The sequence below is a fragment of the Salvelinus alpinus genome, chromosome 2 (genome assembly GCF_045679555.1).
Source record: "Salvelinus alpinus chromosome 2, SLU_Salpinus.1, whole genome shotgun sequence".
NCBI classification, from domain to species: Eukaryota; Metazoa; Chordata; class Actinopteri; order Salmoniformes; family Salmonidae; genus Salvelinus; species Salvelinus alpinus.
In genome coordinates this window covers 81,134,026-81,206,114 of record NC_092087.1, presented here as the reverse complement: position 1 = coordinate 81,206,114, position 72,089 = coordinate 81,134,026, and the positions used below count along the sequence as shown (strand labels likewise).

The window sequence follows — 72,089 nt, the reverse complement described above, 5'->3', positions numbered from 1 at the left end:
AGTTGAGATAAAATCATCTCTTCAACCAGTGATTGGTGCACTACACACAAAATAAGACTTGGATACATTTGACATGGAGATTACAGCTGTAACGTTGCAGCTGAATATGACAAAAAAATATATCTTTAAAAATCCTGTCACAAAATGCACAAATCTAAGACTAACACAAACTAGGCCAATTACATCCCAAAATAATTATGTCTAAATATGACAGAATTTGAATCTGTCCTGAAATGATAGTGTCTGGCAATCAAACTCCATTTCATCTCTTGTAGCCTACATTACTGCAAAGAGAGAGAGAGGAGAGCTGCCGTCTTCATTTGCCATCTTAGCATACCTCCCAAATTGCAATCCACTCCTTTTTGACCAGGGCCCATAGGGAATTCTGAGGGGAATTCATAAGATTATTTGATTGTTCCTGGTGTTTCTTTCCTGTTTTTTTGCTGAACAATAATTAGAAGTGATTGAACTGTCCCTCTGGAATCCAAATCAAACCCTTGGGAAAGTAGATCACTGCGATGATGAGATTGAACTGGTACTCAACTGTGGTAAACACACCACAGACCCTTTACGTATAAAAGACGACAATATCATTTCAAAAGACTATCATTCTTCATGTACGTTTCTAGATGATATACTGTAATGATACACCATGTGTGCTGTATGAGGAGGGTTTGTACAAATGCATGCCTGTAAATAAATACAGACACTAGAATAATTATGTTTCATACAAACAAACTCGCTAAATAGATTCTGTTTCAAAATGATCTCCATACTGGAAATATAACAATATAATGTATGTCTTGGGGCTATCACACATTCACACTGTACTATATTTTCTAACCCACCAGAAGAAAACCTTAAATCTCTATTTCCCAATCCCTACTGATCTTATGTCTGTATAATTTGCTCTGTTTTTAATTACCACAATTGCTTTCATCCAAACCGCCGCATTAGACAGACAGACAGTCGTGACTGAGAGGGACTCTCTCGCTCTCTGTCGTGATCCCACCCAAATGGGTCATTCCAAAGCCTTGTCGGTCTGGCACAGGCATTACTGTAGCCTGCCTAACGACACACACTGAGGGCACAGATGTTTACATGGTGGATGTGGTGATATTTAGGGCAGTCGTCTTAAGAAGAGCCTGGTTGACAGTCTGGTGGGTGGCCTGGTGGCCGACCAGATCAGGCCAGGGCCGTGGACCAGATGTGCAGAGAGCTGCTCTCCTCACTTAGAGGGTATTAACCCTTCCCATCATGCATTTATTGAGACTGTATGTGTGTGTGTGTGTGTGTGTGTGTGTCCCTTCCCTAGAATGAATGTGGTTTGACTTGCCAATCTTTCAAAATCAAATGTTCCATACAGTATAAAAGGGAGGAATGTTTAATGGTGGAAACTTAACTAAGAGGGAACATCCATAACTGTAACTCACTAGGTAATAGGTTTTGATTTGACGGATGAGAACGGTCAGGTTTAGAATCCTCTGACTGGGGTCGTTGTTCACTTTGTTGACGCTCTGAAGAGTCGCTTTGGGGTTTCTGAGGAGAATGAAAACATTACAATAACGTTATAGCAACTTAATTACAACAACGTATTTCAGCTATAGCCACAAAGATGGTCAAGTGTTACCCGTGTGATTTCTGAAGGAAACATGAAATGACATTACATATAAAAACTTTTTCTACAGCCACAGAGGTGGTGAGTTATGTGGTAAGCCCGGTGCTATAAAGATATAGTACATCTGGCTAAACTTGGCTTTAACTCCCATCAAACCTGCTTCTAGCTCTCTCTCTCTGTTTTCCCCTCTTTTTCTGCCCCATTACATCATTCCCTCTGTCAGGCTCATGGCATGATGAATTCACAGCCAAATGGTAGCTGCTCTCTAGCCATAGCCTCAGCCTGCTCCACTCTAGCCTGGTCCCAGATCTGTTTACTCAGTCTTTCTAACTCCTATGGTCCTTGACACGTGCGAGTTGGGAAGACAGCACAAACAGATCTGGGACCAGGCTAGCTAAACTCCAATCAAAAAGGTAAAAGAGTCCTCCCATCACTCATCCACTCCATTCCCAGCCATTTCAATTTCCCTAACGACTGGCATTCTGACTGACACAGTGACCTAAACCTATTTGGCCTCAGCCTCCTGTAACAGATATGATGTACAACCTGTACCCATGGTTGTATTCAAATGGAAGCAAATGGAAGCAAACATTCCAAAACAGGGAAGGACTACCTGAATTGGTCCAATAAGAAACACACATTTTCGATTCCCGTTGCAAAATGTTTCACTACTGTGAGCCCTAATGAGGATGACCCCGTAGTCTCCTGTAGGTCTCTCTCATGTAGGTCCACTACTGTCTCCCTCCCTGCCATCTGTCTTGCTCTCCACATAAAACTAAACGCTATCAACAAGCCCCTAATCCAGAGGGTCTCCATGCAATCCAAGGGATTATCCTAAACCTAACCCACCGGCAGGCCCCAGCATTGTGTGTGTGTGTGTGTGTGCGTGTGTATTGTTTTTTAGCCAGACTGTGACAGACGCTCTTATCCCCAAGAAGACAGGATATATATCTCTCACAGTTGAAGTGTACCTATGATAAAAATTACAAACCTCTACATGCTTTGTAAGTAGGACAACCTGAAAAATCGGCAGTGTATCAAATACTTGTTCTCCCCACTGTATATATCTAGTTATTTGGGTCCCTTCAAACATAACTTACATTAGTTCTAGATATTGGTATTATAATAGACAGGTATCTCAGGTTCAGAACTAGGCTATATCTACCCATAATAAAAGTTGTTCTATGGGGTTATAGTGTCTTTTCATTGGACAGCCTGGGTCTAACAAACCCCCAGCCACACGAATGACTGTCTATCAGAGGGGTCATCAGTTTGTGATGATTAGGTGGGTGATGATGATAATTCTCCCAGCCATAAGGTACCCCAACAATAAGCTACTCAATAAGCTCTTGAAGACTTCCTTTAAGACTTTGCTGGCTATGGACTTCACACAAAAACCTATTTTGTCCCAGATCTGTTTTGTAATGTCTTGTCAACTTCGTCGCTGTCATTGTCACATCAGCAATGGAGCTGGAAAGACTGCACGGAGTGATCTGGGACTGAGGCTCGACCTTTTCTGGAAACCAATTAGAAACGTTACAGTACATATTCTTGACCGAGACAGATAGACAACAATGAACTCCTTCAGAGCAAGTGAGTGACAAAGCACACACTGTTGTGCAGCATCGACTAGTTAACAAGAACTTCAGCAGCTCTGTGCTGTATTAGTAACAGCTGTATCCACTAGACTACACGCAGAAACAGACAAGGACACAACTTCATTCTGAAAACACAAAATGTCAGGCAGAATGACCCTAACCAACCCGGCACAACTCAAAGCTCTAAAAATAGCATTCCCAAAATGTGGCTAAATTTTGAGAGGACTGGAGTACAAACTGCTTAAGTGTTATATCACTTTGTACATACATTTTTTTTTTGCATGAAGTTGGCAGCAGAACTCACTCTAATTATAGCATGCCCAAATGGAGTCAAAATGGAGTCAAAACAGCCTGGTCCCAGATCTGTTTGTGCTCTTCCTAACTCCACTGATGTCATTGTCACACCAAACATGACAATGAGTGACAAGGAGTTAGCATGATAGCAGAGAGACTGGCACTCAGATTATAGTCAAAATACAACCAAGTTAAATAGCCTATTATTACGTCATTTCTCTCGATATTAGCATGGATGATCACAGCAACATTATGAGCAACATTGTAGCTTGCTGTCAGATGAGCAGAAGTGGTTGATAAGCCAATCATTGACATGGGCTACTGGGTCAAAATGTGTCAAATTCCAGCTACACTAACTGTTTTATCTGGACAGTGCTGCTCATTCACTTGGACTAGGCTACACCAGGCCGGCATAGAGCCAACTTCCTTGTTGGCTGCAGTGCATAGGGCAAAATGTGCAACTAAACAAAACAAAAACAGACAAAACTTACATTTGAATCATGATCTTGTTCAAAACTACCCCATCCAGTAACTCGGAATAATCCAATGTCATGTTCCCATCGTTTTGCCCAAATGTCTTCACCTAAACAAAACAAAAAATAAAAACATAATTATTTGCTTATTAATAGGAAAATCAACGCCAAGGACATTTAACATAGCTACATGTTTAATATGCAGAAGGGTACTTACCCAAATGACAAGCGGGCTGAGCATAAATTGCTCCAGATGGGGAAGAAAAACCTCGCTTTCCATCTTGATCGATGTCCTTGATGATTGATCGATCCTTTATCAGCAAAACATATTGGATTTGATGATGACTTCTGTAGACGTCAAAAGAGAGATCGTTTGCTTGATAAACACAGAACACTCTTTATTCAAACAGTCGTCCTATCCCTAGAGGTGAATGAAACGCAGGACACAGCCACTGTCATTGTGGAAAAGCCTGCAGCATTTCTTGTGGTCGGCAGGGATCCCGTCGCTTTAGTAAAACTATTTGAGAATTCAAGTAGCTCCCTGCTGCAGCCGCAGTGAGACTGCATAATAGTCCTGTGCGCACTTTTGTCGCTAGTACACAATCTAACATGCTACATCATTTGTTTTGAAAATATGTCGATATGTAGCCGTGGACACGCATTGTTCAAAAAAAATTCCATTGGCATTTCCCCCGCAAATGTATTATGTCACCTACATCCCTTGGAAGGTCCATTCCCTGCTGCTGCAAAGGCATCTGCAAGCAGTCAGGTGGCACATACCTAACGTTACCTCCCTCTTTCTCTCCACTCCTCACTCTCTTTCCCGTACAAAAACACATGCACGCGCGTATCAGTATCCACCAGCTACAATTTGACGTTCTGTTGCGGACACTCAACCTACGAGTGATGCAGTGCCGGGAAAGTTGCTACCTACACTAAGTGCAAAAAAGTTACACTGATCTCTCACTCTGAATACGTTGTATCTTTGCAACCGTCCGTATCTTTGTCATGACAAAACGAGACTGATAACACACTAACCTCAGTCAAACCATCGCACATCCCTGATGCCACCACCCATATCAAATAATCCCGAGTTGGTGCTAATCCGCAAGAGCAAAAAGTGCTAATAGAGCTGTCTAAAATATCTTTGACCTTAATCTGTTGCCATGACAACGGCACCCGCCCACCCCACCCTTTCCATCCCCTCCTCTCCTCATCGCTGGGAGGGGCAGGTCCTTTTTCATCACAAAGCGACCGTAAGCAACACAGGGATAACGCTAAAGCCACGCAACACTTCACCAGAAGAAGCAGGAATAGAAAGCAAGTTTCCCATTCCATATCACCACCATAGGCTACATAAAGGCTATTCCATAATAACAACATACAATTTGGACAGAAAAAGAGCAAAACATGGTATAATGCAAATTGAGGGGATACATAAACCGCAATCCAAATCCAAACCAAAAAACTATCAAACGATAGGCCCCATTATATGTTTATAGCAATTTACAACACGAGTAAACCTAGGGTGTAATTTCAACAGGAATAGTCTATAATAAAACTTACTAAAAAGGTTGATATCAAACTTTGCGGTGAACATACAACTAACTGAACATGAAAAAGTAATTCTCATCTCTCATTGAATCCATTTACACAGTGTCAACCCAGAGCCATTTGGTATCTAATATAATACTATAGCACCATCACGTGTTCAAAATAAGTACTACCACACTCCTGATGTTGCTTCATGTGGTGCCCGGCCCGAACGCAAGGCACGTGCCCTGGGCCCCCGACCTCCAGGGGGCCGACAACCAAATTAATATTACACAACTATTTTTGTGTTGGGGGGGGGCTTGAAGGCCGGGGTGCCCCCATATAGCTATGATAGCAACATCTGTAGAATTGCAGGAAATTATCTTTAAGACTGCTAAATTCTCTCTCAGCCTCATGGCAAAATGTGTAGAATAGCATTATAAAACATAGATTTTAGGCATGAAGTTAACTGTCCCCCCCCCCCCCAAATACAGCCCTGATGGGGATAACAGCCCTGAAGGGAAAAGTAAGCCCCATTATTCATTTTCCTACACTTTTCCCCTTTACTAGGCCGAAGTGGTGGCCATTACATCCTTTGTTTTTCTGCTACTTCCGGTTGGAATTGTTTCAGAACAGTGGAAATAAGGATGAGGTATCGTTTTTATTACAGTCAAGTATAAAATAAGTTCCCATTATATGATGGATCAACAAGGCTAAACTGTATCATAAATATATCATAAATATAGTGTACATTCCATGTATTTTAATGAATCATTCCTACTTACATGGGCCTACTGGCTTCTGTATAATGATATTCTTCTGTTCTAGGTTAACTTATCCTCTTGTCCTTGAGCGTGTGTGTGTACTGAGAAGAGGGGGGGGGGGGGCAGTTCCCCCAAAAGGCATGCCATGCAATTGCACACAGGTGACATCCTACCAGTTATATTGTCATTTGTTTATATGACAATAAGTCTACAAAGAGAGGTCGTCTCCATGTAAGCATGTGAATTATAATTAAGGCAAAGCATTTTATGTTTTACTATGATTTTTTTCGTGGTTATATGGATTATTATAAAAGGGTAAAATACTGAGGTATTCTTGTCAAACTGAATGCATATTCAAACAATACAAAATGCATATATACTTCAGTGTGTGTAAATGTAGAGGTCCTGAAAGAAATGACATCATTAGAATAGTCTTTTATGTTCAACCTCCATGCCGCTCATGCGTATAATAATGCATATAATGGTCCACATAACCAGATTTGTGCAGCTTCAGGATAATCCATATTTGGCCGTCATCAAACATGGGGTGTATTCATTAGCACACACCACAGCAAACCGCAGCAAAACGTTTTGCAAAATAAACATTTTTTGCTACGAAAACGAGAGTTTCATATTGGACAATTTTAACTCGGTCCCACCCCCTTTCGGCCTGTTTGCGTCCGTTTAGTTCCTAGTGAATACACCCGTGTTTCATGACAAGTTAAAGGGAAAGTTGTGCTGATAGTTTATTAATAGGGTTCGTTATTCCAGGTCTCTTTGCCCTCCTTGTTATCCGTCAGACTCTTGACCTCTGGTTGTTGTGGAGGTTCCTGTATTTGCTACCCTCTGGAGTCCTATTACTGGCCTGTAGGGTTTTAGCGTAGCGCGAATGCCAGTCTCTCTCGAATACAGCCTTCACCTGTTCCAGGATTGTGGCACCCCTCTCCTTGAGAGTTTGTGTTGGTTTGATGACGAGTCCGGTCCCAGCGTTATAGGCAAACTCACTCCCCACCCAGTCGTGATTACCTGAGGAAATAGAGGCAGCGCACATCAGATATCATACCATTGTGCCCTGAGCAAGGTACTGCATTCCAAACTAGCTCTAGGGAGTGCTGATCTGTGGCTGACTCTTTGCTCCTCTCCAAAATGTGTGTGTGTGTGTGTGTGTGTGTGTGTGTGTGTGTGTGTGTGTGTGTGTGTGTGTGTGTGTGTGTGTGTGTGTGTGTGTGTGTGTGTGTGTGTGTGTGTGTGTGTGTGTGTGTGTGTGTGTGTGTGTGTGTGTGTGTGTGTGTGTGTGTGCTGGATAATACATATTGTATGTCTTCTCCGTATAAATAATTGTATAATCAATGATACAGTAGATTCCCAGTGACATCTGGATCACTGACCTATGTACACAGCACTGTCGGTCACCATGTACTTATTGTGGTTGATTCCTGGTTGACTATTGGCCATCTGCTCCCTCCTGCTAAAAAACTTCTGCAGGAATAGAAGATTAAAGTCATAAAACCAAATTGATTTCCACCGCAATAGAGGCAATGCTAGTGCACTGTACGGCTTCAAGTTGCTTTAAAACTCAACGAGCCATCACACATCTGAATTCCTGAGCCACTTCATTCTGAAAGGAATAGTACAGACCAAGATCAATGTTTTTAGACCTCACAAGTAGTCTAATGTCGAGATGAAGTCACCCACACCATTGATTGTGTAAAACCAGCGAGAGTACATGGTATTTTGGAGTGTATTATACAGTACATCTCTTTAATAGGCGTTTCACAGTCTTTCTTTTCATTCACTCACCACTTCTAGGGAGCAGTTGGCCAGCTCCATGCACAGTGACTTGAGGGACATAATGAAGTTAAAGGTGAGCGGGTGGGTCTGCTTCCAGAAACTAATGAGCATACGAACTTTGACCCCTCTCAGGACCACAGCCTCACGTATCATCTCATCGATAGGAGACCAGTATCTGTGTCGATGGAAGGGTCACAAAGTTACAGGAAATGAGATGCACAGCAGAGTACCACAGGGTCTTAGAAGAACACTTTTAGCTAACACCTTTAGCCACAATCCTTCGTTTGTGTTTCAGCCAATGGCACCCCTGCCACTTGGTTTGCTAAAAAGCTGAGGGTTTGGGCTCTCAAATTCATACATCAAGGCACGGATGCAAACTATGGTTGCACTCCGATTGCAGAATGCAGAAAGTATAGCTACAGCTTTTATGACATATTTTATGTCATTGGTCCGACTATAATGAGCACATTGTGAATAGATGAATAGGCTCATCATCGGATATTGGGAAGCATCACCTTGAAACTAAAGACCCTCCAGACCTTCTGATGAGTAGGGGAAGGTAGTCTGTGACAGAGATGTAGATGAACAACTTGGCGTCCTGCATCACATGCTGTATGACATCTATGTCCTTGGCCCGATCCTTAGGACAGAAGAGGTCAGGAGAGGTCTGAGGAGGGAAGGAAGGAACCAAGAAAGGAATCATAATTAAGATGAGAACACACATGCAAATGATTCAATTTGACTTGTGTTGATTGCAGGTTATATTAAAGACTGTCAACTATTTCAATAAGTAGAGCGTCAACGTTTCATAGCTTCACTTTATTACTGCCTTCTATGTGACAGCCAAAGCCCTCTTTTAGCCTATATTTCACACTTTCAAAACAAAGGTTATTTTCCAATTTCCCATTTCAAGCAGTCTCAATATTTAATATAGTCTGAGACGTGGGGGGGAGTAGCGGGCGAAACGAGGACGGACATAACCCCAACATGCGTCATTGTCAGAAGTGAGCTGAGTGGAGCGGAGGCAGAGGAGGAGGGCAAGGTTTGCCAACAGCAGCATCACAGTAGGACGCCATACCATCATTACTTCCTGTTACGATGATGAATATATTCTCTGTAGCTGATCAACATATCATCCCTAGGGGGGTGGAGAGATTCATTACTGTCAAATTAGAACGGAGACGTTTCATTCGTTTCTCTGCGTAACATTTACATGATTAATCACCCGGATGGGTGTCGGTTTAATAATTGATAAAGCAATCTGTTATGGGTGTCATAATGTTTTGTAAAGCTTTTGTCCATCTAGTTCAGAACATTCTAGGGTACAAGAACATTTTGTAAATATCAGCTGCCTGGTCAAGTAATAAGATGTCTAGTAAAACTGTTTCGGGGTAGGGTTAGTTATGGTTAGGGCTAGTTATGGTTATGGCTAGTTAGGGTTAGTTAGGGTTATTTAAAGTTAGTTAGGGTTAGGGTAAATTAGGATTAGTTAGGGTTAGAGTAAGTTAGGATTGGTTAGGGTTGGTTAGAGTTAGTTAGGGCTATGGTTAGGGTAAATTAGGGTAAATTAGGATTAGGGTTAGTTAGGGTTAGGGTTAGTTATGGTTATTCTACTCCATTTCAACAAGAGTGTAGAAACATAACTCCAAAACTCCTATAGCAAGACAATATTATGGTTTGTAGACCAGTGGTGGCTGGTGTCACTATACATTGGAGGACAGGCTCATTGTAATGCCTGGGATGGAAGAAATGGAACGCAGCCCATCTGCCAATTCCTCCCTCCACCAGCCTCCACCGATCTCCTCTATGTAATACATAGTAGATAATAACAAATCCTCACCGACACATAAGCGGTAACCTCTGTATCATTGAGGTACAGCGTTACGGGGCTGTCCTTGCCGTAGAGGGCCGTGACTCTCTTGGACCAGATAGAAGGGATGTAGTCTCTGTACTGGAGCTGCCAGTAAAAGGAGAAGACCCTATGGAGGTCTATAGCCAGACAGCTGCAGTTATAAACCATCACCCCCAACTCCTTCCTCTGTGGAGAGATGCAGGGAAGAGACGGAGGGAGAGGAGGAGGCAATGTGGTTAACTGTCTGGTTATTAAAGAGAGAATGAGTATGTTGACTGGACGGCTGAGAGACTCCTCAAACAGACTAGTTATATGCACTATAAGTGAATACTTGTCTGATGAAAACATTGTTTGTTTCAGTGTATTGTGGACTATATACCTGTTTAGTTCAGCTGACAAAGACTGCTGACAGCTCATTATTGCATGTACAGGACCTTGAGAAATTTCTGTTCTCTGCTGACATTTCTGCTAGAGTGTGTAGATTTCTATTGTCTTGCACTGTGTGTGTGTTTGGTTGTGTGTGTGTGGTTGTGTGTGTGTGTGTGTGTGTGTGTGTGTTGACTCCTCATTGGCCAATATGTTAATTACATTCAATGGGAGTTCTACCACCAGCTGGCATTAGGGCATGAAAGTGCCAGGTAATCACTTCTCTAATCACTAATGGACTAGATCAGGGTTTCCCAAACTCGGTCCTGGGGCCCACCCTGGGTGCACGTTTTGGTATTTGCCCTAACACCACACAGCTGATTCAAATAATCAAAGGTTGATGATGAGTTGGTTATTTGAATCAGCTGTGTAGTGCTAGGGCAAAAACCAAAACATGCACCCAGGGGGGACCCAGGACCGAGTTTGGGAAACCCCAGTCTAGAACTGGTACCTTGGACAGTGATCTCCAGTCCATGCTGGCACTGCCAATGAACACGTGCTTCCTATCAACAACCCAGAAATTGGAGTGCAGTCCGCCTCTGGTCAGAGCTGACATATTCACAAAGCGAACCTCGGCACCTGCAGGGGGAAAACGAAGTCAGGGAAGAAAAATATTTTGTTGTCCATTTTCTTGGAGAGAATGGAAATGGGTCTTTTTGCCTAATCAGCCCACAGGGACGGCCTCAGTGTAGAACCCCAGGAGCAGATTAGAAGGGAGCAGTAAAGTACCTTGCTGAAGGACACAACCTCCAGACAAACATTTAGGCTACTAAAGCCCTGTTTCTATTGCCCCTTAAATCACGTCCACATTGGAGAAGAAAGGCCAATGTGGCCTGTGGCTGACAGAAAGACGTACAGGCAGCCTTGGAGGCAGGAGGCAGCCCAATTTGACAAGGAAGCAGTTAAGTTGGATCCATTTGCACATTCATGTTGTTTGACCTTGTGGACTCAAGTTTGCCGGAGAGCTCAAGGAGTGAGTGGAGCTCATACTGTGATGGATGTTATATAAAATGTTGTATAAACGGGGTGGTTCGAGCCCTAAATGCTGATTGGCTGACAGCGGTAGTATATCAGACAGTATACCACGGGTATGACAAAATGTTACATAAAGTGCTGTATCTGCTTCCCTTAAGATAAATATGAGACACTGTAGCCTACAGACGTAGGGTCTAAATTTGAGGAAGTTTGCTACAGCAGGAAAATAATCCTGCCGCAAGAGGAAATTTGAATTATTATGTGGATTATAATTCATGGACATTTTTGTAGGGGTTGATATATTTTTTGTTAGGGCAAATCAAGTCTGAATTTTCAATGTGGAAATGATCGATTTTAGAAGCCTTTTAAAAACTCAAATACACTTACAAGTTTGCATTTCTGCTGTGCAGGAAAATTCTCAACAAAAAAATAGTTATTCAATTAAGCTCTTACATCTGTATGCATAATTGGGCACACACAGTACTATAGGCCATCAATGAATAATACATTGCTGTTTTTATATATTATGTGTAGTGATATGAATGAAGTGTCACTTACCATGCTCTGTTAGTTTCTGCAGTTCAGCAGAGTCTGTGAGACTGCTGGCAATCTTCAATTTAACCTCCCGAGTCTTGAGGTTGAGCAGTCTCTGGAACAGAAGCTGGCCCTGAGACATAAAAGGATATGTACAGTATGACTGTTATTGTTCCCTTTGCTCTGTGAATGTCCTTATCCAAAGACTGTTGCAGGTTTTGTGTGGCTTAGTATCAATTTCTGCTGCTGGGCGCACTGCTGATATAATGGAATAGCACTTTGCCAAAGTAGAACATTTGTAGAACGGTCCATAGTTTTATAGTTTGCGATATATGATGATGAAGAAGAAGAAGTAGAAGAAGATGAAGAAGTAGCAGTGGCATTCTTGTTACATGATACCTGTTTGCCAGAGTTGGGCCATGTCTCTTGGTCCAATGAGTTGAGGTTCCAGACGGGAGATACCACCTCCACTGAGTGCTTGGCCTGGTCCAACAGGCTGTTGAGGCCTGTGGAGAGGGGCACGTGGGTTGTACCATCTACGGAAAGGGGGAGGTCCTCCGGAATGTTCTCCACAAGGACAATGCTGATGAGAAAGCACACAGTTGTAATCATAAAAATCATGTACATCATTTCAGATCTCTGAAATCGATGATGCAGACATCTATGGCCTATGTTTATGATAGCATCTTAGGGCCTTGGAAGATTTTGACTCCTGTCAATTATGACAATGTTGTAGGCATGTAGATTTACTTGTTACAGATCGGTAGCCCTGCAGACTGTTTAGGACCTTTGTAATGACTTTCATTTAGCTAGCGCAAGTATTTGGTTCTGGGTTCCTTTCCTTGATTATAGTTCCTGTACCTCTTACCGACAGTGTCTGTTACAGTTCTCTTCTGTGATTCCGTCCTCGTCCTCCCCCCAGACGTCTACAGCGGAGAAGGTGAGAGCCACCAGCACAGCGAAGCAGCACAGCAGAGCAAAGATGGCGATGCACTTCTGCTGAGACTGGAAGACAGGGAGGAACACACATCATGATTGTGTTCATTAGACACCAAACGGAAGAAAATAGAATGAAATATGGATGACTAAAGTGGACTTCTGTTGGGACTGAAAGACACAGAGAAAAACAAAACACATCAAATCAGGGTTGTGTTCATTAGGCAGCAAACAGACTGAAACATGGACGGACAGCCTGGACTTGTCCAATGAGAAAGGGTAATGTTTGTTTTCTGTTGCAAAATACTTAGATATGGTGTGCCCTAATGAATACGACCCTGGAGTTATCCAATAGGTAACACAAATACTTGTTTTCCATTGTAAAGTAATTTAAAACGTATGCCCTAAAGAACATTATCCACATCAACCCAGTAATCAGTTGTAACGTTTCCTGAGGGTAATTAAAAGGAACCTCAATGGGGATATTGAATGCACCTCAACCTAAATCTCAATCTGTCCCCTTGTAATTTGTTTACATCCCAGATTATGACTAATAGAAATGCAGCCAAGGGAGCAAAACTGACAACTAACTGTTTTTGAAAGGAACCTCAATGGATTTATTAAATGCACCTCAATCGCTTCTTTCCTGATTAGGACTAATCTCAGCTAAGAAGCAAAACTGACAAGATTAACTATTGACAAGTCCATTAGGTCTCAGGTGTTACACAACAAGAAAATCATCCTCCATTTGATTTGTATATCAATCATCAATACAATTGATCAGCAGTCAGGATTTTACGAATCAATAACCCAAATAGAACGTCATTGGACTGTGTAGTCAGACATCAGATGTGACAAAGGAAGGTATGGTCCATACTTAAAGCAGGCATTGAGTGTGTGTGGCCGGACAGTGGAAGTAATCAATTCTCATTGGAGGCTGCGAAGCACATTTCCTCGGCTGCAATCCTCCGGTGGCTAGCTCCAGGCATTCCAAATGAATGGGCTGAGAATGGACGATGCTAGCTTACAGTCTAATGGTAATATATTGAATATTGATGGTGGATGTCCTATTCTAGAGATCCTGCCCTCCTCCAACACACGATACAGTATATGCTGTAGTGGAACACTTGAGTTTAGGTTGGAGAGGGAAGGCTGTTATAATGCTCCATTGCATGGCATTTAAAAACAAACTATTACAATTTTATATAGTGTTTTCACATTTTGACTTGAGGAAAGCTGAACTAGGCCCCATCTCTTTGATAGTCACGACACTTGGCAAATTGGTTCCTTATGAGTTGAAATCATTTCAAATACTTGACCTGTGTCTGATGGAGCTTGCCTAGCTAAACGGAACTAATAGAATAGTCCTGAAAATTCTCAGCCACAAAGAGTTATCAAATGAAGATCCTACGTCTGTAGGGGTCTTGTACTATATGGTCAGTTTTGAATGAGGATGGAGGGATCACAAGTCATTGATGAAATGTGCGTATGGTCCATGGATTCCTTTTCCCTGGGGACCAACACACACACGGCCAATAGCTCTCAAATCCTACTTTATGCTGAGAAGAAGCTGAGGGGACAAGGGAAGTGGAACAGTCTTCCTGTAATGAATACACAGGGAGAAAAAGGTGTAGAATCATGATCAGAGCACGGCAGGTGTTTATTTCGCCTTCGTAGAAGGCAGGAATCGTGGTCAAAGGCAGGCAATGGTCATTAACAGGCAGGAGAAACAAAACTAGTACCGATGGCTATAACTGGTTCTCACAAACGAGCTAGGAAAAGGCTTAGTAGAGTCAAAATGAACAATACCTCACAAAGGCACAAACAGAACGAACTGAACTAAATAAGGAGCTGATGAGACCAGGTGAGAAACGAACACAGGTGAAATCAATGAACAAAAATGAAAGACAGGGCTACGTTCAAGAACACAACGAAACAGAACACGAGGTTGACTAAAAAAATAAATACAGAACCTTACAATTCCAAACCAAAATGAAGGCAAATTTGATTCACAGTAAAACTATGTTTAAAGGAAAGAAAGAAGGATAAACACTGTTCTATTGAAGTAAAAGAACAGGGGCTTTTCTACAGCTGCCCTACGCCCGCCTGCTTTGTTCAGGCGCATCGGGGCTGAAAGGATTTTGTTAAACCTTAAACCGTCTACTTTGCTGTATTGCGACCGTGTACTACTTTTTGGGGACTTTTTCTGTCTGTTTACAATCCTTACTTAGTGCAATGTATGTATTGTAACACTATGTGTAGTAGATGTAAATTACATGTGTAATAGTATAAGGGGCGCAACTTCGGTTTCAGAAGTGGGGGGACATCATTATTATATGTATTTTTGTATATCATTTTTTTACCCAGTCAGATAAACACTCTAAACAGCCTAGGCGATCACTCGGAGGCGTCCGCATGGTCCTAAAGCACGACGTTGCCTCGTTTTGTATCACATTCCAATGATAAAACTGGGAGGACAAACATGCAAATGCAGAATGTTAGGGGGGGGGGACATGCCCCAGTGAAAGTTACGCCCCTGAGTGTAAGTATCTATTTTATACAACAGTATTGTGTCTTGAAGACACATCCCCTTGAGGGACAGTAAAGATAACATTTTTCTTCTTCCTTCTCCTAGTGGGTTTGATGTATGTCGCTTTAATTGAGGGCCAAGTCAATGTGGTCAATGGTCAGAATACAGATCTCTCTTCTGACAGGTATCCTCAAGAAGTCCCCATTTTTTTGCAATCTCATTCTCTCGGTTGTTTGAGCCTTTGGCACGACTGTTGACAGCGCCTGTATCAGTGTTGCGCTGTGTGTGGCTGTCACCATCACATTATCTATTCTCTTTCTCTTTTTTTCTCCCATTTTGAATTTGAATCAACATCCTCCCTTGGCCCCTGCCAGCTTGTCTACTGTCTCTGGGTGAGGGAGCTTTGCCCTGAACTCTTCTTCCACAACGGTAGCTTTTTAAGATTCTATGTAGTCAACAATTTGCCACCATTACTATCAATGAAACTTCTGACAGCTAGATTTAGTATTTTCATCACCATCCCTCTCTGGCCCCTTGTCAGCTTGTTTAGTGCCTTTGGGTGAAGGAGCAGTGCACATTTTCCTCTTTTTCCAGCAGCTTTTTAAAACTTCAAGCAGTCAGAAATTTACCACCATTCACAACCTATGAAACTTTTGCCAGTGAAGCAAAACAAAGAATTGTCGAAGTCAGAAAAAACAATACAACTTTTGACAGCTAGTGAAGAGTCACTCCTCAGCTATAACATGTTGAGAACGGCCAGTCCACATAGACAAATATTGTCAAGTCAATTTCAAACCCGGTCCATCATCTACTCTCCGCCCTGTCTGTCTCGAGCGATCATGCGGAAAGAAGGAGAAACAGCCCGGATGCACTTTGCACTCGTCTGTCGCGCCAAGGGAACGAGGGAACTGCTCCTCCCTTCAATTAATTTAGCCGAGTCAAGGACCTCGCCACGTTTCGCTGGGGTTAATACCCATGGGGATATTCATCCGCAACAAATACAAGCCAGACCTGTCAGATAAATGAAAAGATTTCACAGAAACTATCCCGCCATAAACCCAGAATGACATTTTCTGGTATAATTTTTAATTCCACAGCAAAATGTTATTTATTTATATAATTAAAAAAACATTATTCTCGGTGACCAATTGTATCTGTATGCAACTAATTACAAGTAAAGCCTACTCTTCTGGATATTATAATCAACCAATCAAATCTCATTATGATCAAGCATGAAAATCTCAGTGAGAAAAGTTACGCAACCGAAATGAGCCAGTATGTTCTGTAAGTACATTAACACCCAATTCTGTATAATATAATGGATAATAATATACACAAATCATTCTAAAGAATAAAAAAGGAAGGTGATGAATGAATACATCATTGATAAATCTCAAACTCACCTTCATAGGCTCCTGTGGCTGTGTAGTTGGTGCTGCCATGAGTCCTTTAAACTTCACACACCTGGTCAACTACCGGTCAACTAACGGTTAATCACATTAGACATTCTCCAGTCTCAGTGACCTAGTAAACCATGACCCTGTCCTCGTAAACCATAACCATGACTCTGTCCTCACAGTGTCCCCTTGTCCTCATAATGCTGTTGCTCTGGTCCGGACGGTGTGTGTGATGCGTGGTGTAGTCCGAGGTCTGTCCCGGTAAGCCCTGACATGGTCTCTCCACTTCCTCTCTGGCGCTTCCTTTGTGTGCTCTTCTACTCTGTCCACAGTGATAGTGTGAAAGTGTGTGTGTTGGGATGTGTGTGTTTGGATGTGTGTGTGTGCTCTCTCTACTCCCCTCCACACTGACAGAGGCAGAGGCAGAGGGAGAGGTAGAGTAGGAACAGGGCTGTGCCCACCCCTTCAGTCCAAACATCCAATGTGAAAGCTCTCTCCAAGCTGAGCCTCATCCCTCCCTCCCTCCCTCCCTCCCTCCCTCCCTCCCTCCGCTCCTCTCCCTTCCTTTCTTCCTTCCTACCTGCCCTGTGAAGCAAAACTCAACTGGCAGAAAGCAAATGGACCTTGCTAGCGACTAGAATGAAATCCCCCAAAATGTCCACTAGGTATAGGGCAGAAACTAAAGAAACATACCCACTGGGTATAGGGCAGAAACTAAAGAAACATACCCACTGGGTATAGGGCAGAAACTAAAGAAACATACCCACTGGGTATAGGGCAGAAACTAAAGAAACATACCCACTGGGTATAGGGCAGAAACTAAAGAAACATACCCACTGGGTATAGGGCAGAAACTAAAGAAACATACCCACTGGGTATAGGGCAGAAACTAAAGAAACATACCCACTGGGTATAGGGCAGAAACTAAAGAAACATACCCACTGGGTATAGGGCAGAAACTAAAGAAACATACCCACTGGGTATAGGGCAGAAACTAAAGTAGCTGCAGAACTAACATAATGTTTATGGTATTGATTCAACTGCACCTCCATCCACCCAATATAATCATGTGATGGATATAGGAATACAGTGTTCACAAATACATTATACATACAGTGTACTAAGAACACACACACACACACACACACACACACACACACACACACACACACACACACACACACACACACACACACACACACACACACACACACACACACACACACACACACACACACACACACACACACACACACACACACACACACACACACACACAGCATATCAGATTATGTCATAATAGTATGTTTGTTTTCTACGCCCTACATTTCAAGTTTCCTGTGTCATAATAATTGAAATTCAATCACTGCGCCTAAGGCCATCAACATCCATAACATCTCTCCACCAGCCCAGTCCCCTTTCTGCTCTAGTCTACAGTCTACAGAGGAAGATAAAACACTCTTGCACTCTGCAGTGCACAAAAGCGCATTCAAGACCGCAGTGAGGAAGTGAGGAAGAATCAAGCATGCATGAAACTAAACCACTTTCATCTTTCTCTTCACCTCTAATGTCTCTTTTTTTATTCACAGGGAAACTTGGCATGGTCTAACACTAGCGAAGACCGAAGAGCATATGCTACCTACTGCAGGAGGCTACTGCTGAATCTAACTCGGCGTAGGGGGTTGGAGCCCATAGGGAGAGAGAGAGAGAGAGAGAGAGAGGGGAGAGAGAGAGAGAGAGAGAGAGAGAGAGAGAGAGAGAGAAGAGATAGCTGGTGGGGAGTGGAAAAGTTTAGTTAAAGTCAATTTACCTCAAACAACCTTGGGAGTCTGAGGAATACTTCTTTCACATCCATCTCCCCATCTTGACCCATCTATCTCTGCTAAGCGTCTGAGCTCTCATCCATAAAGTGGATAAACTTGTCAGACTGACACTCTATACCTCTCACTTCAGGGATGTTCATATACACTAAGCCAGCCTGCAGTATAAACAGCTGCATCCTCAATAGTCTCAGTTAAAGGAAGGTACAAGAGGAGGCCTGGAATCCAGGCTACATCGTCAATGACATAGAATAATGTTGCTTCTACTCTATTGTCAATGAAGTGTATAGAATGGTAGTTACAGGATATGTGCTGGTTTCTCATGCTGAACTAGAGCATTCTGGAGGGATAATGTGATGAGGAACCCCACTGGGCTCTATGACAGAGAGAGAGGTGCCCTCTGGGTGTCACCCTCTGACTGGAGGAGAGAGCGAGAGAGAGAGCGAGAGAAAGAGAGAGAGAGAGAGAGAGAGAGAGAGAGAGAGCAGGACGGTGTTGACAGGAAGGGTTGAGTCTTGTCCCGAGAGGAAGAATGTTGCCAAAGGTGGGTGCACACGCTGGAACACACACACGTTTCTAGATATAGTCGATGCCCAGAAACCCCCACCATAGTATCATTGGCGGGAGGTCTCACTTTAACATGTCTGTGTGTTTTCTCAAACCATATTTAGGTCAGTGGGTTTCTCAACGTTTTTATTTTATTTGATCAAAAAACACTCAGGTCATATAGTCAGGAAAACTCCTGTTTTAACCCTGGAGATAACCCCTCCATTGAGCTTTCAAATTCAAATCAAATCAAATCAAATGGTATTGGTCACATGCACCGAATCCAACAGGTGTAGACTTTGCGGTAAAATGCTAATTTACGAGCCCATTCCCAACAGTGCAGAGTTAAAAAGCAAGACAAATATTTGCTAAATAAGAAAGGAAATAGTAGCCCAGTAAAAACAATAACGAGGCTATAGACAGGGATTACCGGTACCGAGTCAATGTACAGTGGTACGAGGTAGTGGAGGTGATTGAGATAACATCAGGAAACATATTAAACAGAGTACCAGCAGCATGTGTTTTGTGTGTGTGTGTGTGTGTGTGTGTGTGTGTGTGTGTGTGTGTGTGTGTGTGTGTGTGTGTGTGTGTGTGTGTGTGTGTGTGTGTGTGTGTGTGTGTGTGTGTGTGTGTGTGTGTGTGTGTGTGTGTGAGAGTGTGTGTGTGATTGTGTGTGTGTGTGTGTGTGTGTGTGTGCGTGCGTGTGTGTGTGTGTGTGTGTGTGTGTGTGTGTGTGTGTGTGTGTCTGTGTGTGTGAGTGAGTGAGTGTCAGTGTAGTATGTGTGAGTGTGTTGGTAGAGTTTAGTGAGTGTGCATAGAGCCAGTCAAGGGAGTCAGTGCAAAACAATTGAGGTAAATAAATAGTAAAGGGGATCAATGTAAATTGTCCGGGTAGCCAGTTGATTAGCTGTTCAGCAGTCTTATAGCTTGAGGGTTGAAGCTGTTCAGATGTCTTTTGGTCACAGACTTGGCACTTGGTTACTCGTTGTGGTGCAGTGGCAGAGAGAACAGTCTATGACTTGGGTGGCTGCAGTCTTTGACAATTTTTAGGACCTTCCTCTGACACCGCCTGGTATAGAGGTCCTGGATGGTAGGGAGTTTGGCCCCAGTGAAGTACTGGGCCGTACGCACAACCCTCTGTTGGATACCGTGCAGTTGCTATACCAAGAGGTGTATGCAGCAAGTCAAGATGCTCTCACTGGTGCAGCTGTAGAACATTTTGAGAATCTGAGGGCCCGTGCCAAACCCTTTCAATCCAATTCCAGTGCTGATTCATTGCACTGGCTCAGAGCAGCCTGTTCAGACTGTAATTCTCCAACAGGGACTTCATTATCTTCTATGCGCTGTCTATGGCCCAGCGCACCCACACTAGAGACTGATTAAGACTACCTCAGCTGTACAAGATGCTACTATTGCAGAGGTCTCATACTGTATACAGTGGAGCTCCACTCAACCACAGAGAGACATATCTGTTGTGTTACAGTGGTTACAGTGTGTGGGAGTGTGTGATTTCTCTGTGGAGGGGAAGATACAGATGTAGGATCTTAATTTGAGCCAGTTTGCTACAGCAGGAAAAGAAACCCGTAAGTTTGGCATTTAAAAAAATAAAATGCTCAAAAGAGAGAAGTTAAACAAAGTTTGGAGCTTGATCGACACTATTTAAAGCAGGCATTGAGGGTGTGTGAGGTGGACAGTGAAAGTAATTAATTATCATTGGAGGCTGCGAAGCACATTTCCTCGGCTGCAATCCTCTGGTGGCTAGCTCCAGGCATTCCAAATGAATGGGCTGAGAATGGACGATGCTAGCTTACAGTCTAATGGTAATATATTGAATATTGATGGTGGATGTCCTATTCTAGTTTAAGTATTTCAAATACTTGACCTGTGTCTGATTGAGCTTTCCTAGCTAAATGGAACTTATACAATAGTCCTAGAAAATTCTCAGCCACAAAATAGTGATCAAATGAAGATCCTACATCTGTAGGGGTCTTGCACTATATGGTCAGTTTTGAATGAGGATGGAGGGATTACAAGTCATTGATGAAATGTGCATTTTTGACAATGGGATACAACTGAATTTCTCTGTTCTACCCCTCATGTGTCATCAGAATGCTATAATATATTCTCTTTACTCACTTGTACAGGTACCGTCGTGAAGGTGATCCAGGTACTCGTGATAGAGGTGACACAGGTACACAGTTTTTCACCTTCACACATAATACCATGACTCATTCACACGTTCCAAAACAGGAACAGGAAATAGGTGTTTGTGTGTCCGCATGTCAGCATGGTTTCATGGTGAGGGTCAATGTCTGTGATGTGCTGAGTGGGCCGTCGGGCACCAGTGCCATGGGAGACTGGCGCCGTGCCCACGAGAGAGAGAGAGAGAGAGAGAGAGAGAGAGAGAGAGAGAGAGTGAGTGAGAGAGTGAGAGAGAGAGAGTGAGAGAGTGAGAGAGAGAGTGAGAGAGCAGACAGTGGAGCTGGTGTGAGCTGACGGTGAAGAATGACCAAAGTTTTAATACTGGCAGGAAGTTAAAGTGGGTTGAAAATATAGATGAATTACAGATGCAGGATCTTAATTTGATCACTCTTTTGTTGTTGAGAATATTCTTGGGCAGCAAAAAAGACTAACTTGTAATGTATTCAAGGTTTAAAAAGGCTTCTAAAGTTTGTAATTTACACTTTATGTCAGACTTCCCCTAAAGAAAAATGTATCAACCCCTACAAAACATAATTACAATCCACATAATAATTCCCATTTCCTGTTGCTGGAGGATTATTTTCCTGCTGTATCAAACTGGCTCAAATGTAGATCCTACATCTGTAGAAGCTGCCGGTCCACAAAGTCTCTGTCTATAGCTGGAGACTCTATCTTACTCTGTAGCTGCTCGGCTTTCCCAATAATCCATTTATTGTAATGCAGCACTGCGTGATCCATACACCAGCCCAATGGATTAGTGTGTGGGGTTGAGTTGGGTCTGGGCTGCATAAAAGAACAGTAGAGTGTGTAGTGTAACAGACAGACCTCAGGGCTTCTGAGGACAGACTGTACATAACAGTACTATCTCCCTGTTCCAACATGAGATTTCAGGGCAGGTCTCAACTCACCAGAACTGGGTTCAAATACTATTTGAAATAATTTCAAATACTTGACCTGTGTCTGATTGAGCTTGCCTAGCTTAAATTGAACTAATGCAATAGTCCTAAAAATGTAAACCCTTCCCATCTAGCACTGCAGGCAGGCTCAAGCAAACACTGAAACTATATTTAAAAAAAAAATCATTATTTGAACCCAGGTCAAGTACAGAACAGTTACTATTGTGGCACATCTCTCGCTTCCCTTCAGACATGAGATGTCAAGACAGGTGTCTGCTATACTCAGTATACTTAAAGCAGGCAGATCTCCCAGTCCCGTACCACCCCCAGCCATGAAATATTTACACTCAATTTCAGCTAAAAAGCTCACTGCCTCCGAGAGGGCACGCTTAGAGGGAGAGGAAGTCTCTAGCCTATGGTGGAGGAGTTCAGCCTGAGTGTGTGTAACCCTAACGTAGGGTGAAAACACATGACTCCCTTACCTTAAACACTAATGTAGAAAATAGAAACCGAAGCAGAAACCCAACACTTAAGTTAGTTTGAGTTTTGGCAGCGGGCATTTCAAATTAAAAGAGAGAAGAAGTTAAAACAAAGTTTGGAGCTTGATCGGCACTATTTAAAGTAGGCATTGAGTGTATGTGAGGCGGACAGTGGAAGTAATCAATTCTATTTGGAGGAGCCGAAACACATTTCCTCGGCTGCAATCCTCCGGTGGCTAGCGCCAGGCATTCCAAATGAATGGGCTGAGAATGGACGATGCTAGCTTACAGTCTAATGGTAATATATTGAATATTGACGGTGGATGTCCTATTCTAGAGATCCTGCCATCCTCCAACACACTACATGCTGTAGTGGAACACTTGAGTTTAGGTTGGAGAGGGAAGGCTGTTATAATGCTCCATTGCATGGCATTTGAAAACAAACTATTACAATTTTATATAGTGTTTTCACATTTTGACTTGAGGAAAGCTGAACTAGGCCCCATCTCTTTGATAGTCACGACTCTTGGCAAACTGGTTCCTGCATGAATATTTTAATCAGCTAACATGTTCCCTGTGGATATCCTGTCCCAAGTCAATTACATTTCATCCTAGTTGAGTGGACTGAATCCTTGGGTTAGACAAGAGATCGAAGTCAACTGTCCCTCAAATCATTCTCAGCCAGTAGCCCAGCCAAACCTGTCTTCAGCCTCTATCCCCTACTAATACTACTGTACGACATTCCTCTAGAATCTCCCCAACAGCTTCCACCAGTGTGTATGAGGTGTGTTTAAGTGTGCGTTCAGGGTACTCACATGTTCCAGCTTCTCTTTGCTGCGGAGCCAGATGGTTGCAGAATAGTCCTGTTGCTGGATAGCACTGTTGGCGTAGATGTCAGAGAGGTGGGGTGCGTGGAGGGGTTCCCCTCTACCCCTCATCCCATGGCCTCCTGATGCCATGATGCACACACACACACGCACACACGCACGCACGCACGCACGCGCACACACACACACACACACACACACACACACACACACACACACACACACACACACACACACACACACACACACACACACACACACACACACACACACACACACACACACACACACACACACACACACACTCACAAACAATCACTTAAAAGCTCCTCTTCTTCTCTTCTGGCCTCTTTCCTCCTCTAGACTCTATCACTGTCAGTCTATAGCTAGTCAATGAGTGAGCCAAGCCCTTCTAAACCATCGTGGATCTGTAAGTGGGTGACTGTCTATAGCTCTTCAAACCCACCGAGGTTCTCTTCTCTCACTGGCTGTCTAACTGTCTGGTGTGTGTATGGGCAGTGGGTGGGCTGGTTCCTCGTGGGAGGTGGGGCTCAACAGGGAGTGCTGCAGCAGAATGAAGTGGGAGAGTGCCAGACCCACTTATAGGCACTGAGTGAGTGAGGGTGTGTGTGTGTGCATGTGCATGTGTGTGTGTGTGTGTGTGTGTGTGTGTGTGTGTGTGTGTGTGTATATATGTGTGTGTGTGTGTGTGTGTGTGTGCACTACATTCAAATTAAAACGGAGGTTCTTACATCAGTGAGGAAATCTATGTATCAGATAATAAAGCTATAGTATGTTTATATTGGTTAGTCCAGTGGTGTCTGTAGCCTAACCTACTGCACATGTCAGAGTATATCGCTGTATTACACTGCACCAGAGTGGGACACTAGTGTGTTAGCTAATAAAGTCTTGATTTGACACTGCCTCGACTACACTGCCTCGACTGCTGTGATATTGCCACTGCCTCTAACGGCATTTCATTGGTATATACAGTACACCTTTTAGGTCATTATATAGTTTCACACTGCCGATATAACCACATAGTGTAAGTCTTGAATGAATGGAGGTTGTGTAAATACTGAAGCAAAGAGAAAGGAAAGTGTTCAGTGGCCCTTGAACGATTTATGTCACGACTGGAGAACCTTTCTGCCACCAGAATGGATTTTGCAGTGATTGTTCTAGTTTCATTACCTAAATTATGCAGCCATCATTGCATCAATACTGCACAGCTAAACTGATTCTTAATAGGTGAATTCTCCAATGGCAGTAGTTCCTATATAGCCTGTCAAAATGTACTTACTCACAAGCCTCCATCTCTCCACTCCAGGATGGAAATTGCAATATTTATGCCCTTACTTTTCCTCCAGTGTTTAGTGAACAGCATACTAATTTCTCTCTCTCTCCTACAGTCAGGTCTGCAGAGGCAGACTTGCTGACCCAGCACTCTTGTTTCTTTTTGTCCTCCTCAAACCTTCATCAGTCGACCACAAGCAATAATAGTTAATTGATGGAAAGTATAGACTATGTAAATATAAAGGCCCTATTGCACACACAAGCTGGTTTGGTGTCGTACATCTTCGACTAGTCAATGTGAGGAGACAAAGTGGCAAGTCATCATCACTGACAGCTCGAGTTTTTGATATCCATGTGATGTAAGATGAACCAAAGACTTTGATACAGTATTCTACTGTGAGAAGTGTGTATCAGTAACAAACATAATGCAGCATAAAGGTCCAGTAATATCATAGAAAACCAATTTGAACGTTATACTTTATATAAACCAATATCCGTCAGATATGTAGAAGTATTGAGGTACTGCCTTGGTCCCCAAGTCATCACATTTGTCAAAACGAATCAAAAACTAGTCCAGTCTCTCTATGCACACTGACACTCCAACACACTCATAACATACACACACATTTATACTGACACTCCAACACACTCATAACATACACACACATTTATACTGACACTCCAACACGCTCATAACATACACACACATTTATACTGACACTCCAACACGCTCATAACATACACACACATTTATACTGACACTCCAACACACTCATAATATACACACACATTTACACTGACACTCCAACACGCTCATAATATACACACACATTTATACTGACACTCCAACACGCTCATAACATACATACACATTTATACTGACACTCCAACACGCTCATAACATACACACACATTTATACTGACACTCCAACACGCTCATAACATACACACACATTTATACTGACACTCCAACACGCTCATAACATACACACACATTTATACTGACACTCCAACACGCTCATAATATACACACACATTTATACTGACACTCCAACACGCTCATAACATACACACACATTTACACTGACACTCCAACACGCTCATAATATACACACACATTTATACTGACACTCCAACACGCTCATAACATACACACACATTTATACTGACACTCCAACACGCTCATAACATACACACACATTTATACTGACACTCCAACACGCTCATAACATACACACACATTTATACTGACATTCCAACACGCTCATAACATACACACACATTTATACTGACACTCCAACACGCTCATAACATACACACACATTTACACTGACACTCCAACACGCTCATAACATACACACACATTTATACTGACACTCCAACACGCTCATAACATACACACACATTTATACTGACACTCCAACACGCTCATAACATACACACACATTTATACTGACACTCCAACACGCTCATAACATACACACACATTTATACTGACACTCCAACACGCTCATAACATACACACACATTTATACTGACACTCCAACACACTCATAACATACACACACATTTATACTGACTCTACACACTCATAACATACACACACATTTATACTGACTCTACACACTCATAACATACACACACATTTATACTGACACTTCAAACACGCTCATAACATACACACACATTTATACTGACACTCCAACACGCTCATAACATACACACACATTTATACTGACACTTCAAACACGCTCATAACATACACACACATTTATACTGACATTCCAACACGCTCATAACATACACACACATTTATACTGACACTCCAACACACTCATAACATACACACACATTTATACTGACTCTACACACTCATAACATACACACACATTTATACTGACTCTACACACTCATAACATACACACACATTTATACTGACTCTACACACTCATAACATACACACACATTTATACTGACCCCACACACTCATAACATACACACACATTTATACTGACTCTACACACTCATAACATACACACACATTTATACTGACCCCACACGCTCATAACATACACACACATTTATACTGACTCTACACACTCATAACATACACACACATTTATACTGACCCCACACACTCATAACATACACACACATTTATACTGACTCTACACACTCATAACATACACACACATTTATACTGACTCTACACACTCATAACATACACACACGTTTATACTGACCCCACACACTCATAATATACACACACGTTTATACTGACCCCACACACTCATAATATACACACACATTTATACTGACCCCACACGCTCATAACATACACACACATTTATACTGACCCCACACACTCATAATATACACACACATTTATACTGACACTCCAACACGCTCATAACATACACACACATTTATACTGACTCTACACACTCATAACATACACACACATTTATACTGACCCCACACACTCATAATATACACACACATTTATACTGACCCCACACGCTCATAACATACACACACATTTATACTGACCCCACACACTCATAATATACACACACATTTATACTGACACTCCAACACGCTCATAACATACACACACATTTATACTGACTCTACACACTCATAACATACACACACATTTATACTGACTCTACACACTCATAACATACACACACATTTATACTGACTCTACACACTCATAACATACACACACATTTATACTGACTCTACACACTCATAACATACACACACATTTATACTGACTCTACACACTCATAACATACACACACATTTATACTGACTCTACACACTCACGCACACTCAAATACAATCATTATTTATGCTGCTGCTACTCTGTTTATTATATATCCTGATGCCTAGTCACCTTAAGCCTCTACATATCTACGTCTATCACTCCAGTATACCTGCACAGTGTAAATATGCTACTGGGACTGACCCTGTATAAAGCTTCTTCCTTTCTTGTGTTCTTCTTGTTTGTGTTTCTTGTGTGTTTTAGTTCTACCTTATGTTATTTTTAGTACTACATTGATATCGATTACTGCGTTGTTGTATTTGGAGCTCGCAAGAAAGGCATTACACTGTACTTGTGCGCGTGACAATAAAACTTGAAACTTGAAACAGTACAGAATAATATCCTACCCAGACAAAAGGACAACGAGGCCAGCGCACTCTTAATCCTTCATTTCCATGTAAAACCCCAAGACATTCAAAACCGCAGTTCAGTAACAAGCCTCAACTTAATTCTGAAAACCCAAGATTCTCCCAGTAGAATTAGAGCTCCAGAAACACATGCTGTGCAGCAGCAGCATCAGTGGCCCAGTATGACAAAGGGAATGGCTTTTTACACTGCAGGGGAATTAAACAAATGGAGCAGAATATCTTAAGACACAGTAATTAACAGAGCACCGAAGACGGCCCCTTCTGAGCCATAGAAATAGAATTACAGAATGGAAATGGTTTTGACTTGAATGAGACGGTCCATTCTAATAATTCTATTTCTATGTTCTGTGTGTCCTGTATGTTCCGTTTAATAGTGACTGAAAGAGGTCGGACAATGGGGGTAGGGTTGAGTGTGGCGCTGAGGGAGAAAAGCAGGGAGGGTTAACATACTGTAGCCAGGGAGTCTTTACAGTAGCAGCTGACTGACTAAAATATTTCATAGAATTTACAGTTATTGTCCCAACATGTGTTTAGAAATATATACAGCATGGATATCTGGATATGAAATTCACATGATAGTCAATGATAGTCATGCAGTTTATTCAAATCCGTCAAAAGTAGACAAACAAAAATCATGTAACCATTATCTTACAAAGATAACAAATAAATCTTGACAATTAGAAAACCTATCCGTACAAAATATACAAGCAGAGACATGTAAAAGGTTTGAAATGACATAAAGACGATAAAGACCTTACTAATGAGCCACAAAATGCTATTTTCTTTATTAATAATCAAGCTGTTTTGGCTGAGAAACATCAACATTTACGATCAGGTTACATTCATGTGTAAACATTGGTATGAGGCAGGACATCCAGATACAGTATGGGTATATCATAGAGGTAGATAGAGGACTCTCGTGCCTAAAAGCCATTTTAGCATGGGCAGCACCATTGAGGACTTTCACCATTTTTAAGTAGAACTGGGTGGGACTTCTTATGGGTTAAGAAAGGATCACATAATTCAAACCAGCTCATCAGGAGGGATCAGCCAATGAATTACACTTGTGAACAAACATTGCATAACTGCAGGTGGCAGTAAATCATAAACCTTGGATTTATACCTGTTCAAACAACACACTCCAGGTGGCAGTGTGCACCCTTTCAGTTTGTTTACCAACTCATAGTAGTAGAATAAGAAAAGTAACCACTTCAAAATGGAGATGGCCTCAATGGTGCTGTATGCTCTCACAGCCATAAAGGGACAGATACAACGTTGTGTCCTCTATCTAGCTCTATGGGGTATATAGAGCTACTTCCTGGTCCATTTTACTTCCTGGGTCCATTTCATTTCCCGGTCCATGTCATGGTTTCTCTCAGCACTTGGTCATGTTCAGTAGGGTACACTGTAGCAAACTGTTTTGCAACGGATAATGAAAATGAGTGGTTACCTACCCGCTTAACTCCATTTCAAAAAGTTTTCTCCCGACTGAACATGATCCTGGTCTCCGACTATCCCTTTCTATGCTGGCTTTTACTCAGATCTCTTCGCTTCATAAGCGTTCTTCAAGTACGTTAACCAGAACACCAGAACACTGTGTGTGTTCCATGACTCAATCACAGATGGCTGGTGGTGCCTTAATTGGGGAGGACAGGCTCATAGTAATGGCTGGAATGGAATGGTATTGACACGTCAAACACATGGTTTCCTTGTGTTTGATACCATTCCATTCACTTCATTCCAGTCACTATTATGAGCCGTCCTCCCCTCACCAGCCTCCTGTGGACTCAATCATAATGGATAATCAAAACCAGTTCTCAATCAAAGCCAGTTCCAATGAAACCCAGCATCCACAAGGAGTACACCCAGACCTGTTTTGGTGAACAGATGTTACGTATCCTTACTATCGACAGATATCCTCACTAACACCACCACTCTGTGGTGAATCACCTCAGCTTTAACATGTGCAAATCAACAAACGTTAGCTGAGCTACATCTCCTAGCCTGCGTGCCAGTCTGCTTCTGTACTCTTTACAACTCCTTACGCAATTGTCATGCCAGACATGAGGCACCCAGGCTATTTCCATCTTATAGTTTCATCCAACACTCTCGTGGTTTTGACCGTGGGCACTTTGTGACGTAACACCCTTGGATATGGGAACTACTTTCGGGAACATTTTTCAGGAAGCTACTTTACCACCTAGCCTACAGTAGTTAGTTATTAGTAACATACAGTACAGCTCTCTGTGATGCATCATTCTTAAGACGTACTGTATCACTCCACAAGGGAAGGCATGGATGGGAGAATTATAATAATATAATCCTGTTATACACATTTAAATGGATACATAACACTGTACATACCCTATGTCTTTTTATCTGAATAAATAAAGAATAATATTGGTCTCTCTTTAGTGGAAAAATCGTAATATTAGAACAAGCGCACCAAGCTGCAAGTGCTACAAGTCAGCTAACAGATACAGTATGCTATATGTTCATATTCACAATATTTGCCGAGCTATGCTATGCATAATGGCAGGATATTCAGAAAAATATTTCCAGAAAGACACTGAATTCTATTCTCCAATGCTGAACCATGGTGTCCATTTAGTGTTTGTTGTTATTTGGGTTCTATATTGCCCCCAAAAGGGTTGTAACCACAAAGCAGACAGTCGATCAGGCAACAGTCAACGGCTCATTTGAATATTTTGGGGTGTGGTTTGCTAACAGCTCTTTCTGTCCAACCGTGAGTCAGAGTGTAATTTCAGTTGATCTAATCTGTTGGGTTATGCTGTTACATGCGATACAATATGTGACTATAGCCAGTGACAAACTCACGTATGGCCTTGTGTCAATTGAGAGCGGTTGACTAAGTAGTTCTCAATTCTCTCCTCAGGAACCCCCAGCTGTTCCAGAGCTAGCACACCTGATTCAACAATAATAAAACCTATGGAATTTTAACAATATAATATGTCTATTAAATCTGAATTAAAAAACCTTTGAGATTGAGAAGGTTCTTTACAGAACCATTCTCCATTAAAAAAAAGGGTTCTATATAGCCCCCAAAAGGGTTGGAACCACAGCGGAACCCTTTTTGGCTCTATATATAACCTTTTTTGATGGAAAAGGTTCTTCATAGCACCATACAAGTTCCATTTAGAACCTTATGAGTATGGTTAAAGAACCAAAGCCAAAGAACCCTTATTTGCCACTATATAGAACCATTTGTTTTTAGTGTTTAAAGTTACACGGTGTTACACAATCGGCAACACTGTCGAACACAAACAGAATCATATCAAATGTCTTCTGAAAAATCATCAATGAACCAGCAACAGGTGCAGTTAGCAGACCATAACGCAAAATAACTCTTGATACTTTTCAAACGTGTTCAAGAATATCGATATAGTAGTATTGATAACGGACTGTAGGACATGTACTGGTACATAGATTGTATTGGCAGTACATAATCCTTTCACAACCCTTCTATACACATGTTATAGCTACAGAACAAGCTCACTGTTGGCTCCAATTCATATGAACAAACGGATTGGTATGTCATAGACAAAAATTAAAAAGTGTTTATTTACTTTACTCTTTTGGTCAGGTCTGATGTTCAGGAGGTTTGTCCTAGTTGAGTCAATATAGTTTCCACGTCTTTTCAATGAAATGACGTTGAACCAATGTGGAATAGACATTGAATTGACGTCTGTGCCCAGTGGGAATCCCATCTCTCCAAGTCTTTTACCATCCTCCCTAGTAGTGAGCCTCAATCAGGGCCCCTCCAAGCACGTGTTTAGGTAGTTGTACTTTAGTAGTGTGTTCTAGATCCAGTATCCTCCTCATTTATGAACCACACAGTTCTGTTCTCCACCACTAGAGGGCAGATTATTATTCACATGGAGTCCCAGGTCTCTCTCTGCCACCTGGGTAGAGGTGCCTGAGGCCCCCGAGGAGGCTCCACCGCTTGGGGCCGACAGGGTGCTGCTAGAAGGGCCTTCTCCACTACTACCTCCAGGGGGGTGCCCCGCTGCCCCAGGACTGACCCTCTGCAGGTCGGTCAGAGGGCTGGTCAGTCCCAGGCTGGTCAGAGCATCCAGGGTGCCGTCCGGATCCACCATCACATCAATCACTGTGGAGCAAAGAGGAGAAGGAGAAGGTCTAAGTCAATGAAAGAGGTGGTCTGTCTATCAGTCAATTAAAGAGGAGAAGGAGAAGGTCTAATTCAATGAAAGAGGTGGTCTGTCTATCAGTCAATTAAAGAGGAGAAGGAGAAGGTCTAAGTCAATGAAAGAGGTGGTCTGTCTATCAGTCAATTAAAGAGTTGGTCTGTCTATCAGTCAATTAAAGAGAAGGTCTGTCTATCAGTCAATCAAAGAGGTGGTCTGTCTATCAGTCAATCAAAGAGGAGGTCTGTCTATCAGTCAATCAAAGAGGAGGTCTGTCTATCAGTCAATCAAAGAGGTGGTCTGTCTATCAGTCAATCAAAGAGGAGGTCTGTCTATCAGTCAATTAAAGAGGAGAAGGTCTGTCTATCAGTCAATCAAAGAGGAGGTCTGTCTATCAGTCAATTAAAGAGGAGAAGGTCTGTCAATCAGTCAATTAAAGAGGAGAAGGTCTGTCAATCAGTCAATCAAAGAGGAGAAGGTCTGTCAATCAGTCAATCAAAGAGGAGAAGGTCTGTCAATCAGTCAATCAAAGAGGAGAAGATCTGACAATCAGTCAATCAAAGAGGAGAAGGTCTGTTAATCAGTCAGTCAAAGAGGAGAAGGTCTGTCAATCAGTCAATCAAAGAGGAGAAGGTCTGTCAATCAGTCAATCAAAGAGGAGAAGGTCTGTCTATCAGTCAATCAAAGAGGAGAAGGTCTGTCAATCAGTCAATCAAAGAGGAGAAGGTCTGTCTATCAGTCAATCAAAGAGGAGAAGGTCTGCCAATCAGTCAATCAAAGAGGTGAAGGTCTGTCAATCAGTCAATCAAAGAGGAGAAGGTCTGTCAATCAGTCAATCAAAGAGGAGAAGGTCTGTCAATCAGTCAATCAAAGAGGAGAAGGTCTGACAATCAGTCAATCAAAGAGGAGAAGGTCTGTTAATCAGTCAGTCAAAGAGGAGAAGGTCTGTCAATCAGTCAATCAAAGAGGAGAAGGTCTGTCAATCAGTCAATCAAAGAGGAGAAGGACTGTCAATCAGTCAGTCAAAGAGGTCTGTCAATCAGTCAGTCAAAGAGGAGAAGGACTGTTAATCAGTCAGTCAAAGAGGTCTGTCAATCAGTCAGTCAAAGAGGAGAAGGTCTGTCAATCAGTCAGTCAAAGAGGTCTGTCAATCAGTCAATCAAAGAGGACAAGGACTGTTAATCAGTCAGTCAAAGAGGTCTGTCAATCAGTCAGTCAAAGAGGAGAAGGACTGTTAATCAGTCAGTCAAAGAGGTCTGTCAATCAGTCAATCAAAGAGGAGAAGGTCTGTTAATCAGTCAGTCAAAGAGGAGGTCTGTCAATCAAAGAGGAGAAGGTATGTTAATCAGTCAGTCAAAGGGAAGGTCTGTCAGTCAAAGAGGAGAAGGTCTGTCAATCAGTCAATCAAGCAAGCAAACAATCAATCAGAGAAGTGGAGATTTATTTCTATAAAAATGTGATGATTGATATGATGTAATACGTATGAATATAGATGCTCTATGCAGATGCTAACTGTATATCTCTATGACTTGTACTATATACAGCTGAAATCAAGTCATGTATGACTGTCTCAGGACTCATACCTAGTAACTGTCTCTCCACTCTCTTCAGATCCTGGAGGACGGTGGTGATCTCCTGGTAAACAACCACACAACAAACAAAAAGGTCAACAAAACACACATAAATTGTTTAGGGAATTGAAGAAGGGATACCGTTCACGATAAGACATCGATGTCCTCACCTGTTACCTTCCTTAAACAACAACAACCACAACATCAGATTGACCCTTGTTCTCTTCCTCCTTTCTACTGGGAAAAGTTTAAGCAATTAAAACGTGGCATAATCATCCCCTCCATTTGGACTCTAGTGAATGGACACATCACTGAGAGGTAGCCTAAGGCCAGCCACTGTGTTCAGCCTGAATTTACAACCTTGTTCATGAGCAAGGCAGTATTTTTTGGACCGCCCACGACAACAGACTATAAGTCAAGTCCTTTGACTAATCAAACTGCCCCTCTCCTCCAGCTTGAATGGAAGTTCTGATATAGGATCAGTTTAGCCTTTTAGATCATAATTAATAAAACTATATGAACATGAGGGACCTGATCCTAGATCAGCACTCCTACTCTGAGACACTTTTTAATACGGGAGGACAGTGAGGAGGGATAGCTGATATAGGGAGGAGGGACTGAAAGGTTGTCGGTTCAAATCCCAGGACGGACATATTATCGCCATTCACCCGAGAGTGGCACTTGATTCTGATGTGATGTTATATACTGTTGTCGAATGTTATGTTATACTCTGAGAGAGAGAAAGATAGGGAGTGAGAGAGTGAGAGAGGCAAGAGAGGGAGAGAGAGAGAAAGACAGAGGGAGGGAGAGAGAGAGACAGAGGGAGGGAGAGACAGAGGGAGGGAGGGAGGGAGGGAGAGAGAGAGGGGGGGAGAGAAAAGAGAGAGCGAGAGAGAGAGGGAGGGGGGAGAGTCAAACCTCATCAATTAAAGTGGATATCAAAATACTTTATTACAATCAAGAAACATCATAACTTATACTTTCAGAATTGAGAGGAAGTGACTTATTATCTTGATTCAGAAAGTGATGCCAACTCACATCTCAATTAAACAACTGTGACTGTGCAGACCGGGGGGCAGGTTTGAGAAACACGTCCTTACCTCACCCCCTTACCACCTTCTGTTTAGGTCGTCCTACTACATCTGGCTGTTTGTCAGGCTTAACAGACATGATTAATGCAACAGCACCATCAGTCAATGATGGCCTTTAAAACTACTCCGAGCTACCCAGATGGTGGTAGAAGACATCAATTATTTACCGTCCCAAAGTTTTGTTGCATCATCACCCCAAATAAGCACTCTCTGGTTTGTGTTTAGATTTTTACCAGGCACTTCTCTTGCACCATTGAGAGCCGGTTGCATCACGACCTGGTACGGGAATTGCTCCGTCTATGACCGCAAGGCCCTCCAGCAGGTGGTGAAGATGGCCCAGTACATCTGATGGCCCAGTACACCCTGTGCTCTCACCCATCTAGGACATCTACTGGAAACGATGCCTGAGGAAGGCCCGCAGCATCATCAAGGACTCCACACACCCCAGCCACGAGCCGTTCACTCTCTTACCGTTGGGAAGACGTTATTGGAGCACGAGGTCTGATACCAACAGGCTCAGAGCAGTTTCTATCTACAAGCCATCAGACTGCTGAACACTTGAACTGGACTGAACACCTGCTCTGATTCTCTGCACCTTAGCACACACACACTCCCTGACGCAAGCATTCACACACCCACACAGACACATATACATTCATGCTACACACACATCACAACTGCCTCTACCAGAATGTTATTATTATTGCTAGATACTGCACAATTTAAACACTTGCCCCCCAACCCCCATTCCCCCAAAACACGTGTAAATATTGGACTATAAATTGTGCCTTCCTGTATTATACTTACGCTAAAATGTTTATTCTATTCTACTGAACCATTAACTGTATGTTTCTATTATTATCTTTTATGAAGTTTTATTGTGGTTGCACCGTCTAGAAGGAACCTGCCAGTACACATTTGGTTGGACGGTGTATACTATGTGTATCCGTTACCTACGACTAATAAAACTTGAAACCTGAACTTGAAAATATTTCCACCTGTCCTCTGCAGTCATTTATCACAGCAGCTGGGTGGTACAGCAAGAGACAAGGTGTGAGGTAAGGACAGTTGGGGTCTGGCACCTTACCGTGCTGGACGTCTTGAGGAGTAGAGAGTCATGCTCGGCTTGGAGTTTATTCTCAATCTCGTCCCATTTCCGGTCCTTATCTTTGAATAATATCCTGGAGAAGTTTTCAAAAATAAATTGAAAAAAAAAAAATCTGTTATATGATCACGTTGAGTGATTTAATTTGTGTGAAATGGGTTGAGGGGGGACATGAAAGTGGTTTCTGATGTTGAAAAAGTGAGGATGGATGTTTCAAGTTGTCATCTCAACCTTTATGAAGTGCCATTCATAATATCCAAATTAGGATACAGTATTTTCTAGGATACAATCCATCATATCTTATACAACACTACTGACTCTTCCTTGTCGTTATCCGGATTTGATCCAGTTCAAAGCACAGCATGTAGCTGCATGTATTCAGAATAAAATGACTTCAAAGTCAAACGCCTATTATTTCACACTGCTTGGGTTTACTTGCAAACTCATAAAGCACTCCTAACACTTCATCATCAAAATCAGGGAATTCATTATTTCACATTCCTTTTCTTTGAATGAATCGCGATGAAAGGTGATGTCTACCTGATTTTGCCGGCTGTTTTGTCCACAGAATGGCGTATCCGTGCAGAGAGCTGGGTCACAGACGCTAATAGTAAACTGTCCAACACCGCCTGAGGGGAAACAACAAGGAAAAGAGGAGGTCTTATATAAGAGGTGTTTCAACACCTAAAATAGCATAATAACTAGGACAGGCAGGGATACCAAGGCTATATGCAGTCACAAAACCATGAGGATATTAGATATACAATATCTTATTTTTGCCCAAATCTCCCAGAAACCAGCATCATCCATCATTAATATAGTAATAATTGTGTTATTAAGGACTGGACCCTTTTTTTCAATTTTCACCTAAAATGACATACCCAAATCTAACTGCCTGTAGCTCAGGCATTGAAGCAAGGATATGCATATTCTTGATACCACTTGAAAGGAAACATTTTGAAGTTTGTGGAAATGTGAAATGAATTTTTTTTGTACCATCATCTTTGAAATTTAAGAGAAAGGCCATAATGTATTATTCCAGCCCAGGCACAATTTAGATTTTGGCCGCTAGATGGTAGCAGTGTATGTGCAAAGTTTTAGACTGATCCAAAGAATCATTGCATTTCAGTTCAACATGTTATATCAAGACTGCTCAAATGTGCCTAATTGGTTTATGAATAACTTTTCAAGTTACACACTGTTTCATCAATAATACAGTAGGTTTCTGATGAGATAGGGTCAATTCACCCTGACATCAAGTCCTTTTGGTTTTTGGGCTGTGTTTTGTCTCTCTCTCTAACGACTGTTTTTCAAACTTTTTTATCTCAAACTAGTAATGTTGCCATTGTCATTATAAACACACATTGGATAAAGACAAGCTGAAACAAACTAGAAACCAGTCTAAACCAGAGTACAATCAAATACTTTCAATTATTATTACTTTTAGTTTGGATTTCAAGCGGCAACAACTCACGTCCTCTCTGTTCCAGGTCTGGCGGCGAATGGCGCGGGGACCCTGTCTGTTAGAGTTGCGTGGCCGGAGCTCCACGGGGCGGACGTTATTACCCAGAATGCTCTCTGTTGACGGGCCGCTCCTCAGATCCAAGCCATCGTCAAAAACTCGCTCCTCCAACTGGGCAAAGCACCCAATACAAAGTAAATTGTTTTCTGATATATACAGTACCAGTCAAAAGTTTGGACACATCTACTCATTCCAAGGTTTTTCTTTATTTTTTCTATTTTCTACATTGTAGAATAATAGTGAAGACATCAAAACTATGAAATAACACGTATGAAATCATGTAGTAATCAAAAAAGTGTTCAACAAATCAAAATATATTTGATATTCTTCAAAGTAGCTACCCTTTGCCTTGATGACAGCTTTGCACACGCTGTAACGTCTGCTTCCAACTCACACTCTCAAACACATAGATCCCCTGAACGCAGCTCACTCTCCAGATCCCAATCACCTGAATTCTGATCACCTGTTCACACACCTGTATGTCATTATCACACACTATTTAGTTCAGTTCTTTGCACCCCATCACTGTGAGGTATTGTTTGTTTTGTGACCCACTTCGGAGCGCTGGTGGTCCTGTTAGTTAATCCTCCCGTGTATGATTGTTTTTGCCTGCATCACTAACAACGCCTTTTGCTTGTTCCCTGCCTGTACTTTCGCCTATTGGATTTCCTGTTATCTACCTATTGCCTGATCTTCCGGACTACGTTACTAGCCTTTTCCCTGCCTGTACTGTTGCCCTTTTGGACCCCCTGTGTATGACCTTCAGCCTGCCCCTGGACCCAGTGACCTGCCTCCTCCTGTGGTTCTTTACCAATAAACTCCTGCTGCGCCCTGCACTTGAAACCAGCTCTCTGTCTCCCATCGTGTTCATTACACACGCTTGCATTCTCTCAACCAGCTTCATGAGGTAGTAGCCTGGAAATCATTTCAATTAACATGTGTGCCTAGTTAAAAGTAAATTTGTGGAATTTCTTTCCTTCTAAATGCGTTTGAGCCAATCAGTTGTGTTGTGACAAGGTAGGGCTGGGATACAGAAGATTGGCCTATTTAGTAAAAGACCAAGTCCATATTATGGCAAGAACAGCTCAAATAAGCAAAGAGAAACGGCAGTCCATCATTACTTGAAGACATGAAGGTCAGTCAATGCGGAAAATTTCAAGGACTTTGAAAGTTTCTTCAAGTGCAGTTGCAAAAACCATCAAGCGCTATGATGAAACTGGCTCTCATGAGGACCGCCACAGGAAATAAAGACCCATAGTTACCTCTGCTGCAGAGGATAAGTTCATTAGAGTTAACTGCACCTCAGATTGCAGCCCAAATAAATGCTTCACAGAGGTCAAGTAACAGACACATCTCAACATCAACTGTTCAGAGGAGATATTGTGAATCAGGCCTTCATGGTCGAATTGCTGCAAAGAAACCACTACTAAAGGACACCAATAATAAGAAAAGACTTGCTTGGGCCACGAAACGCGAACAATGGACATTAGACCAGTGGAAATCTGTCCTTTGGTCTGATGAGTCCAAATTTGAGATTTTTGGTTCCAACAGCTGTGTCTTTGTGAGACGCAGAGTAGGTGAACGGATGATCTCCGCATGTGTAGTTCCCACCATGAAGCATGGTGGGTGCTTTGCTGGTGACACTGTCTGTGATTTATTTAGAATTCAAAGCACACTTAACCAACATGGCTACCACAGCATTCTGCAGCGATACGCCATCCCATCTGGTTTGCACTTAGCGGGACTATCATTTGTTTTTCAACAGGACAATGACCCAACACACCTTCAGGCTGAGTAAGTGCTATTTGACCAAGAAGGAGAGTGATGGAGTGCTGCATCAGATGACCTGGCCTCCACAATCACCCGACATCAACCCAATTGAGATGGTTTGGGACCACAGAGTGGAGGAAAAGCAGCCAACAAGTGCTCAGCATATGGTGGAACTCCTTCAAGACTGTTGGAAAAGCATTCCTGGTGAAGCTGGTTGAGAGAATGCCAAGAGTGTGCAAAACTGTCATCAAGGGAAAGGGTGGCTACTTTGAAGAATCTAAAATCTAAAATATATTTTGATTTGTTTAACACTTTTTTTGGTTACTATATGATTCCATATGTGATATTTCATAGTTTTGATGTCTTCACTATTATTCTACAATGTAGAAAATAGTACAAACAAAGAAAAACCCTTGAATGAGTAGGTGTGTCCAAACTTTTGACAGGTACTGTAAATCCACAATATTCACAAGGAGCAGGAGTACTGATCTAGGCTCAGTTTTTAGAATTTAGATCATATTCCTAGATCAGCACTCCTACCCTGAGACGCTTTATGAATATGGGCCCTGATATGTTCATGTAGCTCAGACTTTTGGGGAAATCATGACTGATGTCAACAGCTACATAAAGTGGGATTATTGCATTGTGGGATGTGTAGTACCATGGCTCCTGGGTCAGTGGCAGCACTAGCGGCTGGGCTGACTGAGTCGATCTCTCCAGCCACGTCATGGATCTCCCTGGCCAGCATGGCCAGGTCTTTGGCTAGGTCCTGACTGATCCTGTCAACATACAGGGAATGAATCAGTTAAATACCCTTGATTTTACTTCTATTGTGTATTATTGTGAGTATATAGTGCATGAAATGAAATAATGAATGTTGCAAAATGGATACTTTTGAGGTTATACTTGTTCTCAAAGTAACTTGCTCCTCTATAGAATTGACCCTATTATATTTGTATAGGTCTAGTGAGATTGCTCCCCTATGGAATTGACCCTACAGTTTCTCTGTATATGTACAGTACAGACTGCTCCTCCATACCTGGCGATCTCTTCACTGTGAGTGGTCCAGTCCTTCATGTACTCCTCCTGTTCTCTGCCTGCTGACTGCTGCCTCAGAGCCGCTATACCCCCCGGACTGGGCGTGGCAGGGGCGGAGCCACCCAGCTGGGTCAGCCGCGGCGACGCAAACTGCCGGGCGGGACCGCCGTGCTTGGATGGGTGGCGGTTGGAGCCGAACTCGTCCTCAGAGGTGGAGGCGTAGTCCATGGGCATCCGGCGCCACCGGCCACCAGCTGGAGTCAAGAGAAGATGTTTTGTCAGTAGCAGTAGTAGTGATTGAGGGCTTTACCACTACTAGGTACACACAACTGTCCATAGAGAGGAGATTTTACTCAAACTCAGTAAAAAAAGAAACGTCCTTTTTTCAGCACCCTGGAGGAGATGCACTGCAGTACTTAATGCAGCTGGTGGCCACACCAGATACTGACTGTTACTTTTGATTTTGACCCCCCCCCTTTGTTCAGGGACACATTATTCCATTTCTGCTAGTCACATGTCTGTGGAACTTGTTCAGTTTATGTCTGTTGTTGAATCTTGTTATGTTCACACAAATATTTACACATGCTAAGTTTGCTGAAAATAAACGCAGTTGACAGTGAGATGACATTTTACATGTAAATGTACATAAAGATGCTCAATAATGACAGAACCTACAAAAAGACTATAGCACAAACATGATACCAAATCAAACATTGCGGTGGATAAGTTACTAGAGAACAGTCACTCAGAAACACTACTTCTGTATCAGACAGTACGGTACCTGTGGGGTTGATGTAGCCCTTACACTTGTCAGGTAGTTTGGAGGCGCTGTTAGCCCTGGCCCTGGGTATTATCCCTCCCATGTTGCTGACTCCTCTGAGTCCCTGTCGGACGGCGTAGTCGGTAGCAATGCTACGAGCCCCTATCCCCCGGCTACGGCCCCCCGTGGCCTCTGAGTCACTCTGGGCAGACGGAGATCCCATCCTGGACTTCCTGGGCTGGGCCAGGGCCTCAATACGGGACAGGCCTCTCCGGAACCCTGGTCCGGGAGCTGCGGACCTGGAGCTAGCAGTGCTAGCCTCGGAGGCTACGGACATCCGGTCCATGTCGGCTGGTTCGGTATCGGAGGAGTCCCCCAAACGGGCACGTCTGAGTATCGAGGCCCGGGTGGGACGCACCTTGGGCAAGGTGGTGGTAGGTTTACTGAGGGTGTTTGTGGTGGTGCTGGATGCCTGGGTGTTTTTAGCCCGGCTAGCCTTGGTGCTAGCCTCCACTCTGGTGCTTCCGGCCTGGGTTCTGGCGTGGGAACTGTGGGAGCTAACCTCCTGTATGGAGGGTTGGGAGTCGGAGAGGAGGGAGTTGGAGTTGACGTCGTCATCTGTTAGGTCCAGGGAGGTCCAGGCACGACCAGCTTGGCGGGTCCCTTGTCCTCCAGACGGTCTGGATTTGGGTTTCCTATCCTGGGTATCTCTGGCTCTGGTAGGCCCCTTGGTGGAGGAACACAGCACCGTCTTCTCCCTCTCTTTCTGCTGGGCAGTTAGGGTACGTCTCTTCTGGTGGACCACTTTCCGCCCTCCGACGCCCGCTGCCTGGCTAACGGTGCTGGTGGTGTCCACATCCGACTCGGGCGACAAAGACCCATCGATGGACTGGCTAATTGGTTCACCCAGGTCTGATACCGTTGTCTCCAGAAACGCAGCCACCGCCTCTGAGTCCTTCTGCCGGGTGGTACTATCCACCCTGCCCTCCTTTGTCAGTATTCGTGCCCCAGTTTGCGTGTCAATCCGTGGGATGAGCTCCTGGGGGACGTTGGTGCTGGGTCTCTCCACCGTAAAGCTCTCTTGTCTAAGAAGCGGCTTCCCAGCACTCTCCCTTTCTTTAGCCTTCTCCTCCATCTCCTTCTTCCTCCTCCGTGCCTCATCCAGTCTCTTCCCCCCACTACTCCCTGGCCGAGGAGGCAGTTTCGCCAACACAGTTTCTTTCCGGCTTCCCGCATCTTGGTTCTTCGCTGGAGAGCCTTTTTTCGGACTTCCTCTGGTGCTTCCACCCACACTACCAGCCTGGCTACCCCCACCACCTCCACCACCAGGCTTGGTCCTCCCTCCTCTCCCCGTCTCCTGGTTCTCCTTCTCCTGGAGCTCAGTGTCCTGTTTCTCCCCCACATCGGAGGGGCGGTGAGCTGGACCAGGGGATCTCCTCCCCCCTGGGGTTGCCTCCTCTGTGGAGGGGAGCTGGGGCAGGGTTCTCCTCTTGCGCTCTGTATAGCTGGAGGAGGCCATGGAGGCAGAGTGACTGGACTCACTGATCTCAGCTATAGAGAGACAGGGTATAAAAAATCATAATCATTTCTACACAATAATATCTACTGTGTCTAACTCTCATATATTGGCAATATAAATACCCAACACTCTTTTCTTTATTCTAGTTATTATTGACTATATACTGAAAAAAGTGGTATGACGAATAAATTAAAAACAACTGAAAAACAGCAAAGCGCTTCAATTTCAGAACAGGTCTAAACCCAGCAGTAGCACCTCTGTCCTCAGTGTGGTAGTGGACATGGGACTCCGCTCCAGAGCCCTCGGGGTCAGTCCTGATGTGGCTGGCTGCCAGAGTAGCCCATTGGGACACCCACCTGGGACCACCCACAACCAGCTCCTCTGGGAGAGACTGGAGGACAAACAGGGGAGAAAGCGACATTGAACAACACCTAGTCCCCAACATAAAGGGGAGAGACTAGAGCACAGGGGGAAGACAAGTATAAATTCTACTAGTCAGAGTGTCACAGTGGCATGTACACATCTATTATTTACAGTTAAAATGCTTAGGACTACTTCAAGCAAAACAGCACTTTTGAGAGCATATATCCTTTCTTTATAAAAAATCTTATTCTTTCCACAAGGAATGGCATCAAACTGAAAGCTTTCTTTACGTGTGAAGTCTGTTTTAATCTTGGGAGTATAAATATAGCAAATCTACAGTAGTGTCTGACTTGGAGTTGAACTCCTTCACTCCTCTGCAATGGAGAGTCTCTGTGTAGACAGACAGAAATGCTGTTACCTCTGGTTCGATACGTCCAGGCTTGCCTCTGTCTCCTGAGCCTGGTCTCTGAGTGGTCAGTCTCTCTCTCTGGATGTCAGGATAGCCCCCCACCCTGGACAGAGCCTGGTAGTCCTCCACACCAAATACCTGGGCCAGAACATGGACTTAAATAAACATTCAACCAAACATTCAATCAAGAGGTCAACATAATGTGGGCTTAGTGCACTTGCACAGTACCACTTGGAATAAATACGAGGCCATGCCCTCGACAAAAAGACACCAATTCTGGGACTAAAGACTGTGTAAAATAGTTATTCAGATAAAACAGGATTCAAATGACAGTTTAAGCTCATTAAAGTCCTATTTACCATCCCCACCTTGTCAATCATTCTCCTGGCCTCCTCCTCTTGGTTATCTTCGTTCTCTATCTCTATCGTATAGGTCCCCCGGTCACTATAGTCGTCTCCATGGCGATTCTGAAACCCCTCCCCAAGTCCTATCGGTTGGTGTTGGTCGCGGTGGTAAGGAACGGAATCCTTGGTCCTCTCTCTCTCTCTTAACTCTCCTCCGATGGGTGCCATTTTGGAAGCTGAGGACCTGTGTCGTCGGGCTGGGCTATCTTCCTCGGCAAAGAGTCCCTCTGGGACGTTGGCGCGCCCCTCTCGTATCTTGACCCCTGACCCCTCTAGTCGGCCGCCCCACAGCCCCCTGGAGTGGTCCTCGAGGGCGGCCCGGCGTTGCTCTCCCAGCGCGGCTGCGTTCTCTGAGTCGCTCTGGGTACCGTCCTCGTGTTTACTACCTGAAACGAGAGAGAAGGGGGTTGGACGTTTGATGTGTGCAGTTATAATCCTATGAACCTATTTGGGTGGTTTCCCAGACACCGATTAAGCATAGTCCTAGACTATGAAGCGCTTTCGAAGGAGATTATCCATTGAGCATGCTTTCAAATCAAGGACTAATCTTAATCTGTGTTTGGGAAACTGTCTCATAGTGTAATAACTGTGTAGTGCTATGTAATGCAATGGCAAGAGGACTTGCTGACGGAAAAATCTAAATTCTATTCTCATGGTGATTGGTTGGTTGGTCTTACCTTTAAGACTCTTCAGCTGAACCGGCACGTCACTCTTCACGCTCTCCCCGTCGTCCTCCACCACTCTGTCGACCGACTCCGTACGAGCCAATGGGATCTCGTTCTGGGCCAGCCAATCAGCTACTTTCACCTCCGCCGCCACCATGGCCGTTTGCAGGGCGCTCAGCTCCTCTCCCGCGCCCTTCTTTGGGGGCCGTGGCCTCACCTCCGGCACCACCTTCGCCACCCGGTCCTTAACCGTCACCTTATTGGACGCCTGCAGGTCAAAGTCGATGGTGAAGGAGGCGTGGCCCTGGGGGACGGCTTCAGGGCCGGAGGCGGGGTTAGTGGCGGTGGCGCCTTCCGTGTCTTGGGAGGGGGGTTCATTGGTATAGGAGGGGATCTCGAAGTAACTGGGCTCCTGGCTTGAGGTGTACAGGCCATTCTCCTGGGCCTCGGCTGTTGTGTCCTTGGGGTCTTTACAATCTGTCGTTTCAAGTAGATATCAAGATGGCGTTATACAAGGACTTAGACTTTGAGATTCAATTGCAAGTCTACTGTTATCTGGTAGGGTTTTTAAAGTATAAACAGGCACACAGACAGACAGGCAGACAGACAAAGTGAAACACAGCTAACTTCAGTCTGTATTCCAGGCTAGACAGCATCTACCTGACTCAGATCTCTCCTGCTTCCTGTCAGTTGTCGTACCATCCTGCTTCCCAGAGTTCTCATCGTCTGCGTCCCCGTCCCCCCACCAGGAAGGCTGGCCGTAGAGAGGGGTGCCCCTTTTTAGTACTGCAATGTCCCCTGGGAAAGAAAGACACCAAGGTCAGTGAGAAAGACACTGATTTTTTTTTAAACTGAAATTGTGTTTCCTCACAGTTCTCCAAAAGACAAGTTTAACCTCCTAGTTTGTCTACCGCAGCCGACCGGTCGTTCTGCTTCCACGAGCATATCCAATGCTAGCATCAGTTATTATATATTTGTTGTTATCCCAGCTAGCATTGACATTGACAGTTGTGAATCTGATGCAGCCGAAGAGCTACTGCCTCCTTACCCGGGAAAGCACCCAACATCAGACAGGGACGTTGGACCATCGAAGAGGCGCAAATATGATGAGAACTACATTGATTTGGGGTTCTTTTATATTGGGAGTAGTGCCTTTCCTCAGCCACAGTGTGTTATATGTGCAAAAGTACTATCTGACAACTCGATGAAACCTTCACTCTTGCGCAGACATTTTGAAACGAAACATGCCAATTTGAAAAATAAGCCACAGGAGTTTTTTGAGCGAGAATTAAGACAACTTTCGTGTATAAAAGCAACAGATACCATTAATGAGAAGGGTCTAGAAGCGTCTTATATGGTGAGCTACCGAGTGGCTAGGACAGGCAAGTCCCATACTATTGTGGAGGACTTAATTCTTCCTGCTGCCGCAGATATGGCTGGGACAATGCTGGGGGAAAAGGCCCAAAAAACTATACAGACAATGCCTTCATCAAACAACACTATTTCACGATGCATCACTGACATGGCAGGAGATGTTTTAAAACAATTACTGCTTCGCATACAAGCCAGTGAATTCTATGCGTTACAGCTGGATGAGTCAACAGACGTGGCGGGCCTGGCACAGCTCCTGGTATATGTCCGTTACATTCATGGGGGGTCAATTAAGGAAGACATCCTCTTCTGCAAACCACTGGAAATCAGGACAACATGAGAGGATATTTTTAAAGTACTGGACAGCTTTGTGTCATCAAATGGACTTTGGTGGTCAAGATGTTTTGGTATCTGTAATGATGGTGCAAAAGCCATAACAGGGAGACATAGTGGAGTGGTAACAAAGCGTGCAAGCAGTTGCTCCCGACGCCACTTGTGTACACTGCAGCATCCATCGAGAGGCTCTTGCTGCCAAGGGAATGCCTGACAGCTTGAAATACGTTTTGGACACTACAGTGAAAATGGTTAACTTTGTTAAAGCAAGGCCCTTGAACTCTTGTGTATTTTCTGCACTATGCAATGATATGGGCAGCGACCATGAAACGCTTTTACAACATACAGAAGTTCGCTGGTTATCAACGGGCAAAGTATTGACACGTTTTTTGAATTGAAAGATGAGCTATAAGTTTTCTTTACTGACCATAATTTTCACTTGTCTGACCGCTTGCATGATAACGAGTTTCTCACACGACTGGCCTATCTGGGTGATGTTTTTTCTTGCCTGAATGATCTGAATCTAGGATTACAGGGATTCTCCGCAACTATATTCAATGTGCGGGACAAAAGTGAGGCTATGATTAAGAAGTTGGAGCTCTTCTCTGTCTGCATTAACAAGGACAACAAACAGGTCTTTCCATCATTGTATGATTTTTTTGTGTGCAAATGAACTCAAGCTTACGGACATGTCAAATGTGATATAGCAAAGCACCTGAGTGAGTTTGGTGCGCAATTATAAAGGTACTTTCCTGAAACGGATGACACAAAAAACTGGATTTGTTATCCCTTTCATGCCCTGCCTCCAGTCCACTTACCGATATCTGAACAAGAGAGCCTCATCGAAATTGCAACAAGTGAAAATGTAATTTAATCAGAAGCCACTGCCAGATTTCTGGATTGGGCTGTGCTCAGAGTATCCTACCTTGGCAAATCGCGCTCTTAAGACACTGATGCCCTTTGCAACCACGTACCTATGTGAGAGTAGATTCTCGGCCCTCACTAGCATGACAACTAAATACAGGCACAGACTGTGCGGAAAATTATTTAAGACTGAGACTCTCTCCAATACAACCCAACATTGCAGAGTTATGTGCATCCTTTCAAGCACACCCTTCTCATTAACCTGTGGTGAGTTATTCACAATTTTCTATGAACAAATAAGGTTTTATATGTAAGATGGTTAAATAAAGAGCAAAATGATTGATTATTATTATATTATTATTTGTGCCCTGGTCCTATAACAGCTCTTTGTCATTTCCCACTTGTGACAAAAACTCACACTCATTCTTATGTTTAATAAATGTATCGTATAGTGTGTGTGTGGCAGACTTACAATGATGGTAAAAAAAAAACATTTGAGAGTGCGCTGACCCTGGTGCTAGAGGGGGTACGCAGCTGGAGGTTGAATGTTTGAAGGGGTACGGGTTTGAGAACCACTGGTCTACCGCAATGTCCCCTGAGAAACAAACAACGACCTCTGCAAACTCGAACTAGCACTTTGTACCCACACAAGTCCCCAAAAGACATATTGTGGCAGAACAGTTTGACCTCCAAATTTGTCCACAAGTCAGAGCACTTTAGAATCACATTTAGGTGACAGCCTAGCGTAGGAAACTAAAAGTACAGGACACACGGTTGTCACAGCACAGACTGTGTGGGTATGTGGCATCGCCAAAATCCTGTCACCTCTGTTATCTAGTCCTGTCATCTCTGTTAACCTAATCCTGTCACCTGTGTCACCATCCAAGGTCCATGCAGTGTGCAGACCCTCTCACCTGTCAGCTTGTCATCCCCGGCCCCCTCTCTGCTGGTCTCAGGGGGTTTACTACCCACTGCCACCGCCCCGTCGGAGCCACCCTCGGAACCACCCTCGGCTGCAGCCTTGACCTCTACTGCAGGTCTGGATGGTACCGGAACAACTTCTGGAGGCTTTACCGTCTGCAGCAGGAGCTGACTATTAAACTTCTCATGCTGATAGACGAGGACACAGGACAACACAGAGAGGAGATGAGCTCACACAATTAGAGGTATGATTATAAGGGTAAGTCTAATAAGGAGCTCTTCTATGTGTGCACCAACATACATGGGACAATCTATCCTTGCATCAGTGAAATTATACAGTAGTCACGGTCTTGGGTATAAGCATATAATTTTTTGTTGTTGTGCAAATCTCAATTGGCATCAGTTCGTGATTCACGCAAAATCTGAGTAATTTATGCATGTAGAACTCAAGTTAGACCTATCTGAACAATGTATCACCAAGTTCCTCATAAAGTATGTTTTTGTCATTAAAAACAAAGCAGTGAGGTTTTGCTACATGCAGCTGAAACCGCCGCCATTCTTGACTGAACATAATCTCCATTAAACATGCATCAACCAACGTAGCAGAAAAAAGGCATTTCTCAGAGCTTTTCTTTCATAATACTTTGTAAGCATATTTGACTGGGGCTCTTTCTCAATTCATATTTCCTCGAGTCCTCGCATCCTCTCCCCTCGCCTCCTTCTCAAAATGGATTAGCGAAGAAAGTCAGAGGGAAGGGACCTTGGAACCTCTCCTCCAATATGGTTGAGAAAAAGGCGAGGAGATAGGATGATAAGAAACACAGAAAGAGAACTAGCTATTTCTGTGGCCTACTGTTCAACCAACCTTTAGTGCTTCCTCGGGGACATGGAGCTCTCCTCGCACCACAGTGAACAGGTTGGTATGTGAGACAGGTTAAGGAAAGGTGATTGTACAGCACAGGCTCAGCTCTTTACAGGAGATAGCGCAGATATTTAACATTTTGGTAATTTAACAGCATACATTCTTCTTCAGAGCGACGTACAGTCAAGAAACAGATATGCTAATCTATTATGCATTAGTCACAGCAGTAAGTTTGAAAGGTTAGATGATTTTTCAGGCAGTATATTAAGAGTGATTATTTTACAGTTTTATATACCCGTACTCTGGTCTTGAAGTCCTTCTTTTGTCGCTCTCATTCATTTGGTATTGATGAAATTCAGATTAACTAATGTATGCTAAGCATCAAAGACAAAATGGCACCATGACAGGATATCATATCCAAACCTCAACTTGTCGTCAATTTTCAAAGTGATATACACCTGCTCCTGTATTCTGACATCATTCACAAATGTCTGGAAGGAAAGGAATATCATTATTAGCAGTTTAGAACAGTTTATGAAGCACATGAATCATTTCATAATCATATTTATTCAAATCTTACTTACCCCATTCAGGCTCCCCAGGTCCTTGACTTTATGTTCGTCCGTGGTTTGCTCATAGTTGATTACGGCATGCTGTTTGTCCACACTGCGAGACTAAAGACACAATAATCCAGTCAATCAATATAATCCTGCTAATCTCTTTATAATCCAGATTACATAGATTACATTCGGTTCAACAGTCACCTGCAGCAGTGTGACCCACTAGATTCGAACCCAGGTCTCTTGACAAGACTGTGTGAGCCCGCCGAGCTAAAGCCTGGAGATCAGCTCTGGGAGCTACCGCACGTCTTCAGGTTACTCATCATGCCAGAGTGGTTCATCGACCCACCTCCATAACATTAGCAGTGGTAGTACAGTTTAGGCATAACAGCTACAGTGTTGGACTGACATTCTCTAGTACCCGGGTTCGGGTTCCGTTCTAGACTCGCTACAATACTAAATATGATTTACCTGTAACATGAGTTCACAGTCGTCTCGACCAACAAAGATCATCTCCCAGGGGAGGCGGTGCCTCATGCCCCCGCCACTCACCAGGAACCAGGAAGAGACACTCATCTCTGCCACGCCCACTGCCACACCTGCTCACCTTTAACCCCTATGACACCCTGTGTAAGAAGACAAGGGGCTCCATTCAATCAGTATCGCGGAAGTTCAACGGTACAGCGTGAATTCAATTTAAAGGCAATGTTCCCCGCGTTAGCGGAGACTGCATTCACGGTAACCGCTACATATCTCGGCTCAATGGGAAATTACCTTTACATTTCGATCACGCAATCTGTAACACTTCAGCAATACAGATTGAATAGAGCCCATGATCAGTATCAGTTAGTTAGAACAACCAGTCATAACAGCCAACTGTAAATGGAGGGAACACAATCATTACCCTTTTTATTAAAACATTTTATATGGTTGCTCACAATGTAAAGAGCTTTGTGATTTATGTCTGTAAATAAAAAGCTCTCTACCAATGACATGTAGGCCTATTATTATAATGTATTATTGTCACAACATTCTAACTATTTTCGACAAAGTCGAATGAAGAGAACAGATAAGAACCTAAAAACAAACAGGGATAAAGTTAACAATTTTGTCACACCTAAACTCAGCAAAGAGGTTTCTTTAAACTAAATGCCCAGCACACTGACCTGCTGGTATAACTGGACTGTGTTGGTAACAATAAGGTCTTAGAACAGACGACATTGCAACCATTCCAGAAGAAATTAGATAATATGTCACTGACTGTCTGACATCCTGCTTAACGGACAAATTTAATTACTGAGTGTTTTGCCGGGTCACCAAACCAGTCGCACTGAACCAATGTCACTGAACTGAGAGTGGCCATTCAGTGATGATGGATATATTGTGTTACAGCAGGCTGTAATACAGGCTACCATACAGGATCTAAACAACGACAATAACTGTTGGATAGTTGATCAGATGGCTAGATAGACCAGACAGACGACCTGAAAGACATGAAGATACTGTATAACATGAGTATGACTCAGGACAGGCACAGAGATCACAGCAGGTAGACAGAGAGAGAGAGAGAGAGATGGACACACCCACACACACACACACTGACAGAGTCATCTCGTTTCCGCTCAGAAGAAACATACCATCTGGTGCTCATTTTTTGGTCATAATTCCTATATATATATAGGCCTTACAGTAGCCTACATAAAAACACACTACGACTATATGGCCTAGCTAGCCTACCATTCAGTTTGCAGTGACACAGGCCTCCATAGGCAATGCTTGAAGGGGTATGCTACCGGTAGGCCATGCTGACTCACGATGCCCCATCAGTGAAAAAGTGATTTAGCGAGATTTAATCTAATCAGGCACCTTATCATATCTAGGCCCCGAATGAGTGTAGATGATTCATATGTGAATGCGACCAGACAGTCCTGATTCCCCATTGTGAATTGGATTGGTTAACCCTCTATGCGGCCTCGGTCTCGCAATTGTGCCCGACGTTTTTGCATTGGTTTCTTTGCCGTCTCTCTCGCTCTCCCTCCTTCTCTCAATTACAGAGCTATATCGTAAATGACAGCTCATAATTTCTCTCTGGAAGCTACTGTAGATGGCCCTGCCTGAGCATAGAAAACAACCAACCCTGCGTTAGCGTCCGTTCAGTTCCTTATTATTACATTTACCATGTGTCCAATAATCATGATTTGTTTTATTAACATAGGCTGTTTTGGATGTACTAGACACCATATTGCTCTATGGCAACTGATGCTGCTGTTTTTCAGTCTGGTCGGTAACCTTTTGCGGTCGAAAGCTTATGACATCTTTATCATAATCGATAGCTTACATATGTGGTATTACGAGTGCCATTTAGGGCAACGCGTAACACCGAATTACACATATAGGTTAATTTGAAAGGTTTACAATAATAACCCATCACGTGTTGTTTAGGTCGCCAATTTGATGTTTTGTCTGGGCTGTACCGTTATGGACGACGTAGCCTGGTACCCTCGGACACAAATAGCCTAGAATTTTCATTTTGCGGGCCTTTTTTTCTTTAAGGCAGGTCGCGGGAAAATGCATTGTCTGGGTGTGGTCAGATACGACGGAGTAATAAAACATGCATCTCACTCACCCTATGTCAGGTACGGAGTATTCAGCATCCGATTTGTATCCTGTAAATATTTTGATGCACGGTGCGGTGACATACAGTGAGGGAGCCTGATGCCTGCCCAGCCCTGGTCCTCGAGCGCTTCTCTTCCTTCGCCTCGGGGTGGCGCTGCGCTGATGTACAACAACACAAGCCAAGAAGCCAAAGGCAGTCCATCCATTAATGCTACGCAATGACAACGACGGCGCAATGAGCGCATCTTCTTGCGTGTGACGTTGAGATGTAAACTGTAGTCAAGTGGTTCCCAACCTTTTTCTGTTAATGTACCACCAATTTAATTAGGCTCTGCTCAGAATAACCCTGAGGTACCCCCTCATGTGCATTTGACCACGAAGCCTATGGTCTCATGAGTGTTCTCACGTACCGCCAGGGGTCCTGTACGCCTGGTTGAGAACACCTGTTGTAGGCTACTGGGTTCATTAAGGTTGGTCAATGTTGTCCCATGAATATGATCCAGTTGTTTTGATATAGCCAGATGCTGCCAATTCGTGATGGTTGCAGTAAACACAAGTGTTTTTTATGTCTTTATGCTGGAGGTTACTGCATGTGCTGGACCGAAGGATCACTGTCTCATCATGTGGTCTGTTATGGGTGTAGTGACAATGCTTGAAGTAGGCTACTGGAATTAGTCCTAAAATGTTGAGCATGTGGAAAATAGTCATTCTTTTTTTTGTTGTTGATTGTATTGCCTTACTTAGCATCCTATGAAACAAACCTTTACAGACAGTAGGACTTCGCTTTTATTTGATAATAGGCTACCATCTCAATAATCCCTCATGGACAGATTTTAGTTCTGTGTTTCCGAGATTACTTGATAAAGGACATCTGTTAATTTGAGTTTATAACCAGCAGAGGGCAGCCCAACTCTATGTTTGGCAGTGAACCAATGGAGCATGGTTCACTGCCGTGGTGGGGGACTGCCAGGTACCAGTACAGTGTGTGTGTGTGTGTGTGTGTGTGTGTGTGTGTGTGTGTGTGTGTGTGTGTGTGTGTGTGTGTGTGTGTGTGTGTGTGTGTGTGTGTGTGTGTGTGTGTGTGTGTGTGTGTGTGTGTGTGTGTGTGTGTGTGTGTGCCAGTAGTCAGGGCTAACATTGCTGCCAGCAGACTCTCACCCCCTCCTCTCTTCTATTTCCTTAATGGAGTTGTCAGTGCTGAAAGATGCTTCTGGTCGACTCTGTGGATCGGAATCTGATAGTGAAGCCAAGAGCAACTGAACCGTGTAGGCTACGTGTGCCATTTTTACATGTGTATTGCGCTGTCCTTGTGATGTTCTTGTTCTGTGTTATGTCATGTTTCATGTTCTGCGTGGACCCCAGGAGGAGTAGCTGCTGCTTTCCCAACAGCTAACGGGGATCCTAATAAATACCAATACCAAGCTGCTTATTATGACCGTCTGACAGTCCTGATAGGTAGACAGACATACAGTTACTGTAACCTGAAGTTGCTCCTAGGTACAGAGCTAGGATCAGTTTGCTCTACCCAAATTCCATCCTGAACCATTAGAGAGGGAAATACAAAACTGACCCAAGATCAGTGTAGCGGGGCGAATTCACCCGAATCCGCTGTCTTCCTTTTAGGCTGGACTGAGGTGTCTGCTCTTGGCATTAATCAACCAGGCGTTACTCTCTGTGGTAGACTTGTTAAAAATAATATACCCGTAAAATAAATGTAGCTGTCAGAAGAAAACAACAGTGTCAATGATAGCTTCAAAGATCCTTATAATGGCCAGGATATGACATCACATGGCGTTAGTGTATCTTGGCTGTAAATATGGAGGGAGAGAGAGAGGGGGGCAGCACGGTCACAGGTGACTGTCATGTTTAATAATAATTATCACCACGCACCTGCGCCCCCACACTAATTAACTGGCGCATATGCAAATGAGGCAGGAGAGCACAGCGAAGGCCCAATGGAGAACAGCTAGCTTGTTCAGCTGCAGGACTTGACTAGGATAACGAACGGTCAGGCAGGGCCAGGGAGGAGAGGTGGACGATAGGAGGAGAGCGGGATAAAGAAGGAGGAGGAGATGGGGAGAGAGTGGGAGGAAGAGGAGTGATCACCAAGGGAAACCGTGATAAGAGCAGGTGTGTGTGTGTGTGTGTGTGTTGGACTGGCATCTGGTGCTAGTGGTCACATAACATGAGCCATAACATAAGGTTGCAGTGTTGGTGGCAACCGTAGAACATGTGGTCATCAAAGTCCCTGTCATTACAGTATGTCTAGCCTCAGCAGGTGGACATGGAAGGAACTGACAAACAAGACAGTAGATCGGAACATTTTCATATTTTTCTGTTGTGGCTTTCAATATTTTTATGCCATATATTGGACACTGACTTTGATTTAGAAATAGGGTCCCTAATGGAATTTGCACGGTAATTCAGAGAAAGCCTTGGATTCATTGTCATTCATCACATTCTAAACACGAATTCAAAAGCAATTCAGAGAGACCTTTCTCCCTCATACATTGAGCGTTGGTCTGAAGAGCTTTGAGTTCATTCTCATGCATCACATTTTAAACACGAGTCGCCATAGTCCTCATTGTGAGCTCGTCTGGGCATGCCTCTGGAACAAAGCAAATTATAGTTCAGTAAACTCCACGCCCCCAATCTCAGCACACAGGGGCAGCTAGCCGCCACACAGATAAGGGGTGAATTAGGGTTTTGCTCCTGGTTTTACATTTCAATTTAGCCCCAGGCTTCAGTCCTATTAGAGGACCATAATCCAAAGCCTGGTCAGTGGGTTCTCTCTCTCTCTCTCTCTTCCCCATTTCTCTCTCTCTATCTCTCTCTCTCTTTCCCCTCCTCAGTATCTCCCCCCGTCTCTCTCTCTCTCCCTCCTCACAATGTGGTAATATTACCTTGTCGGAACGAGGCACCCATCCAGACTCATTATGGGCCATTATATTCCTATTATGTTTAATATATGATAGGAACACATCTTATTGTCCGTAAATGGCCCAATGTGTTGTAATGCTGTGCTGTGGTGTTACCAGCTGTTTCATTATCCTAGAGCACAGAGCACTAGGTAGTGGAATTGCAACAGGGATTGTCTCATTTGGTGTGTGTAATGAATAAACCGATGCACTGAGCCATGTGTGTGGTGTGTGTGTGTGTGTGTGTGTGTGTGTGTGTGTGTGTGTGTGTGTGTGTGTGTGTGTGTGTGTGTGTGTGTGTGTGTGTGTGTGTGTGTGTGTGTGTGTGTGTGTGTGTGTGTGTGTGTGTGTGTGTGTGTGTGTGTGTGTAAAAGCATGGAGGAAGAGACACTCAGCAGGTGTAGAGTCAGAGGCTGACAGGTAATTGTCAGACGATCATACCAAGATGACCAAGACAGCATGAAATCTAAATGAACACACTTAGAATAAAGCATCAACCATGGGTTAAGTGATTACAGGTGCTGGCAATAATACAGACTTTTCGCACTAAACGTGACCAAGGTAAACACTAGATGGCAGCTGTTGATCTACACTGCCCTAACCTCCCTCTTCCTCCCCCTTCCTTCCCTTCCTCCTTTCCCTGCTCCCTCCTCTCCCAGCTGAGAGAGAAAGAGGGAAACAGAGGGAGAGAGAGCGGTCTGGGTCATGTAGCTCCATATATGTCTGTATCTCTCTAACCTTGGCCTTTTCCCACTCAGATGAGCCAAGGTGTTGTAACCCACTCCCTCCCACTCTTCCAGCAGAGGAGAGAGAGAAGAAGAGAGAGAGAAGAAGAGAGAGAGAGAGAGAGGTCTGGGTCATTTCGCTCTGTAACCCTGCCTGCTCCCTTTCTTCTCTGCCAGCGGAGAGAGAGAAGGAAAGAGAGAAAGAGAGAGAGGGAGAGAAATAAAGTGGAGAACAGAGTGCAAAGTCTTCCCCGGCACCACTCGGCTCTGTAACCCTGTCCTGGCACCGTTCTTCTGCTCTGTAACCCTGTCCCAGCCACCACTCTGCTCTGTAACCCTGTCCTGGCACCGTTCTTCTGCTCTGTAACCCTGTCCCAGCCACCACTCTGCTCTGTAACCCTGTCCTGGCACCGTTCTTCTGCTCTGTAACCATGTCCCAGCCACCACTCTGCTCTGTAACCCTGTCCTGGCACCGTTCTTCTGCTCTGTAACCTTGTCCTGGCACCGTTCTTCTGCTCTGTAACCCTGTCCCCGGCACCACTCGGCTCTGTAACCCTGTCCTGGCACCGTTCTTCTGCTCTGTAACCCTGTCCCAGCCACCACTCTGCTCTGTAACCCTGTCCCAGCATCGTTCTTCTGCTCTGTAACCCTTCCCCGGCACCGCTCTGCTCTGTAACCCTGTCACGTGCACCACTCTGCTCTGTAACCCTGTCCTGGGCACCACTCTGCTCTGTAACCCTGTCCCGGCACCACTCTGGTCTGTAACCCTGCCCCGGCACCGCTCAGCTCTGTAACCCTGTCCCGGCACCACTCTGGTCTGTAACCCTGCCCCGGCACCACTCAGCTCTGTAACCCTGTCCCGGCACCACTCTGGTCTGTAACCCTGTCCCGGCACCACTCTGGTCTGTAACCCTGCCTCGGCACCGCTCTGCTCTGTAACCCTGTCCCGGCACCACTCTGCTCTGTAACCCTGTCCCGGCACCACTCTGGTCTGTAACCCTGCCCCGGCACCGCTCAGCTCTGTAACCCTGTCCCGGCACCACTCTGGTCTGTAACCCTGCCCCGGCACCGCTCTGCTCTGTAACCCTGTCCCGGCACCACTCTGGTCTGTAACCCTGCCCCGGCACCACTCAGCTCTGTAACCCTGTCCCGGCACCACTCTGGTCTGTAACCCTGCCCCGGCACCGCTCTGCTCTGTAACCCTGTCCCGGCACCACTCTGGTCTGTAACCCTGCCCCGGCACCGCTCTGCTCTGTAACCCTGCCCCGGCACCGCTCTGCTCTGCATGCTCTGTTCTGCTCTGGGGGTCTTTGGCCTGGGCCAGAGGCTGGGGGCGGAGGGTGGAGGGTTGTGGCTGGGCTTGGAACATGTGGTAGTAATCTGGTTGTTTAACTGTCTGGCTCTGGCGGTGAAAGTGTTGGGCAGGGGCTACGGGCGGTCTGGATTGTGTCAGAAGCCGCCGCGATCAGGTTACCTTGACAGGGCCAGACAGGACTGAGAGGAGAAGGCCAGCCCTGGGGCCTTCTGGCTGTAGGAGAAGGAGAGGGAGGGAGAGAGGGCGAGAGGAAACAAAAGAGAGAGAAGGTGGGTGAGAGAGAGAATAAGAGAGAGGAGAGAGGAGAGAGGAGGAGAAGGGGAGAGAGGAGGAGCGGGGGAGTGAGGAGTAGAGGAGTGAGAGAGAGGGGGAGAGGGGTTGAGTGAGCAGACCCAATCTTTTGACTCTTTTGGCCTACCCCCTCGACGAAAACTATTTTCATAAAGCTGTGTGTGCTTGTGTGTGTGTATGTGTGAACCCAGGCCAGAGGGCTGTTTTAGATCCAGGTCCACTAGAAGCAGACCCAGCTGAGAAAACAAATGGCCTCTCTCTCTTCTTTCCCCCTCCCTCCCTCCTTCCGTTCATCCAATTTTATTTGTCCTTTTTTTCTCCAGAATGGTCATTTAATCAGGTAGGAGAGCTAATCAGAACCAGAACACAGCTACTGACCCCTCCGCTATCCCCTCGTAATCCTCAAACTCTGCTTGTCATTTTCTTATTGACCTGGAGGAGGTGAGCTGGGGCTGTCTGCCTCTCCACTAGCCATAGAGAAATACCAGACTAGTACTGCGATAGAGTGGAGCTTATGGTCAAACCAACATAAGATCCTGCCTGACCATACTGCTTGCCCTGACCTCGAGCCTGCCTGCCACTCTGACCTTCTTATGATCTTTTGCCTGTCCACGACCATTCTCTTGCCTGCCCCTTGGATAACAATAAATATCAGATTTAAGGCTATTATGGAGCAAATCAGGGAGTTAGCTCATAGGCAGCCTACCACCTCTGAGAACCCCCAACCACTTAGAAACTTTTTCCCTGTGAGTGGTGAGTTTGTACAGCCTAACCCGGCTCCCTGAGAACCCAGCTTACCTCCTCCGGAGCGATATTCTGGGGATCCTGGAACCTGCCAGGGTTTTATTTCTCAGTGCTCCCTTATTTTTGAGCTGCAGCCATCTTTGTTCCCTTCGGATCGGTCGAAGATAGCGTATATTATTACGCTAATGTCGGGAAGGGTGCTCTCCTGGGCTACGGAAGTTTGGGAGCAACAATCCGCTATTTGTTGCACTCTGGAAGACTTCACGGCAGAGGTGAGGAAGGTTTTCGATTCTCCGGTAACCGTGAGAGGTGGCCCGAAAACTACTTGAACTACGTCAAGACTCCCGTAGTGTGGCAGACTACGCTGTAGACTTTCACATGTTGGCCGCTGAGAGTGCCTGGAATCCGGAGTCCCTATTCGATACCTTCCTTGACGGATGATCAGAGGTGATAAAAGATGAGCTAGCTGCTCGGGAGTTACCGGTGGACCTCGACTCCCTGATTGCCCTCACCATTAGGATTGATGGACGTCTATGGGAACGCAGGAGTGAGAGGAGGTCTGGCCTAGGTCACATTCATCAATCCGCTACGACTCGCTCACCACCGAAGGAATCCGGAAGTCCCCGAAGGATGTTTTTCAGAGAGGATCTGAGGCCATCCGAGCTGCCTCGAGAATAATCGACGACGAGTGAGTCGGATACACCGGAACCTATGCAACTGGGAAGAGCTAGATTATCGCCTAGAGAACGTTCACGCAGGCTAAGCTCCAGTAGTTGTCTGTATTGTGGTGCTGTAGGGCATTACATAGCCACCTGCCCAGTGAAGAGACCTGAATCCTTAGTAGGTACAAGTACACTGGTGTGCCTGACTGGGAACTCTCTAATTCCCATTACCCAAACTCCTTTTTATGTGATCTTTCTGTGGGAGACCAGTCTAAGTCTCTTGAGGTGCTCATTGACTCTGGGGCAGATGAGAGTTTCATGGACGCTACCCTGGTGTTGGAACTAAGTATCCCTGCGCAACTCTTCTCCGTTCCCATGGATGCCAGGGCACTGGACGGACGCTCCATTGGAAGAGTCACGCACAGCACAGTTGCCATTAATATGCAGGTATCTGGAAACCACAGTGAGTCAATACAGCTTTACCTCATTGAGTCTCCCCACATCCCTATTGTCTTGGGATTTTCTTGGCTCCAGAAGCACAACCCCGATATTAACTGGACCACGAGCTCAATCCTGGGTTGGTTCCCGTTCTGCCATTCACATTGCCTCTTCTTCGGAACGTCTGCCTCCAGGATTGAGTACGGCCGTTCCCGCAGAGTACCATGATCTCCTGGAGATTTTCAGCAAGGCTCGTGCTACCTCCCTTCCTTCACATCGTCCTTACGATTGTGCTATTGACCTCCTCCAAGGCACCACACCGCCTTGAGGACGGCTATATTCCCTGTCTTGTCCCGAGACCAAGGCCATGGAGGAGTACATTGAGGACTCTCCGGACATTGGGAGCGTTCGTCCTTCTGCTTCTCCTGCTGGCGCAGGATTCTTCTTTGTAGGGAAGAAGGACAAGACCCTGCGTCCAGGTATTGATTACCAGGGCCTCAATGACATTACGATCAAAAATTGGTACCCTCTACCACTCCTCTCCTTGGCTTTCGAACCTCTCCAGGGGTAACCATCTTTTTTAAACTGGACCATCAGAATGCCTACCACCTGGTGCGGATACGCGAAGGAGACGCGTGGAAGACGGCTTTCAAAACTGCCAGTGGACACTGAGTATGAATACCTGGTCATAACGTGCCCATTGTCTTCCAGGTCCTGGTCAATGATGTGCTCCGGGACATGTTGAATCGCATTTGTCTACCTCGACGACATCCTGGTTTTCTCTCGTTCTGCCCAGGAACACGTTCTCCATGTTCGACAGGTCCTTCAGTGCCTCCTGGAAAATCAGTTGTTTGTAAAAGCTGAGAAGTGTGAATTCCACCGCTCCATTATCTCCTTTCTGGGATACATCATCACTGAATGGAATGTTCAGATGGATCCGGAAAAGGTGAGAGCGTTGGTGAATTGGCCCCAGCCCACGTCCAGGGTGCAGCTACAATGGTTTCTGGGGCTTGCTAATTTCTACCGCCGTTTCGTTCTGGGCTACAGCAACCTGGCAGCTCCCTTCTCCGGACTCACCTCTCCCAAGGTACTGTCCACATGGTCGCCAGCAGTGGACAAGGCTTTTGGGGATCTAAAGCAGCGATTCACTACTGCCCCCATCCTCATCCATCAGGACCCGACTCGTCAGTTTGTGGTTGAGGTTGACGCTTCTGACGTGGAAGTAGGGGCCGTCCTTTCCCAGTGATCCGTCCAGGACCAAAAACTTCATCCCTGTGCCTTCATGTCCCATCGTCTCAACCCTGCGGAGAGGAACTATGACTTTGGGAACCGGGAACTCCTAGTGGTTAAGATGGCTCTGGAGGAGTGGCGGCACTGCCTAGAAGGGGCGGAACATCCATTTTTGGTGTGGACGGACCATAAGAATTTAGAATACCTCCGCACTGCCAAGCGCCTCAACCCAAGGAAAGCTTGTTGGGCCTTGTTATTTACCAGGTTCAATTTCACCATCTCCTACTGCCCATGGTCCAAAAACGTGAAGCCGGACGCTCTGTCCCTTCTGTACAGTTCCACTGCCACTGAATCTGAGACCATACTCCCTGCCTCATGATTGGCGCCTTCAGTTGTTTGGGGTATTGAGGCTCTGGTCAGCAAAGGCACAACGTTCCCAGCCGGACCCTGGGAGGGGGCCTGGCTAACCGGATGTTCGTTCCTGATTCGGCCCGGCCTCAGGTCCTGAAATGGGCTCACTCCTCCAGGCTTACCTGTCATCCTGGTGCTCGTCGTACCCTGGCTTTCAGGGAATCTTTTACTAGGATTAAACTTTTTTCACAATTCCTGACATTTAATCAGAGTAAAAATTCCCTGCCTTAGATCAGTTAGGATTACCACTTTATTTTAAGAATGTGAAATGTCAAAATAATAGTAGAAAGAATTATTCATTTCAGCTTTTCTTTCTTTCATGACATTCCTAGTGGGTCAGAAGTTTAGATACACTCAATTAGTGTTTGGTATTATTGCCTTTAAATTGTTTAACTTGGGTCAAACATTTCGGGTAGCCTTCCACAAGCTTCCCACAATAAGTTGGGTGAATTTTGGCCCATTCCTCCTGACAGAGCTGGTGTAACTGAGTCAGGTTTGTAGGCCTCCTTGCTCGCACACGCTTTTTCAGTTCTGTCCACACATTTTCTATAGGATTGAGGTCAGGGCTTTGTGATGGCCACTCCAATACCTTGACTTTGTTGTCCTTAGGCCATTTTGCCACAACTTTGGAAGCATGCTTGGGGTCATTGTCCATTTGGAAGACCCATTTGCGACCAACCTTTAACTTTCTGACTGATGTCTTGAGATATTGCTTCAATATATCCCCATAATTTCCCATCCTCATGATGCCATCTATTTTGTGAAGTGCACCAGTCCCTCCGGCAGCAAAGCACCCCCACAACATGATGCTGCCACCTCCGTGCTTCACGGTTGGGATGGTGTTCTTCGGCTTGCAAGCCTCCCCCTTTTTCCTCTGAACATAATGATGGTCATTATGGCCAAACAGTTCTATTTTTGTTTTATCAGACCAGAGGACATTTCTCCAAAAAGTATGCTCTTTGTCCCCATGTGCAGTTGCAAACCGTAGTCTGGCTTTTTTATGGCAGTTTTGGAGCAGTGGCTTCTTCCTTGCTGAGCGGCCTTTCAACTTATGTCGATTTAGGACTCGTTTTACTGTGGATATAGATACTTTTGTACCCTTTTCTTCCAGCATCTTCACAAGGTCCTTTGCTGTTGTTCTGGGATTGATTTGTACTTTTCGCACCTCTCTTTCTAAAATTATCCGCCGCCATTGTTGCAACCCCTATTACCAGTCTGTTCAATCTCTATTTTGTTTCGTCCGAGATCCCTAAAGGTTGGAAAGCTATCGCGGTCATCCCCCTCTTCAAAGGGGGTGACACTCTAGACCCAAACTGTTACAGACCCATATCCATCCTGCCCTGCCTTTCTAAAGTCTTTGAAAGCCAAGTTAATAAACAGATCACTGACCATTTCGAATCCCACCGTACCTTCTCAGCTGTGCAATCCTGTTTCCGAGCTGGTCACGGGTGCACCTCAGCCACGCTCAAGGTACTAAACGATATCATAACCGCCATCGATAAAAGACAGTACTGTGCAGCCGTCTTCATCGACCTGGTCAAGGCTTTTGACTCTGTCAATCACCGTATTCTTATTGGTAAGAATAAGAGAGAGAGAGAGAGAGAGAGAGAGAGAGAGAGAGAGAGAGAGAGAGAGAGAGAGAGAGAGAGAGAGAGAGAGAGAGGAGTCACACAGGGGTCATCGAGGGTCAGGGTGATAAGTCGTCTGCTTGTGAATTAATAGGAACCAGATGGAGCTACCTTTACTAGATGGAGGAGTGTGTGTGTGTGTGTGTGTGTGTGTGTGTGTGTGTGTGTGTGTGTGTGTGTGTGTGTGTGTGTGTGTGTGTGTGTGTGTGTGTGTGTGTGTGTGTGTGTGTGTGTGTGTGTGTGTGTGTAGGGGTATGTGTGTGTTGGGGTATGCAGAGGGGTGCTGGTCCTCAGAATAGATTTAGATGTGATGGGAGCACGGGGAGCCATGTCTGCTGACTCCCCTGCTCTGGGAGGATTTAGTACATTCCTCCACCACGGTGAACTAGGAGGTGTCTGTGGACTGGGAGAACCTTACAGTTGGAGAGGGGGGAGATTTAGAACTGTTAGGATTGTAAATAATATGATTCATATAAAATGGTGATAAGTTACAGTTGTACGAATGTTTCCTACCGTGATCCCTAGAATACCCAGCTCATAATTAGGGCACTGAGTTTCTCCAATACCATATGACTTGACTAGGAAAATCTCTGTACCCTAGTTACTTGAATCTAAAGATGAAAGATAGCCATTATGAATAGGGCCCTGAGTTTTCCATGACCAAGTTGTAACCTGACATGGAAAAAAAAAACTCAGGACCCTATTCATCATTTGTTATCTGTAGAGCCCATTCTCATTAAATCACATAATTGTAACAAAATATACTCGAGAGATCAAAAATACTCTGTACATGGAGAATTTAACATCCTCCAACAAAAAGCCTCTCGCCAACAAAAGACCTAGTTCCTGATCCGTGCACGCCGTGAGATGTCAACCCCGTTTGACCCAATCACAGGCCCTCGTTGGGGGAAGCAGAGTGCATGGAGTGGGCTACTCTCATTCTTATCACTTTAGTGATAATGGCCGCAGCATAAAAGATGACCTGGCGAACCTCCATAAATGCCACCGCTGCCCAATTAGCCACTATGCATTTCATACAATTTGCGAAAGGGCCAAATGTTCCTCAGCTGTAATTATGTACTCTGCCCAACCAGGCTGTCGTTAGGGTGGTTGGGTTGTGAGGTAGAGAGCATGGTGACTGAATGCTGTATGCTGACTCTAAAACAATAGAAATGAGTGCTTGCTATTGGTCAGGTTTGGCTTGGCATCGTAGCAGGGTGTTGTGATGTGTGTGTATTGATTTTGATATTGATATTCAAAGTGTTTTATAGTCACATGTACAGGGTTGCAGGTGTGATTGCAGGGTACAGTGAAAACCTTAGGCTCCCAGCTCCAACATGACTAAGTGAAATAACACCTTGGAAATGGTAAGAAAAAACAACAGCAATAGAAATAGACATACCACTATAAACATAACAACAACTGTAGCAGTGATGAATAAATGCATGTCAATTGAGGCAGAATAAAGACTGTTGAGGGGGTAGAGGATGAACATAGGGGGAGCAGCAGGCTGACTAAAGACTGTTGAGGGGGTGGAGGATGAACATATGGGGAGCAGCAGGCTGACTAAAGACTGTTGAGGGGTGGAGGATGAACATAGGGGGAGCAGCTGGCTGACTAAAGACTGTTGAGGGGTGGAGGATGAACATAGGGGGAGCAGCTGGCTGACTAAAGACTGTTGAGGGGTGGAGGATGAACATAGGGGGAGCAGCAGGCTGACTAAAGACTGTTGAGGGGGTGGAGGATGAACATAGGGGGAGCAGCAGGCTGACTAAAGACTGTTGAGGGGTGGAGGATGAACATAGGGGGAGCAGCTGGCTGACTAAAGACTGTTGAGGGGTGGAGGATGAACATAGGGGGAGCAGCAAGCTGACTAAAGACTGTTGAGGGGGTGGAGGATGAACATAGGGGGAGCAGCAGGCTGACTAAAGACTGTTGAGGGGTGGAGGATGAACATAGGGGGAGCAGCTGGCTGACTAAAGACTGTTGAGGGGTGGAGGATGAACATAGGGGGAGCAGCAGGCTGACTAAAGACTGTTGAGGGGTGGAGGATGAACATAGGGGGAGCAGCTGGCTGACTAAAGACTGTTGAGGGGTGGAGGATGAACATAAGGGGAGCAGCAGGCTGACTAAAGACTGTTGAGGGGTGGAGAATGAATATAGGGGGAGCAGCAGGCAGACTAAAGACTGTTGAGGGGGTGGAGGATGAACATATGGGGAGCAGCAGGCAGAAGAAAGACTGTTGAGGGGTGGAGGATGAACATAGGGGGAGCAGCAGGCTGACTAAAGACTGTTGAGGGGTGGAGGATGAACATAGGGGGAGCAGCAGGCTGACTAAAGACTGTTGAGGGGGTGGAGGATGAACATATGGGGAGCAGCAGGCTGACTAAAGACTGTTGAGGGGTGGAGGATGAACATAGGGGGAGCAGCTGGCTGACTAAAGACTGTTGAGGGTGGAGGATGAACATAGGGGGAGCAGCAGGCTGACTAAAGACTGTTGAGGGGTGGAGGATGAACATAGGGGGAGCAGCTGGCTGACTAAAGACTGTTGAGGGGTGGAGGATGAACATAAGGGGAGCAGCAGGCTGACTAAAGACTGTTGAGGGGTGGAGGATGAATATAGGGGGAGCAGCAGGCAGACTAAAGACTGTTGAGGGGGTGGAGGATGAACATATGGGGAGCAGCAGGCAGACTAAAGACTGTTGAGGGGTGGAGGATGAACATAGGGGGAGCAGCAGGCTGACTAAAGACTGTTGAGGGGTGGAGGATGAACATAGGGGGAGCAGCAGGCTGACTAAAGACTGTTGAGGGGGTGGAGGATGAACATATGGGGAGCAGCAGGCAGACTAAAGACTGTTGAGGGGTGGAGGATGAACATAGGGGGAGCAGTAGGCTGACTAAAGACTGTTGAGGGGGTGAACATAGGGGGAGCAGCAGGCTGACTAAAGACTGTTGATGGGGTGAACATAGGGGGAGCAGCACGCTGACTAAAGACTGTTGAGGGGGTGAACATAGGGGGAGCAGCTGGCTGACTAAAGACTGTTGATGGGGTGAACATAGGGGGAGCAGCACGCTGACTAAAGACTGTTGAGGGGGTGAACATAGGGGGAGCAGCAGGCTGACTAAAGACTGTTGAGGGGGTGGAGGATGAACATAGGGGGAGCAGCAGGCTGACTAAAGACTGTTGAGGGGTGGAGGATGAACATAGGGGGAGCAGCAGGCTGACTAAAGACTGTTGAGGGGTGGAGGATGAATATAGGGGGAGCAGCAGGCTGACTAAAGACTGTTGAGGGGTGGAGGATGAACATAGGGGGAGCAGCAGGCTGACTAAAGACTGTTGAGGGGTGGAGGATGAACATATGGGGAGCAGCAGGCTGACTAAAGACTGTTGAGGGGTGGAGGATGAACATAGGGGGAGCAGCAGGCTGACTAAAGACTGTTGAGGGGTGGAGGATGAACATAGGGGGAGCAGCAGGCTGACTAAAGACTGTTGAGGGGTGGAGGATGAACATAGGGGAAGCAGCTGGCTGACTAAAGACTGTTGAGGGGGTGGAGGATGAACATAGGGGGAGCAGCTGGCTGACTAAAGACTGTTGAGGGGTGGAGGATGAACATATGGGGAGCAGCAGGCTGACTAAAGACTGTTGAGGGGTGGAGGATGAACATATGGGGAGCAGCTGGCTGACTAAAGACTGTTGAGGGGTGGAGGATGAACATATGGGGAGCAGCAGGCTGACTAAAGACTGTTGAGGGGTGGAGGATGAACATATGGGGAGCAGCTGGCTGACTAAAGACTGTTGAGGGGTGGAGGATGAACATAGGGGGAGCAGCAGGCTGACTAAAGACTGTTGGGGGGTGGAGGATGAACATAGGGGGAGCAGCAGAATGACTAAAGACTGTTGAGGGGTGGAGGATGAACATAGGGGGAGCAGCTGGCTGACTAAAGACTGTTGAGGGGTGGAGGATGAATATAGGGGGAGCAGCTGGCTGACTAAAGACTGTTGAGGGGGTGGAAGATGAACATAGGGGGAGCAGCAGGCTGACTAAAGACTGTTGAGGGGGTGGAGGATGAACATAGGGGGAGCAGCAAGCTGACTAAAGACTGTTGAGGGGGTGGAGGATGAACATAGGGGGAGCAGCAAACTGACTAAAGACTTTTGAGGGGGTGGAGGATGAACATAGGGGGAGCAGCAGGCTGACTAAAGACTGTTGAGGGGGTGGAGGATGAACATAGGGGGAGCAGCAGGCTGACTAAAGACTGTTGAGGGGGTGGAGGATGAACATAGGGGGAGCAGCAGGCTGACTAAAGACTGTTGAGGGGGTGGAGGATGAACATAGGGGGAGCAGCAGACTGACTAAAGACTGTTGAGGGGGTGGAAGATGAACATAGGGGGAGCAGCAGGCTGACTAAAGACTGTTGAGGGGGTGGAGGATGAACATAGGGGGAGCAGCAAACTGACTAAAGACTTTTGAGGGGGTGGAGGATGAACATAGGGGGAGCAGCAGGCTGACTAAAGACTGTTGAGGGGGTGGAGGATGAACATAGGGGGAGCAGCAGGCTGACTAAAGACTGTTGAGGGGGTGAACATAGGGGGAGCAGCAAACTGACTAAAGACTGTTGAGGGGGTGGAGGGTGAACATAGGGGGAGCAGCTGGCTGACTAAAGACTGTTGAGGGGGTGGAGGATGAACATAGGGGGAGCAGCTGGCTGACTAAAGACTGTTGAGGGGGTGGAGGATGAACATAGGGGGAGCAGCTGGCTGGCTAAAGACTGTTGAGGGGTGGAGGATGAATATAGGGGGAGCAGCAGGCAGACTAAAGACTGTTGAGGGGGTGGAGGATGAACATAGGGGGAGCAGCTGGCTGACTAAAGACTGTTGAGGGGGTGGAGGATGAACATAGGGGGAGCAGCAAACTGACTAAAGACTGTTGAGGGGGTGGAGGATGAACATAGGGGGAGCAGCTGGCAGACTAAAGACTGTTGAGGGGGTGGAGGATGAACATAGGGGGAGCAGCTGGCTGACTAAAGACTGTTGAGGGGGTGGAGGATGAACATAGGGGGATCAGCAAACTGACTAAAGACTGTTGAGGGGGTGGAGGATGAACATAGGGGGAGCAGCTGGCTGACTAAAGACTGTTGAGGGGGTGGAGGATGAACATAGGGGACCAGCTGGCTGACTAAAGACTGTTGAGGGGGTGGAGGATGAACATAGGGGGAGCAGCTGGCTGACTAAAGACTGTTGAGGGGTGGAGGATGAACATAGGGGGAGCAGCAGGCTGACTAAAGACTGTTGAGGGGGTGGAGGATGAACATAGGGGGAGCAGCTGGCTGACTAAAGACTGTTGAGGGGTGGAGGATGAATATAGGGGGAGCAGCTGGCTGACTAAAGACTGTTGAGGGGGTGGAGGATGAACATAGGGGGAGCAGCAGGCAGACTAAAGACTGTTGAGGGGGTGGAGGATGAACATAGGGGGAGCAGCTGGCTGACTAAAGACTGTTGAGGGGGTGGAGGATGAACATAGGGGGAGCAGCTGGCTGACTAAAGACTGTTGAGGGGTGGAGGATGAATATAGGGGGAGCAGCTGGCTGACTAAAGACTGTTGAGGGGTGGAGGATGAATATAGGGGGAGCAGCTGGCTGACTAAAGACTGTTGAGGGGGTGGAAGATGAACAAAGGGGGAGCAGCAGGCTGACTAAAGACTGTTGAGGGGTGGAGGATGAACAAAGGGGGAGCAGCAGGCTGACTAAAGACTGTTGAGGGGGTGAACATATAGGGGAGCAGCAGGCTGACTAAAGACTGTTGAGGGGGTGAACATAGGGGGAGCAGCAGGCAGACTAAATGACCATTGAGCGGGGTCCCCATTGTGGGTACCAAGTTAAATAAAACATTGTAAATAATAAGAATATACATATTAACACCTACAACAGTGATGAATGTCCTTGGAATGGGGGCAAAGTAAAAGTCAGCTGAGGGGGTGTGTGGGGGGGGGGGTTCCATAGGGGAGCAGCAGGAGGGAGGGGGTAGTAGGTAGCTGACTAGTGGTGGCTATTCAGCAGCCTGAAGGTCTGGCGGTAGAAACTATTGGCCAGTCTTCCAGTTTTCGCCATGATGCTCCTGCACTGCCTGAGTCTGAGTGATTGAAGCGGGGAGAAAAAGGCTTGGTTCGGGAGGCTGGGGCCACTGATGATCTTCTTGGCCTTCCTGCAACACCTGGTGGTGTATGTGTCCTGGAGGGCAAACAGTGTGCACCCAATGGTGCGTTCGGCTGCGTGTATCACCCTCTGTAGCGCCATGCGGTCCGCAGCGGTGGAGTAGCCGTAGTATGCTCTCAATGGTGCTCTGTGAGGGCCCTTTGGGACAGTTTTTTCAGCGTGCTGAGGTTGAAGAGTCGATGTCGTGCCTTCTTTACCAGGGTGTCCGTGTGGTTTGACCATTTCAGCTTCTCTGAAGGAAGCTCAAATGCCACCTTTTTTACCTTCCGAGATAGTTCACAGGGACAATTGCCATGGTAGTGTACATCCCACCCCAAGCCAACACAAAAAATATCTTCATTGGACCCTGAACAAACTGGAGACCGCATTACCGGAGGCAGCGTTCATTTTTGCAGGGGACTTTAACCAAAGTAACATGTAACACAATCAGTGAGAAGACAAATAAAAACATTACAAACAAAATATCAGCCATACCTATCCGTGCAATAAACAGCATCATCTATCCTGACATGCTGTGTTCCAACTGTGGTTTCTTTTCCTTTATGGACTTTTGTTTCCTAAAGACTAAAATCTCCAGAAAAGGGTTCACAGGGAATCAATATCAAGGTACTCAGGCCCTCTCTAACCTATCTAGTGGTGCTCAGACCCTCTCTAACATATCTAGTGGTGCTCAGACCCTCTCTAACCTATCTAGTGGTGCTCAGACCATCTCTAACTTATCTAGTGGTGCTCAGACCCTCTCTAACCTATCCAGTGGTGCTCAGACCCTCTCTAACCTATCTAGCAGTGCTCAGATCCTCTCTAACCTATCTAGTGGTGCTCAGACCCTCTCTAACCTATCTAGTGGTGCTCAGACCCTCTCTAACCTATCTAGTGGTAATCAGGCCCTCTCTAACCTATCTAGTGGTGCTCAGGCCCTCTCTCTAACCTATCTAGTGGTGCTCAGGCCCTCTCTAACGTATCTAGCAGTGCTCAGACCCTCTCTAACCTATCTAGTGGTGCTCAGACCCTCTCTAACCTATCTAGTGGTGTTCAGGCCCTCTCTAACCTATCTAGTGGTGCTCAGACCCTCTCTAACCTATCTAGTGGTAATCAGACCCTCTCTAACCTATCTAGTGGTGCTCAGACCCTCTCTAACCTATCTAGTGGTGCTCAGACCCTCTCTAACCTATCTAGTGGTGCTCAGACCCTGTCTAACCTATCTAGTGGTACTCAGGTCCTCTCTAACATATCTAGTGGTGCTCAGGTCCTCTCTAACGTATCTAGTGGTGCTCAGACCTTCTCTAACCTATCTAGTGGTAATCAGACCCTCTCTAACCTGGGTAGCATTGCTCAGGCCCTCTCTAACCTATCTAGTGGTACTCAGGTCCTCTCTAACCTATCTAGTGGTTCTCAGACCCTCTCTAACCTAGCTAGCAGTGTTCAGGCCCTCTCTAACCTATCTAGTGGTGCTCAGACCCTCTCTAACCCATTTAGTGGTTCTCAGACCCTCTCTAACCTATCTAGCGGTGCTCAGGCCCTCTCTAACCTATCTAGCAGTGCTCAGACCCTCTCTAACCTATATAGTGGTGCTCAGGCCCTCTCTAACCTATCTAGCAGTGCTCAGACCCTCTCTAAGCTATATAGTGGTGCTCAGGCCCTCTCTAACATATCTTGCAGTGCTCAGACCCTCTCTAACCTATCTATTGGTGTTCAGGCCCTCCATAATGTCTCCATTGCCTGCACCTGACCCTGGGAGCGCTTGGTGGACACATTTTGTTTGGAGGCGTGCCACCGTGGGAGAGCCGACAGGCACATTAATCAGCCGGAGTTTCCCCCCTCTCAGCCACCAGGTCAGACACAGAGCAGGACACACACACATCCATGTGCACATACACTCTCACATGCCTGTACGCACACACGCATGTTTACACACACACACACGCACGCACGCACGCACACACACACACACACACACACACACAAACAAATGCTCTGTCAAAGCAAACACACAGACAGACACATCACCTCCACCACCCCTTCTGCACCCATCCCCACCCCTCACACACACCTGGTCCTCCCGTCCCATCAGTCACACTCACTATCTCTCAGTTTAATCCACAGTCATCCCTCTCTCTGGTCTGTCTGTCTGCTCTGGAGGTTTTCATCAGCCTGCTGTCTGTCTCCTCAGCCTCAGAGGTTAACCACAGACCACTAGTCCCGAGTCTCTCTCACACACACACACACACACACACACACACACACACACACACACACACACACACACACACACACACACACACACACACACACACACACACACACACACACACACACACACACACACACACACACACACACACACACACACACACACACACACACACACACACACACACACACACAGCACTAGGGAAGATGGATTGATAGAGCTGGATCTAAGTCTGCATGAGAATCCCATAGTGGATGAGCAGAAGGATAAAAGGGGGAACATATATGACATGTGTTATTGTCTCTGAAAGGAGTATGGAGCGCTGTATGGCTGAATGATCTCAGGATGTTGATTGGTTACACAGGGATGTGGTGCAATATTTCATAGACTGTACAGTGTTATGGAATGTGACAGCTACTTTATTCATATATTTATTACATGTTAATTCACTTGTAATCTGGATTTATTAAATTGTAATTAACACTCTGGAAGTGAAGGATTAGCTAGATAAGATACAGACTGAAAGCATTTGTTTAAGACATATCCCTATAGAAATGAGATGAAGCAAAAAGTGTGTTATCTCAACCATGTATGCACTGTCACTGGGTTCATGGTCTATAATGCCGGAAAACACTCAGGAGAGAGATAAATCGTACGATTCCATTAGATTAACGAAGGTTCCTAAAACCCCCAGATGTTTTCCTGTAATTAGAGCGTTTGTTTATCAGGGATACAAGTCTCATCAAGAGCAAAACATTCCTCGTAATTATTCATCAGCTTAATAATTTGAGGGTAGCCACTTCATTTACCACCCAATTCATCATGCTAATGTTATGCATAAATCTACATAATTACTTATTTAAATTATGCCTATTCGAATGGTGCTCGACACTAAGTTTAGGAGTACCAAAACATCATATTTATTGATTTACAAATATGCTAGAAGTTACGTTGAGATCACATGAAAACAGCAATATCATGCCTACAATACTGTATATGATCTTGATCTTCATGTTTTAAATCTAATGCATCCTCTAAAAGTAGATTAAAGCGAAATTGCACTCTAGCCAGAGCATCCTTCTTCGCATAATAGTACTACTGCTAATAGAAAAAGGGGCAGGATTTCCATGCAGCGTTGAAATGACCTCTTGAATGACATTATCATGATAGTGAGTAGACTACATCAGGAAACTCTAGCTTCACCCTGTATGCAGATTTCTACAGGAAGGAAGCTCTATTATCTTATTTAAAAAGATGAGTTGATCGTACTATCATACGCACCACCCTCGCTCTACGCCACGTACCCATGTTTATCCAATATCATCCGAAATTAGCTCTCATCGTCGGTATGCGACCTACAAGAGTTTGAACTCACCAAGAGTCCGTCTATGATTCATTTTGATGGAAATTAATTTAGGTAAGGTTGCTGA

At 45.0% G+C, this 72,089-nt stretch overlaps 3 protein-coding genes across 4 annotated transcripts in view; all 3 read right to left on the bottom strand.

The window, feature by feature from the left end:
• ccdc88aa (coiled-coil domain containing 88Aa) overlaps positions 1-5,058 on the bottom strand; it is a 30,226-nt gene extending 25,168 nt beyond the window's left edge. Inside the window, 3 exon segments of the mRNA XM_071389521.1 lie at positions 1,434-1,539; positions 4,002-4,093; positions 4,201-5,058. Of these exon segments, the coding sequence (XP_071245622.1) occupies positions 1,434-1,539; positions 4,002-4,093; positions 4,201-4,263 (261 nt within the window). The 5' untranslated portion in view covers positions 4,264-5,058.
• A 1,100-nt stretch (positions 5,059-6,158) lies between these two features.
• pld5 (phospholipase D family member 5) lies at positions 6,159-17,028 on the bottom strand. The gene is made up of 10 exons (XM_071389520.1): positions 16,728-17,028; positions 12,727-12,863; positions 12,258-12,441; positions 11,883-11,991; positions 10,801-10,928; positions 9,912-10,109; positions 8,587-8,738; positions 8,081-8,246; positions 7,669-7,759; positions 6,159-7,306 (listed from the first exon to the last, which is right to left on the bottom strand). The coding sequence occupies exons 1-10, from the start codon at positions 16,764-16,766 to the stop codon at positions 7,077-7,079; spliced, it is 1,434 nt and encodes a 477-aa protein (XP_071245621.1). The 5' UTR covers positions 16,767-17,028; the 3' UTR covers positions 6,159-7,076.
• Positions 17,029-28,565: 11,537 nt separating this feature from the next.
• Positions 28,566-52,044, bottom strand: cep170ab (centrosomal protein 170Ab). 2 transcript variants are annotated; one of them, XM_071389517.1, is made up of 19 exons: positions 51,903-52,044; positions 49,748-49,902; positions 49,301-49,390; positions 49,129-49,207; positions 48,720-48,778; positions 47,848-48,043; positions 45,026-45,163; positions 44,378-44,842; positions 43,656-44,086; positions 43,306-43,434; positions 42,780-42,915; positions 41,027-42,556; positions 40,247-40,499; positions 39,869-39,986; positions 37,390-37,548; positions 36,456-36,544; positions 35,898-35,991; positions 33,732-33,783; positions 28,566-32,111 (listed from the first exon to the last, which is right to left on the bottom strand). In XM_071389517.1, the coding sequence occupies exons 2-19, from the start codon at positions 49,850-49,852 to the stop codon at positions 31,822-31,824; spliced, it is 4,413 nt and encodes a 1,470-aa protein (XP_071245618.1). In that variant the 5' UTR covers positions 49,853-49,902; positions 51,903-52,044; the 3' UTR covers positions 28,566-31,821. The 2 variants fall into 2 exon arrangements, with proteins under 2 accessions (XP_071245618.1, XP_071245619.1); XM_071389518.1 differs by having other exon boundaries at positions 43,665-44,086; positions 51,903-52,043.
• Positions 52,045-72,089: the final 20,045 nt, after the last annotated feature.

Excerpts from the sequence above, each read along its gene's own strand:
- pld5 (XM_071389520.1), bottom strand. The coding sequence starts at position 16,766 with ATGGCAGCACCAACTACACAGCCACAGGAGCCTATGAAG. Across the intron at positions 12,864-16,727 it reads AGCCACAGGAGCCTATGAAG|TCTCAGCAGAAGTGCATCGC; the intron begins GTGAGTTTGAGA and ends CCTGTCTTCCAG. Across the intron at positions 10,929-11,882 it reads GCAGAAACTAACAGAGCATG|GTGCCGAGGTTCGCTTTGTG; the intron begins GTAAGTGACACT and ends TTCCCCCTGCAG.
- cep170ab (XM_071389517.1), bottom strand. The coding sequence starts at position 49,852 with ATGAGTGTCTCTTCCTGGTTCCTGGTGAGTGGCGGGGGCATGAGGCAC. Across the intron at positions 49,208-49,300 it reads ACCTGGGGAGCCTGAATGGG|ACATTTGTGAATGATGTCAG; the intron begins GTAAGTAAGATT and ends CTTTCCTTCCAG. Across the intron at positions 39,987-40,246 it reads CACAGTGAAGAGATCGCCAG|GATCAGTCAGGACCTAGCCA; the intron begins GTATGGAGGAGC and ends GTATGTTGACAG.